Source organism: Xenopus laevis, chromosome 3L (assembly GCF_017654675.1).
Source record: "Xenopus laevis strain J_2021 chromosome 3L, Xenopus_laevis_v10.1, whole genome shotgun sequence".
NCBI lineage: Eukaryota > Metazoa > Chordata > Amphibia > Anura > Pipidae > Xenopus > Xenopus laevis.
The window spans coordinates 129,491,628-129,555,136 of record NC_054375.1 but is presented as its reverse complement, the minus strand read 5'-3'; the positions used below and the strand labels follow the sequence as shown (position 1 = coordinate 129,555,136).

The window sequence follows — 63,509 nt, the reverse complement described above, 5'->3', positions numbered from 1 at the left end:
ATTGCTTATATAAATACACCAGTAAACCCTCAAAGTAATATTTCTCTGAGTCCTCTGTCAAAACAAATAATTTATGCTTTCAAAGTTGGCTACAGGGGATCACCATCTTGTAACTTTGTTATACATCTTTGCAAGACTAAGACTGTGCACATGCTCAGTGTGGTCTGGGCTGCTTAGGGATCGTCATAAACAAAGCTGCTTGAGTTCTGCATGGCTGGGAAGTAAGGCGGGGGCTCCCCCTGCTGTTCATAGGTATGATTGTTTCCCTGCTCAGAAGTTAGGGACCATCTGACAATTCCTATCCACAGCAGTAAATGAAGGGAGAATTTCACTGCATAGTCAGGTTTCTTATAAAACCGGTACACATTTTTTAATTCAAGTATATTGGAGATAGGTTTCTTTTTCATTAAAGAAAGTAAAAATTGGATTTTATTTTTTTGCCTTTACATGCCCTTTAAGTAAAAGCCCCCGTTTTACATCTTTTAAGTTCCAAGCTGCTCATCTAGGAATGGGAGTGGTGCACACTCTTTGAATTAGTGGGGGCCATTGCCTGCCTGCTACATGCAGGAATGAAAGTGTTCAAGCAAGACAGGGCAAAAGGGACTGGTGATTCACCCACTTGCAGTAGAAAACATAAGACCCTGGGACTGAGTGGTGCCCCATCCACTACCCGGACAGCTCCACCCCTGCCCACCCAGGTTCCGCCTCACTTAATTCCCACCATCTTGTACCTAAACTGTGCCCCCTTTTATCTATCTGCCACTGCATAAAAATATATAGGATAATTAAAGTTGACAACTTTTCTGGAAAAAATACCAGTCTTCCTATATTTCTATTGTCTGCCCTATTATTAACATTGAAAGCAAGCATCACTTTTATTTGCCTGGCTAATAAAATACTGCGCAGGTGGCAACCCTAAGGAAAATAGTACAGCTGAATGCAACAATATCATTGCTATTTATTGATATGCAAACAAAAATGAATCATCTGTTTCCCACCCATACACTGACATATATGGTTGGCAAGCCCTTTCCCATTGCAATAAAAAAACAAAATGATCTTCTTTCTGACTGCTATGGGACACATTCAGTTAGCATTTGGGATGGGGGGGACATCCCATTGGGCAGTTTTAAGTACACAGAGGCCCAAACAACCCACATGGAGGCCCAAACTGTCCCCACCAGCCCAATAAATAGTGACTGTCTATGGAAACTTACAGCCAGAACCAACAGATTTGCAAGGGTTTGACAGCTTTGGCATAAAGAGGTGTGGCTTGGATGGATCAGGGTGTGACCATGTGTGCCTAAGCATTTTTTTTGTTGAGGTCCCTTTCTACTTGATATAAGTGCCCCACCATCCACAGGGGCCAATGACTGATGGCCTCTTATTCGGGGCCTCCTTGGGAAAGGTCCCTGCTAACTGGGGCCACGTCAGGAGGCCCTGATGACATGAACAAATCAGAGGGTACAGTGTATTTGTAAAGCACTTGATATTGCGCCTCATGGGTCACACATTGGGCTGCTCAGTGTTACCTTTGCTTTGGGGGTATCCCATACTAAATACACAAGTGGAACATTTGCAAAGGGGTAAATACCATGTTGTACTCTGGGAAGAGGAAGAAAAGGTTCAGGTGGCTGAAGGACCCAGAACAGGGTTGGCCAGTTGGTGGTTTTCCAGCCACATTGGGCTATTTAAAGCCCAGGTGGGTTTTGAAAGTACAAACTAGTCAAGGTACAGATTTGGGCTACTTTTTGGTTTGTACTTTGGAAACCAGCCATAGTTTTTTCTTGTCCTGTGCCAATGCATGTTGGGTAATGTATTTTTTGTTTAATAATTTCCCAAATGCCAAGTTTAATGTAAGACTACAATACCCAGCATGCAATGGGACTGACTTGTCCTGACTGACTAGTCGGGAGTTACCAGATTTTGGGCTCTGTACCCCAGTCTCCCATCACTCTTAAGCATTCTCACATTTTCCTGTGACTTTCCTCAATTTCAGACAATTTTGGGACAAAAATCTGCTGGTCACCAAAGTATCTAGAGGCAGAGCTGTTTTACCAATATATATTGATATTGTTTATGTACTGTATTAGGGCCTTATGGGGCCCCTATATCTCCTGGGCCCCCTCTGTAGTTACGCCCCTGGCGATGGGCGAATCTGCCCCATTTTGTTTCATGGAAAAATTTGTAAAACAGTGAAAATTTGAAAAAGACATATTTTCACATATATTCATTTATTTTTTTTCACTCCACATACTGTGCTGTTTTTTGGCTACTTTTGAGGTGCCTCCCTTCTAGTCTTGGGCAGTTTTGTAGCTGACTCTGGTTGGTTTTGAAAATTAGACCTGACAACACTGACCCAGAATGTCACTGACAGTTCAACTATTCCAATATATATTTATCAAACTAGTTTAGAGGTCCCAATAACTCCTAGTTACGCCAATTCCTTACACGGTTTCATCCCTCTCGCATCACTAACACCCTACCGCAGGTTTGCCAGGTTAGTGGTTTTCCAGGCTAACTGGGCTACTAATTTTAAGCCCAGGTGGATTTTGAAAGTACAAACTAGCCAAGGACCGATTTTGGATACTTTTTGGGCCTTTTGCTGGTTTGTACTTTGGAAACCAGCCAAAGTTTTCCTTTGTCAAGCCTGTGTCTCCCAATTAGGGATGCACCGAATACATTTGGCCTTTTTCAGCAGAATTCGGATTCTGCCTGGCTGAACTGAATCCGAATCCTAATTTGCATATGCAAATTAGGGGCAGGGAGGGAAATCACATGACTTTTGTCACAAAACAAGGAAGTAAAAAAGGTTTTCCCTTTCCCACTCCTAATTTGCATATGCAAATTAAGATTCCGTTTCGGTATTCGGCCGAATCTTTCAGGTAGGATTCGGGGGTTCGGCCGAATCCAAAATAGTGGATTCGGTGCATCCCTACTCCCAATGCATGTTGGGTAATGTAGTTTTTGCTTAACAATTTGCCAACTGCCAAGTTTAATGTAAGACTACAATACCCTGCATGCAATGGGACTAATTTGTGAAGCATTCTCGTATTTTGCGGTGGCTTTCCTCAAATTCAGACAATTTTGTTACGCCCCTGGTGATGGGCAAATCTGTCCCATTTCGCTTCATGGAAAAATTTTAAAAAGGCTTTTATATATATATATATTCATTTGTCTTTTAGACCTTATTTTTTTACTGCACGTATTGTGCTATTTTTGGGCTACTTTTTAAGTGCCTCTTGGATAGTTTTGGGCTGGTTTTGTAGCTGACATAGGCTGGTTTTGAGAATAAAGACTTGGCAACCCTGTTTGTTGGCCCACATGGCAACCTGCAAGGTTTGGGACTACAAACATGAAGCTGTGGGGTGCCACACGCCATTATGAGAGTTGAAGTAGGTAGCTACAGCCAACCATTGTCCCTTTTGCCAGGGCAGCACTAGCGTCTCATAACATGATTCACGTGAAGGGATTGTATGTGGAGAAGTGGGCGGGGCGGAGCAGGCGCTTGGGCTCGCAGTGGCAGCTCTATAACACTCACCTATTACACTCAGGCCAGGCAGGAGGTTCTGGTTCAGTAGCTCTGACAGTGGGGGGGAACCAGGGAAATTCTCAATATAATCTCAGCCACCGAAAAGCGTCACACCCCCCTTCCCTCACAGCCTTGGCACGCTCCAGGAAAGGCACCGCGAGCCAGAGGGAGATATTAAGTGCGCTGCAAGCTGTTGCCACAGGAGTGCTGGAATTGTGTGCGTTACGGGGAACAGCTCTGATTCCTCAGCTCGCTTGGGCTACGGACACCTGGGAAACTCCTGTACAAAGTTTAGTTCCTTCCTCACCAACATGGGACTATCTATGGAAATCAGTCATATTTAGCCGGCAGCGAAGCGACTGCTTTTATTATTATTATTATTTTTTTACCACTGACTGATTTTTTATCTTTTTAAGACTAACTGCCCCAACGGAAGAGCGCCTGTACCTTTAATACAACCCTGGCAGTTTCCAGTGAGTGAGCCGCCCGGAGTGATCTATTGGTGACAGCGCAAGGGGTGACTGTTACTGCCTCAGACTGGGGGGACCTTACTGTACTTGCCTCGCTGCACCCGCCTGAAGTGACAAGATGAATCTGCCCACCGCGGGGGAAAGCATGATCCTGTTACTGGGTAGGTTCTTGCGCCCTGGGCTTCTCTAGGATCCTGCTCCTGTCTGTGCCAACCCCTCCCACTATCCCTGTTCGGTGTGTGACTACCTGCTCCTCTCTCCCAGGTTCTTACTGAGCTACAGGCTGCAAATTGTCAGGCTCAAACCATGTACCATGCTGTGTCCCCCCTGTAGCTGTGTTGCTGATGGCACATTCCGTCACACTGTGGTACCCCATGACCTGGGTATTATTGATGCTATGGGGTGGTTCACCTTTAAGTTAACTTTTAGTATATTTTAGAATGGCTAATTCTTCATTATTTATTTTCATTAGTTTCTGAATTATTTGCCTTTTGCTTCTGACCCTTTCCAGCTTTTTAAATGGGGGTCACTGACCCCATCTAAAAAAACCCAAAGGCTCTGTAAGGCTACAAATCTATTGTTATTGCTACTTTTTATTACTCGTCTTTTTATTCAGGCCTCCCCTATTCTTATTCCTGTCTCTTATTCAAATCAGTGCATGGTTGCTGTGGTAAATTGGACCCTAGCAACAGGATTGCTGAAAGAACTGCTGAATAAAAAGCTAAATGACTCAAATGACAAAAAATGAAGACCAATTGCAAATTAGAATATCACCCTCTACTTCATACGAAAGTTCAATTAAAGGTGAACAACCCCTTTAAAGGAATTGAAAAGTGTATGCACATCAAACTGACAAGTTACATTCAGATATTAATCCATAGAGGAGGGTTCTGCTTTCTAGAGCTTACAATCTAAAAGGAGAATTGGGGTACCAGACACAGTGCATTATGTTTTTGATGTTAACCGCATCCCAGAGTTGTAATTCAGTATCTGGAGTGTCTCCATTTGTCTAGCCATGTTCCCTAATCCAGGCAAGTGCCCTATTTTTCTTTGAGCTAATGCGCTTCTAGCAAACGAGGCTCACATCCCCTTTAATCTCTCCCCTCCATCAACCATGAGGCTTCACATGCCATTTAATCTCTCTTCTGTAACATTTATTTCCCTGTGATGCATCTGGCACTGCTGGATAAATTGAGGCACTGCAGTACGTTACATACACGACGCTACATTGCATCACACTAAGAACATTGGCACAAATGTGACACCTCCACAAAACACCTTTAGACCTAATCTTAGGAAATTCTTCTTGCAATGTCCTGGCTGCCTGTTCTGAGTCAGCGTATGGCTTGTATCTCTCCAGACTAGGAATAAAATCATATATATATATATATATATATATATATATATATATATATATATATATATATATATAATACACAAAAGCCATGAATATCCTGTAAATTATATCCTTATAAACGGTGAGTTCTGATGTCATCAGTTATAAACGGTGAGTTCTGATGTCATTTCTGTCACATGACTCACCGAAACTTGTGTATTATAATAAATAAAGTACCCCCAGTTGTAAAATATGAGGATATTAGAAGTTACCTCGGAGTTTCCTGACCTGTATAAAAACACTCGGCCTTCGGCCTCGTGTTTTTATATGGTCATGAAACTCCTCGGTAACTTATAATATCCTTATATTTTACAAAAGGGGGTACTTTATTCACTATATATATATGTATGTATATTGGGACAGTAATGTCTGAATGTCATTAATTTCAGGGGGGGGATTTAATCAGCACACATGCTAAAAAACATTCTGAAACACTCAGCTTTAACACACAGTGGATCACTTGTTTGTATTCTTACTGCTGTATTATCAATGTCATATATATATATATATATATATATATATATATATATATATATATATATATATATATATATAGATATATATAGATATATAGATAGTGAATAAATTACCCCCTCTTGTAAATTATAAGGATATTATAAGTGGATCACTTGTTTGTATTCTTACTGCTGTATTATCAATGATATATATATATATATATATACATATATATATATAGTGAATAAATTACCCCCTCTTGTAAATTATAAGGATATTATAAGTTACTTTTTATAACTGATGACATCAGAACTCACTGTTTATAAGGATGTAATTTACAAGATATTCATGGCTTTTGTGTATTATATATATAGATATATATATATAATACACAAACGTTCAGTTATAAACGGTGATTAGTGATGTCATTTCTGTCACATGACTCACTGAAACTTGTGTATTATAAAAAACAAAGTACCCCCTGTTGCAAAATATGAGGATATTAGAAGTAATGTATAATATCCTTATCATTTACAAGGGGCTACTTTATTCACTATATGTAAACATAAAGGTTTAATACATATACATACAAAGGTCATGTACATTCCAGTACCCAATATATTAAAAAGAATGTCAAGCCAAAAAATATTTTTGTTTTGCCTAATAAAAGAAAACATAATTCTAAACTACTTTGCAATATACATTCATTACAAATGTTCTATGGTTTTAAAGTTACTTGTAAATGTATTGCTATTGAAAGCAGTGTCTGTCCCTGTCTATTCTCTGCCCTGGTGGCTCAGACTGTTGATACAATGTAAGACAAGGCAACTGATTAACAGACCTGTCTTTGCTGGGGAACTAAGACTTTTGAAACATTGTTTAAAAAGTAACAACTAGGAATTTAGCAAATGCTGCTTTCACTAGCAATTGTTTTTGCAAATAACTTCAACAGCAACTGACAAATTTTAATAAACGTAAATTGGAAAGTTGCTTAGAATTATGTTTTCTTTTGTTAGGCAGTTTTTTATTTTGGAGTTGACTTGCCCTTTAAGGTGCTTTATTCCAAACCTTGAAAAAGGCCCAAGCCAGAACTTTAGTGAAATGTATAAAATAAAGTACATTCATTTTTTTTTTTTGAGATTTATTATACCCCGACCCTGGAAATAGCTTAAATCTGAAAATACACCATCCAAAACTTGTCGAGGTCATGTAGGAGTCAATGGCAGAGGTCCCTTGAACCATTTGAAGATGTTAATAGCCTTCATGATGTTCGGGGGGGTTTTTTCTCGAGCGATTTCAGTTTTCTTGCTGAAAAGTCTATCAATTAGAGTTTTTGCGTTGTTAACTCCAAACTCGATGACCTGAGTTTTTTTCATTCGAGTTTTTTCTTAGATTAGAAACCATATTTATTGTCAACGTTTCGGTCCGTTGTGGGCCTTTCTCAAGCCCAGAACGGGACCGAAACGTTGACAATAAATTTTCTTTTCTAAACTGCATTATGAAGTCCTGGAGTGCGTCAATCTTGGGGAACTACTTTCTACAATATATTTGACAGCACCCAGGCATGAAGAGAACGCTTGACTGGAGTGCACCACAGCTGAAACTTTATATATATATATATATATATATATATATATATATATATATATATATATATATATATATATATATATATATATATATATATATAATACACAAAAAACATGAATATCTTGTAAATTATATCCTTATAAACGGTGAGTAGTGATGTCATCAGTTATAAACGGTGAGTAGTGATGTAATTTCTGTCACATGACTCACTAAAATTTGTGTATTATAATTAATAAAGTACCCCCAGTTGTAAAATATGAGGATATTATAAGTTACCTCGGAGTTCCATGACCTGTATAAAAACACTCGGCCTTCGGCCTCGTATTTTTATATGGTCATGAAACTCCTCGGTAACTTATAATATCCTTATATTTTACAAGAGGGGGTACTTTATTCACTATATATATCTATATATATATATACTGTGTGTGTATATATATATATATATATATATATATATATATATATATATATATATACAGTATATATATATATATATATACTGAATAAAGTACCCCCTCTTGTAAAATATAAGGATATTATAAGTTACAGAGGAGTTCCATGACCATATAAAGGTCTTGGAACTCCTACAAGATATTCATGGCTTTTGTGTAATATATATATATATATATATATATATATCTTCCAAACGAGTATCCGCACTCCAAGATCAATCTTGATAAGGGCAGGGGTGCACGGTAAATCTTGCATACACCAATATTTCACAGACCAGCACTCCCTTTGATATAAGACAAACAATCTTTTATTGCATCTTTCTCCAACGTTTCGGTCTATATATATATATATATATATATATATATATATATATATATATACACATACATATACAGTACAGTATATTTTTTAAGCTTAAAATAAAAGCTTAAAATAAAAAATAATTAAATTCCTACTAGGTGTTCACTGGCTGCTCACATAATTGAAGTGCATTGTGTTTGAATTAGCTATACCCTGAGTTTCTGGTATTCATTCAACAGATCGTTCTATGACTCACTTTATCCAGTTGTCTCCCATGCATTCCATTACCCAACATACTATGGGAAAAATGGAGATTACTTATGTGAACAGCCAGCCTGTGAAAATAATTTGTTGAACTACTTGGCTGGAGTCAATTATTTTAATTTTTAAATTAGTTTAATGACATTACAATTGCCATATTACTACATATTTTGGCAGTGTTTAGCTTGATAATTCACCATAATCAACAGGCACATTTTTTTCAATTCATGACCTCTAGGGGTGCTGTTCTGCAGCAGTCCATGTCAAAGAAACACATTTTCCCCCATATGCTGATTCATTTGGCCTGATTGTTTTGGAGCTGGGCTAAAGATCAGATTATAACTTAGGCGGTTTATGGTGATTGGTCAGAAGAGGACATCATCAACACTCAGATGCGGTCCTCATCCAACTGACTTTTCAAACCTGCCCAGTCGTTATCTGCCGAATGTCAGACAGATATCAGTCAGGCAGTTCCATCTACAGGCACAATACATGGGCCAATAAGATGCTGACTTGATCTGGAGGGACGTTAGGAGCTTTTACTGAGCCAGGACATGTCTGGCATAAGGAAAATCTTAGCCAGGGTATGCAATGCAGAAGCTTCCATAGTAATGTAAATATATGCAGCGAATTTATCTACTCTGGTGCTGAGTTTTCTTATTGTATAGGTTTGGTGTATTTTCCACACTAGACAGCCCAGCCAACCCACTTTTCCTATGAGCTCAAAGATACCGATTGATCTCTATACTGAATAACTTCTCGTTTTGGGTCTGTAACCATGTGAATACACAGGCAGAAGACATATTAGAAAAACACTTAAACTGCTTGAAATATATTTCTAATAATCCCCTTTTAATGGGCCATATGTGAATGTTCTAGGAGAGTGGCATCCAGAGGTAGTAGTGTCAAAACTGATATTGTACCTGAAAAGTTCCTTGAATAACAGAAAGACTGGCTCATGGGCAAGCTTTTTAGGATGTAGTTCATGTACGGCATATATTCTCCTTTTCATAACTTTTCTATGAATAATTCAGAAACTCTATTATTTTTTATCATTTGAAGTTACTCATCTTTCTTTAAAACCAGAATGGTTGTACTTTCTTAGCTGACCTCTCAAAATGCAGTTGGTCAGCCAAAATAAAACCTCCTTTTTCACAGGGAACCAGTAGAGACATGGTTGTGTGCACCATACAACAAACAATCCAGATAGATGGGACGGTCCTGGCGGAGGCTTCTGGCACATGCTGAGAGGGACAGTCTAGATAAAAGTGACACTAAGCTACAAACTCAAGGGTTCACACTTATAAACAAGTGGAAAATTCCTGGTGCATGTCACATATACCATAGGTGACAGGAGGAAAATGTAACCCACCCTGTACAATATTTTAGGTTTTTCTTGTTAGATCCTGGTGAGTGTGTCCTCAAAGTAATTATTTGCGTATGAACCCTGTAGATTTTGTTCTCCACTGGGCACTGAATATGAGCTAAAAGTCTTTTAATCAATGATCCTATCCAGGGCATATACACACTGATGCTTTACTAGTTTGGACAGGACAGTTTGAATTGGACACTAGTATGTAAGCCTCTATAGATGGGGCCCAGTACTAAATTTCTTCTGGTGTATTGGTGGAAGGGATGGCTAGAACTGTGGTTTCAAGACAGCTTAACGTTCTTTATCCCTTATTAATGGTGATGTGTGCTCAGAGGTGGAACTGCCCGCACTGGCACTTCCCTGACCCGACACTGCATTAATAGGGTTTCTGATAAACTTAGCAACAAAGGGTACCCAAGCTATCACTTTCAAAGGCTGGTTTTGTCCCTCAAACGTTTTACAGAGTGTCTTTCATGTGGTGGTCATCTCCAGTAGAATGAGGAAGAGTGCAAAAGAGACAGACTTGCCCAACTTGGTGGAGGAAAGATTTAAACAGTGGGTATTGTTTGCCCTGTTGTATAGCTTGAGTATAGAGTATTGTAGAGGATCAGGGACACAACCAGTTCAGCCTTTGCAGTGGTTATGGGCAAGCTAGTTCCACTCCATGATGAGATAGTTTTCAGGAAAGACCGAGGTTAACCTGAGAGGTTGATGAAGGGTAGGGGATCCCACCAAAATTTTTAGGACAGAATGAGAAAACTTAGCTTTTCAGTGATCTAATTCTACACTTGTGGGGCATTGGTCAGTCTGAATAAGCTGCTTAGGTGTGTGTGTGGGCAGATTGGACTGACGTCCTGCACTGTGGTCCATGTGTGGTCAACTTAATTATAACTAGTGGTGGGGTAAGCCAGTGTACAATATATATAACAAGTCATATTGCCTTGTTCTTTCCCTATTTCTTATTTTAAATACAGTATAATTTATTATATTCTTGTTTTTATGCATTATAAATTGCAGCTAAAACATATAGTTAGTAGATGGAACCCTAATGTTTTTTAAAGGAACCTAGTCTGTACAATACCCGCCACATTCTCACAGGGCTTTCAGTCATTTTTTAGCCAGTCCTGTTGAGTGTATTGGGATAGAATGCTGGGAACAATAACGAAATATTCTTGATCCCTTTCCTGTGACTCAGAGTAAGGAGGATGACACAAGAGGCGCGGCTCTATGTCATGTTTATTTTTTAATTTGATGATATTAAAAACATGCAATCAGCAGATTAACCCCAGTCTTTCTGCAGGTGCCACAGGATTACCATCATCCCCCAGGACTTGATGGGGATATTTAAGCCTTTGATCAGAATATAGCCCCTGTAATAGCTCATCCATAATTTGGCTAGGAATCTATACCTTAACAGTGGTATTCAAGCTCCTTTTAAGAAAGAAAGGGTTAACGATTTAATTACCTATTATTTATGGTGTGGCTTGATACAGTAACTTTCCCACACACACCAGTGTTAAATGGAGTGTTACCGGTTTCCAGGCAGAGAGCATGTGGACTATTATACACATTCTTTATTTTATACTGAATTTTAAGAAACTGTTTAAAGTCACCTTGGAAGATTGTCTCTTAGCATGTTTTAGGACTGAAGTATTAACTTAAAGAATTATTGTATGTATATAATAGGGATTTGACTGAATATTGGCCTGTAACTGAGTTTGCATGGTAAAAAAACATGTTTTACTGAAAATTTACAAAATAAAACAAAAGTGAAAGTAAAACTTACTTGACATCCGCTTGTCAGGAATGTCACATTTCACACGGGAGTTCTATAAATATTAGAGGGCATTCAAGCTGTGGTGTCTGTACAAAAGCAGCACCCTTCATTTTGCTGGATCTCCTTTTGGAGGTAGTCGTTTTGATTTTTAGCATGGCCCTTGGATGCAAAGGTCTCAATGGCACCAATGATGATATTTAAATTGACCAACTGTCCATTGGATTGACTGACCTAATCCACTGACCCAGCCAATTAATGGGCAACGTTCCATCCTTTACTCCCATACTTCTTCCTGTTACAGTTAGAGCTGCAGTATTTCTGGTCAGGTGATCTCTGAGAGAGCACAAAGACAATCACAAAATGGCGGCTGAAGGTAAAAGATGTAAAACGGCAATATTTACTGATATCTCTACTCCAGTTTGGTAAGATTCTTTTATAGTCCATTTAATATGATAGAGACTATCTGTTTCATTAAGTATTTATTCTAGGAAATAGGTTTTCATTTAAATTTGAACTGCTAGATTAATCTGATGCTATTGACAGCTATTGCCGTGATGCTATATCCCTGATTCCTGTATGAGCAGGATCTGCGTTTCTCATGTGGCTCTCCTGGACAACTCCTCACTTTGGGAATGGGAGCAGTAGGCGGTATGAGCCGGCCTGAGTCATAGGGGTGGCCTTGTAGTGTCTGCATTCCACCTCCAGGCTCCACACCTCAAAGTATATCCACAATAATAACAGCTCATGATGTGGAGGTGTTATCAGCCGTGCTGTAAACTGTAACTCTTTCACTAGCTACTGGGCCAAGAAATGTAATAAGCAGTCATACAGTTTAGGGTTCTTGCTTTGTATACCTTAACAGCTTTTTAGTGCAGACCCTAGTACAACCCTGCAGACAGGTTAATGGGCAGTGTAGTAATCTGAATCATTTTTAGTTTGCTCTTCTGCACATGTGCACAGTGCAAAGGATCGTTGGAAGAACAGGTGAAAATGGCGAGCAGTTTTATTTACTAGCTACCCCCATGACATTATTGACATCATTAAGGGTAAGGACACACTGTGAGATTCGGGGAGATTTAGTCACCTGGCGACTAATCGCCTCTTCTTTGGGGCGACTTATCTCCCTGAACTGCTTCACTGTGTCTTCCGTCTGCTACAATGAAAAAATGCCTCCATCATGGCACTCGCGGCGCTCCGTTTACCGAAGTTGCCTCATGAGGAAACTTCAGGGGACTTCGGAAAACGAAGGGAAGCAGTTTGGGGAGATTAGTTGCCCCAAAGAAGAGGCGATTAGTCGCCAGGCAACTAAATCTCCCCGAATCTCCAGGTGTGACATTACCCTAAGAACTGAGTTTAACCCATGATATTGCTAAGAACTGTGTAAAATGAAAGTTATTCATAGAGTGGGTTTTTATAGTGGCATAAAAGATGCTGAAAAAAAACCAAATTTTTTTTGTTTAACATGATTTATGTTTGTTAAATTGACTGTCCTTGTCACCAACAGCCTTTAACGTCATATTAAGGCTTCTGAAATACATAATAATAGAGCTTTTCGCTTATTTGATCTAGAATTATATGCAATTAATCTCCCTGATTTAAGATTACATTCAGCTGCTCAAGAACAAATTGCTATTTTTTGGTGAGCATTTCCTATTAATCATATTTTGCACCCATATTAACTTTTGGACTAACCCATCCAAGATGAATCCTTTATAATGCTTTCTTTGTTTTCAACCTGCAAAGAGGGTTAGGACTGTATAGAACTCAACTCTGAACAATGAGTGACACCCCAGTCATTGAATTTAAAGAATATCTTTAAATTCTTAATATCTTTAAGATATATACAATCTAACTAGGGATGAGCCAAATCCAGGTTAGCTAAATTCTACCACTTTTTACTAGGGATGCACCAAATCCACTTTTTTGGATTCAGCCGAACCCCCGAACCCTTTGCGAAATATTCGTCCGAATACCGAAACGAATCCGAACCCTAATTTGCATATGCAAATTAGGGGTGGGAAGGGGAAAACATTTTATACTTCCTTGTTTTCTGACAAAAAGTAACGTGATTTCCCTCCCCACCCCTAATTTACATATGCAAATTAAGATTTGGATTCGGTTCGGCTAGGCAGAAGGATTCGGCCGAATCCTGGATTCCTGGAATCTCTGGACAGTCGAACAAGACCATTTTTTGTTTGCAATCAATTCAGTTTTAAAAAATCCTTCTTAAATGACTGTGCAATTCCGGTTTCCGATGCAGTTCAGGATGCAACTAAATTTTTTTGGAGAGGATGTGGCCAAATCCAAAAAATAAAACTTTGTTGCATCTAACACTGTACAGGTATGGGACCTATTATCCAGATTGCTCTGGACCTGGGGTTTTCCAGATAATGGATCTTTCCATTATTTGGATCTCCATACCTTAAGTCTACTAGAAAATAATTATATCTTAGTCTGAAGCAAGTACAAGGTACTGTTTTATGATTAAAGAGGAAAAAGGAAATCATTTATAAAATTTTGGCTTATCTGGATAAAAAAGAGGCTATGGGAGACTGCCTTTCCGTAATTCGGAGCTTTCTGTATAACGGGTTTCCTGATAACAGATTGTATACCTGTACAAGTATTATCAGCATCCCCATTTAATGCCATGTCTGAAGAAGGGGCTCTTCCTTCTTTATCAAATTCATGTTTATCAACTAAACAACAGTGTTATATATGTTTTACTGGGAAACATGCTAACATCATCTGCATAGTTCTCATTTCCCATATACCAGGGCTGATTGATACATGGGAATCGGTCAAATAATTACCACCTTCAACCTTGGAATTTCAACCGAGGTGGTGGAATGTTATTCAACGTGTTACTCAGAAATATGGAATAATATGGAACATGCACATTTTATTCATTTCCTAAGAACAGACTATCTTTTATGAGCAATTTAAGAAGCAACTTTACTAAAGGCATGTAGGCTGTATCATAATAATGATAGTTTATTATGGAAGGTCAGTCTTACATGAAAAGGAAGATATGGGATATGCACCAAATCCTAGTTTCTGGTACTCAGGAGAATCCCAAATCTTTCACAAATGATTTGTCTGAATCCTGAACTGAATCCAAACCCTTATTTGCATATGCAAATTAGCATTTTGTGCGGCAACAGTTGTAACACTCAGGAATTGTTTGCCTCTTTTTATGGTTCAGATTCAGTTCAGCTGTAAGCTCAATCCTGAACCGAATCCTAACTTTGGTACATCCTTACTCTTAAATAGGCTTTTCTTTCACTTTTATTTTCTATCAATATTCAGTAAGACGTGGCATTTTCTTGTTTATTAAACTATATATTATATACTGTACATTTTCATCTACAGACCCATCAACAAGGCTCCTAAATGCCACAGTACTATGAAAATGGTCAGAAAATATATCAAGCTATTACCTCTGATGCACAAGCATACCTCTATTTTACCCATAAAGACAAGCCATACAAAATATTTACTGGGATGCTACATTCTACTAGTGACGTTAACCATAACAACCAGGGATTCATATTTAGCAGTCAGAAAATCAAAGCAGATATCTGATTAGTCAAGAATTCCCTGCTCAGAGGATCTTGCAAATTAGAAAGTCTCCTGAATTAAGAAAACACAATCAGAAGAACTGATCTAAGGTCAGCTCATTTGATGAGGGAACATATTCAAGTGGGTTTGAAAGTGCCAGGACTCCAAAGGCCAAGGCCAACAGGAACTGGCACAGAGATAAGTTCAAGTCTTCTTCAGTCTCCTTCATAGTTTAGTCTAGTTCACTCTTCTTGAGCGATAGTCACCACAAGTTTGTTCATACAATGTATATCTCCATAAACCATTCAAATACTAGAAATCATACCATCAACCATTTCAAAGACTACGACAAGAAACCTGATCTGCTGCTTCAGCTCTTATACACACGGCAGATCAGAGCCTTTTTCCTCTTCTTGCTTGCTTTGGCCAGCACTCCTAATACAATTACGCAAAGGTGATATAATTGAAGATTGCCAAAAGAAATTCAGTCTTTATTCTGATAATAGATAATAGTGTAAATGGTAGCCTGGCTAGGTAGCGCAATCGCTGCTTTTTCGGCCAGTTTCTTGCCATATGTGGTGACTCTCATTTATATTAAACTCTTCATTTTGAATACAATTATAATGAATAGGAATATGAGACGTGAATTTTTTTTCTTCAAGTTTTGCACCAGATCACACCACGACTTTAAGATTATTGCTATAGTCTTATATCAGTCTTGCTCTCCTCCCAGTCCTATACTTTTTGAAATCTGAAAAAATGTCCTTACCAAACTTATTTGTAGATTCTATTCAAGTATCTGTGGTGCTTCCTCTGATTATACTTGCTGAGTATTTACAGGTATGACATCTGTTATTCCGAAAACACGTGATCCAGTAAGCTCCGAATGGTGGAAAGGCCACCCCCCCATAATCTCCATTTTATCCAATTATTTAAAAATGATTTCCTTTGTAGTATAAAACGGTACCTTGTACTTGATCCAAACTAACTTATTTGTAGATTCTATTCAAATATATGTGATGCTTCCTCTGATTATACTTGCTGAGTATTTACAGGTATGGCATCTGTTATCGGGAAACACGTAATCCAGTAAACTCCGAATGATGGAAAGGCCACCCCCCCATAATCTCCATTTTATCCAATTTTTTAAAAATGATTTCCTTTGTAGAATAAAACGGTACTTGTACTTGATCCAAACTAAGATATAATTAATCCTTATTGGAAGCAAAACAAGTCTATTGGGTTTATTTAATGTTTACATGATTTTCTAGCAGACTTCAGGTATGAAGATCCAAATTGTGGGAAGATCCTTTATCTGTAAAACCCAGGACCCGAGCATTCTGGATAACAGGTCCTGTACCTGTTTGTATGTTCCATCACATTGGCATCTGTTTTGACTTACTGTTTATAGCGATGCAGCTAATTCACAATTTCAGAATTCAGGCAAAAACCAAATCCAGCACAAACAAATCCCAAACGTAATTTGTATATGCAAATTAGACCCCACACACACACACACAATCAGTTTGAGAAAAAATTATCTTCAGTTGACAGTCTACAGTCACATGATATTGAGGGTTTGGATTTGGTTCAACCAGACACTCAGGATCAGCCGAATCCTGTGTCAAAGGCTCATATTCGGCTGAACCAAGTACATGATTCAGTGCATCCATGTTGGTTTCACTCACTGTTTTCCTTCTTTCTGCCTTTATCGTTTAATATAGTTAGTTATTTGCAATGCTATGCACACAGGAGCAACAAACCAGGCACCTAGAACTGTACTGATGAGTGTGCACCTACATTTAGGGGGTTATTTATAAAACCTCAGATTTTTCTGGTTGGGCTTTTTGGGCCAAAACTCAAGATTTGAGATTTATTATACCCCCATGATGAAAAAGGCAGAATCGGAAAATCCGCCATCTCAGACCTGTCGAGGTCCTGTATAAGTAAATGGAAGAGGCACCTATCTTAAGTTGAACTTATCATGGTGTTCAGTGGGTTTAGCCTTTCGGGAGAAAGGCCTGAAAACATTGTACTGTTCGGGTTTTTGCTCAATTTTCTCATGTTTTCTACCAATCCAATTAAATCAAGTTAATTTATTAATAGATAAGGCAAAATCGGGCATGAGAGTTTGGTCAAGCTTTTTTTATTGGGACGATGAGATAAATTTGGATTTTAGTAAATAACTCCCTTGGTGTTATTACTGATATATCTGTGGGGGAAATGTTTGTTTGCTTTACTACGATAAATCACTATAAAAAAAGGATATTTCATTTTACACACACTTCGTTTTGTACAATTTTTGGACAGTCTCGACTTGACTTGACAATTTTTGTACAATGCTGATCAGTTGTTTAGTTAATCAGACAGGTAAGAATATTTCTGTTGGATAACAATAATATATTCACATGTACTGCCTATCTGACGATATCCATGAGTGACCGTCACATAACTTTCATACGATTGTTGTCGGTCAAAGAAATGTCCAGAACATTGTCTGGTTTGATTTTTCTCCTACTTTAATCTTACAGTTTATATAGTTACGATTATTGCATTAAAACATACGATTGATATCTCTGAACGTTTGCAGTACGATGAATAAAATCTGAAAGTGTATTGGCAGAAATGGACTCAGTGTGTAGCAGATTTTGGTTTTCCCTTTAGTGCAATTGACAGTGTGAGGGTAAACCAATCATGAAATGAAAGTAGGATTTAACTGCTCTCTGGGAATTTTCTCCACCTGCAGGGGAAACTTTAACAGATTTCCTGGAACACGATCAGACTGAAGTACGTTAGCTTCTCAAAAAATAATGTAAATTAGAATGATGGATTCCCAGCTTTACATTCAGAGAGCAATTAGATAGGCTTCTAATAGACATTCATGTTGGAGGTTATGCTTAAGCCCCCCCCCCCCAATTTTAAATACTTCTGCCATGCATAATGAGATTATGAAAATGAGCTGAATACTAATTCATATGCTGAAGCATTCGCAGGGTTTGAGGTCTCACTCTCTGCCACTTTTTTCTGATCCCACCAGGTCAGGCTTGTTCTTCAGTGCTGGAGTTTTGTGTACGGTAAATAAGACTTTCAGGGATTTTTATTTTTTATGCATTCCAAGTGATTGGAGCAAAACAATACTGTGCCACTAGGTTCCCAGCTCACTGGATTCTGCCGACCTGAGAAATACATGTGCAGGTATTATCCAGATACCCGTTATCCAAATTACGGAAAGGCAGCCTCCCGTAGACTCCATTATAATCAAATAATTCAATCTTTTAAAAACGATTTCCTTTTTTTAGTTGTAGAAATGAAACAGTACCTTGATCCCAATTAATATATATAATACTGGAAATACATATTGGATGCAAAACAGTCCTCCTGGTTTTAAATGATTTTTTAGTAGACTTATGGTAGACTTACCTGTAAAACATAAGCTGGCCATAGACGTACAGATATCGTCTTCAGATACAATGTTTGATACAATAATTATCGTGCAATGAATATTGTTCTTTTCTGTGTTTGGAATTATTGGTCCTTAATGGGGTTGTTCACCTGATGTAGAGAGTGATATTCTGAGACAATTTGTAATCAGTTTTTATTTTTTTATTATTTGTGGTTTGTGAGTTATTTAGCTTTTTATTCAGCAGCAATCTGGTTGTTAGGGTCCAAATGACCCTAGCAACCATGATTTAAATAAGAGACTGGAATATGAAGGAGGGGGCCTGGACAGAAGGAGGAGTAATAAAAAGTAGCAATAACAATACATTTGTAACCTTACAGAACATTTGAGTTTTAGATGGGGTCAGTGACCCGCATTTGAAAGCTGGAAAGAGTCAGAAGAAGAAGGCAAATAATTAAAAAACTATCAAAAAATAAATAATGAAGACCAAATGGAACAGTTGCCTAGAATTATTCCATTCTATAACATACTAAAAGTTAACTTAAAGTTGAACCACCCCTTTAAGTCATACAAAAATATCTGTACGTATATGGGGAATCTTATGATAACAACAGTAAGATATTTACAGATGATAACATCCCAAGTAAGATATTTACAGATCATAACATCCCAAGTGAAAAGACGAGGGCTGTCTTAGCTTACATGGCCTCACTAACAACAGAGCTTTTGACAGAACAATAATATTTGCAAGACAGCAGTCTTCATGTTAATGCTTTCTTTTTCTATATACCAGCATTGGTACAGAACTATTGGGCAAATTTACTTACCTTCGAAGTTGTGCCAGCGTTGGCTTCACCGCACTTCGGCAGGCGAAGTTTCGACAGAGCGCTGCTAATTCACTAAAATTGCGCTCAGGGAGGCGAAAGGTAGCGAAGTTGCGCTTCGTCAAGCAAAGCGAAGTTACGCTAGCGATGCCTAATTTGCTTACGGCGCCAAGTTAAAGTACAATGGACATATATGTAGCACCAAATACATTACACTACACAAGCCTGGGAAAGCTTCATAAAATAAAATAGAGTTGTTATTTTGCCCTATACATGTGCCCACTGTATAGTTTAGGTGCCATATGTTAGGAAATGTAGGGGGGAAGGAGGGTACCCCCAAAAAAAATTACGATCTTTTTCAGCCTATCACCCTTAAAAAAGTAAAAGATGCCAGCGTTTTTTGGGAATTCAACTTTTTTTGAAGCAATCCCTATCTACTCTATTGCACTTTGCCTGGTCTGAGGTGGCGAAGGCAAGTCTGGCGCAAGAGGTAACGTTCAGTAAAATGCGCAAGTTAGTGAATTGACGTAGTTACGTCCCTCTCGCCATATCGCAACTTCGCCTGGCATAAGGGTGCGAAGTAGCGCTAGAGTAGGTCCAGTTCGCTAGCGAATTTACGCCAGCACCCGTTAGTAAATCGTCGAAGTAATGAAATGACGTAACGCGAATTTTCTCTAGCGTTAGCCACTTCGCCCCTATATCTGTTTGTGTACGGCCAGCTGAAAACATGAAACATGCACCGAATTCCCTTTGGAAAGAGTTCATGAGTTTCTTCTCGATTTCATTACTAATTAATAACTGCAATCTAAGCAGGTTCTCTTTATTTTAAAAGGAATCTGTACTGCAGAATATTGTAATTCTCTATAAAAATGATATTGCCCATATGTAAACCACTGCTTCCACTTTTATAAATGTTATGGTCCTGTTAGGCCTATGCTGCTCAAATGACAGCTAATTACTTGTTTATAGTGGGATGCTGCATACAGACTGCACACTGTTGCACTTAGCTTCATAGGAAAGAATGAAAGCTCTTTTTAGCCTGTTACTCATGAGACCAGGCCCCTTCATAACAGACAAGCACTTTCCATTTTGATGAATAGGAAATGACTACCCAGTGGCCTTCTGCTTTTCTATTAAGTGTCATCAGTTTGTCAGCTTACACCCGAGATATTCTTTTTTTTTTATTATTAGTATTATTATTATATTTATATTATTTTATATATATGCCTTCTTCTTTTGACTTGTTACAGCTTTCAAATGGGGGTCACTGACAATGTTCCCTGTAATTGCTTCTCGGCTAAGTGCAGGAAAAAATTATTTTGTGTGCACATTTTAAACGTTTGTGCTCCGTTTTTAAAAACTGTGTGCTCAGGTCAGAATGAATATAAAATTTACTGTTTTCACACAAAATTATTTGTGCGCTGGCCTCAAAATCTGTATGCGTGCACACAAGCACACACCTTAAAGCAAGCGATCCCCAACCAGTAGCTTGTGAGCAACGTGTTGCTCTCCAAACCCTTGGATGTTGCTCCCAGTGGCCTCAAAGCAGGTGCTTATTTTTGAATTCCTGGCTTGGAGGCAAGTTTTGGCTGCATAAAAACCAGGTGTACTGCCAAACAAAGCCTTAATGTAGGTTGACAATCCACATAGGGGCTGCTAAATGGCCAATCACAGCACTTATATGTCAACCTAACATTTTTCATGCTTGTGTTGCTCCCCAACTCATTTTACTTCTGAATGTTGCTCTCAGGTTTAAAAGGTTGTAGATCCCTCCCTTAAGGTGGCCAGACCAAGTCGGCAGCTTATTGGCCCGTGTATGAGGCCCCCCGACGGGCTTTCCCGATCAATCGCGGCCGCATCTGTTCGTTGATGCGAACCTCAAGGTGGGCACATCGGAGAGAGATCCGTTCGTTTGGCGATGTCGCCAAACGAGCGGATCTCTCCGTGTATAGCCACCTTTAGAGGGAACATTGGTCACTGACCCATCTAAAAACAAATGCTCTGTAAAGCTACAAATGTATTGTTATTGTTACTTTATTACTCATCTTTCTATTCAGGCCTCTCCTATTTTCATAATTCAGTTCAAATCAGTGCATGGTTGCTAGTGTATTTTGGACCCTAGAAACCAGATTGCTAAAATTGCTGCTGAATAAAATAACTCAAAAACCACAAATAAAAATGAAAACCAATTGCAAATTGCCTCAGAATATCACTCTCTACATCATACTTAAATTTGATTTAAAGGTGAACAACCCCATTAAATTTTAAACTTAATTTTTGGAAAAATTATTAAAAATGGAAAGCAAAATATTTCTGGTGGACAAAAAAAGAACTGAACTGAAAAAAGTGGTTGGCGGTTGAATAACGCCTAAATATGCATTACATTTTTAAAGTTTAATTTAAATACTGATGGTGAACCCTCCGCCACCACAGGGTACTGACTTTTCAGCATCCACATGTGTTGCCAAATCCTATATGTGAACTGGACATTAGGGATTAGGCTGTGATTTATGCACTAGTCTGTTCTTCCATACTGGAGACACCAGCAAATCAGATTTTCTATGTGTGGATCAACTGCCTGAGATCCAATAGGACTAATAATGATTTTTTGCAACTGCCACCCATCTCACTGAGCAGTTTTGATTTGATGGTTGGTTACTATGGGTGAATGTACTCCTACAAATTTGAATCTACACAGTGGGGCAGGAAAATGGTAAAAAAAATTACACCCATGGTAGTTATATTTATATTGGAAATAATTTATTTCTGAGCAGGAAGTTCTGAAATAGAGATATACTTACTGATAAATGTGTGTAAATACCGTGTGTGTATTTCCTGTCTTAATCTATTAATACATCAATGTTTTTGTTTCTCATTTAGGATTTCTGCTAGCTGCTTGCCAAGCCCTGGAGAACACGACCAGCCAGCTGAGTGGTGAGTAATACCTTGTGGCCCCATGAAATAACAGAGACACAGCAATGTATCATCCCCGTGGGATGTAAGGAGAACTTTTGCATTCTTGGAATCATGTCCTCCCCGTGCCCTGCCTATTTTTGCACATTAAAGTTAAATTCTACACAACTAGAATATTTCGAGCATGGAATACCTTTCACTTGTGTGTTTGCCGTTGCTTTGTTACACTTCCTGTGAAAACTGTTTAAAATAATGTCAGAGCCATGTTTGTCCAAATGGACCATCAAGGGGATACTGAATATGTGCAGTTTCACTAGTTGAGGTGCTCCAAAAAGATATCGCTGTGAGGCCCAGTGACTTTTACTTGCACCACTGAATTCAAGACTCGCACTGTGAATCTCATTGTGAGGTTGTGATGCTATAAACTGTGCATCCTCCCATTATAAAGTGAATAAAGTACCTACTTTTGTAAAATATAAGAATATTATAATTTACTGAGGAGTTCCATGACCATATAAAAGCATGAGGCCAAAGGCCGAGTGTTTTTATACAGGTCATGTAACTCTGAGGTGACTTCTAATATCATCATATCACAGGGGGTACTTTGTTACAATACACTAGTTTCAGTGAGTCATGTGACAGAAATTACATCACTAAGCTCCCTTTATAAGAATATAATTTGCAGGATAATCATGGCTCTTGTGTATTATATTATACATATATATATATCCTTGATAAAGGCCCTAAGGTGGGCCCGAAACATTAGGTACACAAGTATGAATAAAATTTGATATATCATATCTATACCATATTTACCCTAGCACCCAAAGAATGTACCCTAGCACTCACCAATCTGCAGCATGTAAGTAATAGCCACTGATTGGAGTAATTGGTAGGCAGCACTGCACGGGGATGAGAATATTGCCTAAAAAATGTAGTGGGATCTACCATAAGATAGTACGGTAATGCCATAGCAAGTAAGATAGGCTAGCACCAACTCATGTGTCTCTGTACTTGCTGCTTGCCAGTAATGGAAGGTGTGGCAGAAGGGAAGATTGTTAGGTAAGACTGGATATGAGGGAAAGAATCTAACCGCAGTCAACAGGAACTCTGTGTGTGGGTTACAACTTTCCTGTAAATCTGGAATATCTAGTAGTTGTGACTTCCTGATTTCTGGCAGAGGGTACTGGGAACTGTAGTCCACAACAACTAGAGGGCTGCTCATATGATCTCCTGAATATGACTTCTTTGTCATTTGTTAAAGGAGAACCAAACCCCATAATCATAAAAAACCCCTACCCTACATAGTCCCCATCCCCTGCTCCCCCCCCCCCAGCCTAGGTTTAAACTCCGGTAATTGCCCCCAACAGTCCCCATAGACGCAAAGATCTTTCGTTGGTGAACAATCGATTTCAGTGAAATCTGACCAATCCGTCAAATTATTGTGAAGTTAGTGGGAATCGAACGATCGTGCATCTTACGATTTTTCGTCCGACATCTGTCAGGCTGGTTTTGCCTCCAATAAGGATTAATTGTATCTTAGTTGGGATCAAGTACAAGGTACTGTTTTATTATTACAGAGAAAAAGGAAATCATTTAAAAAAAAATTGTTATTTGATTAAAATGGAGTCTATGTGTGAAAGCCTTTCTGTGATTCTGAGCTTTATGGATAACAGATCCCATACCTGTACTACGATCAGAGTATATGTCCAAAAATTTTTGCTGCAATTATATTTCTTCAGCTAAAGTAAGGTTGCCAGATTATTTGCCAAATCAGGGGTACTTCTAATAAATGTATTTTTCTTTTTTTCTGGGCTGCCCTGATTGCAGACTCATTGGATTTAACTTAAATGCAATCAGAACAGCACTTGTAGCTGGATGCACCCCTTCCCCCTGAAAAATCATTGTTCCTTTTAAATAATGCATTTAGCAGTAAGCAATACTGGCAAACTGAATGCATTTGAAATATCCCTGATTATTCACATGATTGGGTAAGCTTGCCTTGTTACCAAATCGAAATAAACCAAGGGTTTGGTTTTGTATTACCTGGAAGTTTCATCTTCATCTGAACAGTTTGCTGTGACTCTGGTCTTGTACAGACCTTCAGTTTCTATAGCCATAAAGGAAGTCAGATCAGACAACTTGCAAGGACAGCAAAAGCTCCAAAGTTTGGGTGGGGTGTGATTTTGGTGTGGTGCTTACAATCACAGGCTCAGGAGTAATACAAGCTTCATTAGAAGTCCGAACTCTGGGGCCTTTGCAAACTGTCAGATCATCTCCTTTATACCCAATACTCCATCAGGAGACATTCATGTACAGTATGTAATACTAGTTTCCCCGTTTCCATAAATGGAGCTAAAACATAAAGTTTTGTCAGTTTCTTGCCCCTTTTTTCTGCAGTAAAATAATAAAATAGTGATGGCTTGGTGTCTGCCGACAGAAACTTGTAGAACAGTATCTAGTGGAATGTTGCCATCATTTTATCTGCCCGGTGTATCTGCCAACAGATATTATCTTTGCTTGGAGGTTCAGTGTATCCACCACCCCTTATGTAAAGCAGGATTTCCTCAACTGTTTACTAAAAGTAAATATCTGGCAGACAAAAGACGAAGCACGTGCTTTTCTGCTGAATTTCTTTCTGAATTGTAGCATTCCTGCATTCTCGCCCCATTCAATTATTTTTATTGCATTTACTATTTAAAATACAGGTGTGGGACCTTTTATCCAGAATGCTGGCGACCTGCATTTGGATCTTCATTTCTTAAGTCTACTAGAAAATCATTAAACCATTTAATAACTCAATGGGTTGTTTCTACATTCAGTAAGGATTAATTATATCTTAGTTAGATCAAGTACAAGTTACTGTTTTATTATTACAGAGAAAATGTATGTATGTATGTATATTTTTATTTGCATAGCGCTCCTTGAGGGCAAAGCACTAAATTAGTAGTAACAAACAAGTGATCATTAAAATAATAAGTAACAATAAATGCATTATTAGAAATACAATTCACATAAATATAAAATACAATTACAATACAGATTAAATGCTCAGTGTCAAGTAGACAAAAGGCTAGCGGACCCTACCCCATAGGGCTTACAGTCTAAATGGGAGGGTAACAGACAGACACAACTCGGAGGGGTATTAAAGTGCTGTAGGTTACAGTTTGTTACATATAAGTGCTAGTTCCTAGTTCAGATGTTATCCAGGTGCTCCCAGAGGTAGTCTTTGAGTTTTGTTTTAAAAACAAAAAAATCATTTTTAAAAATATGAATTATTTGGATAAAATATTCTATGGGAGACAGCCTTTACATAATTCGGAACTTTCTGAATAACGGGTAATGGATCCCATACCTGTACTTATGTGAAGTTGTGAAAACAAGTTTGGTAGCTTGGAATATTCCAGTTGAAGAGAGACAGCATTGCTGGGGTGGGTGTCAGTTTGTGAAGGGGCTTGGGGATTTCCAGAATTCTACACGAAACTGGCGGTGGATAAATTTCCTGGGTACAGATCATTCAAGTCTGTGAAGCACCGAGTGCTTTAGATCAGCCTACTCTCTGTGACCTGATCTGCCCTCATTATTCTGCTGTTATAGCAAATGCTCACAGGGTCCCATGCAAGAACAGAAATCCCACAATATTCACTACGTTATTTCCCTTACACCCTCCTATAGAACAGTCTGTCATGGATGCTGCGTAATGTTTTGCTAGTCTTTAGAACTTTAGAATAGTTTTCTTTATAGGCAGACTTTATCTCTAGCTAGCATAGCACTTAAGTCATTTATGGAATGACTTAATGTGTGTTTTAATGGGTCCAGTGATTTAATTAACGAGCTGCTCATTCTCCCATATAGTGTGTTATAGAAGGCTGGGAGTTCTGTTTATCTACATTCCATGACGGTTTTCAGCACTAAAAGGAATCTCTTTCAAATTCCACAGTTTTCATGAAGAAGGAAAGAAGGGATAGCACTATCCTATTCCCATACCTCCCAACTGTCGTAATTTTCACAGGACAGTCCTGATTTTGACAGCTCAACCCACAGTCCCGGGTTTGTTACTGAAATGTCCTGACTTTCTCTTTCATATCCTGCACGGAACAGCCAGAAAAAGATACAAAGTTTCTAACTTAATCGGCTTTTGGCAGAGAGCCCAGAATAGATACTTTTGTATCAATCTAAGATAAGCATGTCTCTTGGGAGAACTTAGATTCACAGTTTAAAGGGCCTTCATCTTCATTAGCAAAACTGTAATGACACATAAAAACCACAGAAATGTGTTCAAACTTTCATAACCTGCCAAATTTTGTAAAATGGAGACGGTAATTAGGGGGTGTGGCCACAAAATGGTCGTGGTCCAAAAAATGTCGCCGCACTCTGTGCAGCAAATCTTTTTGTCCCTCTTTCCATTTCCAAAATGTTGGGAGGTATGTTTTCCTTCTCTATTAGGGAAGCAGTATTGATGCCCATAGCTGTTACCCAAAGAAAGCATTTCAATGCCAGATCTGTGTTGATTCAAGAGAGGCTGCTATAAGATGCCATAGATATTTTATCTATGGCATGATATTTTATGGGCCTGTGGGGACTGTTTGGCCCATTGTGTTGGTGAAATTCCGGGTCTTTTTTAATTCTCAGTCTGAGCCTAATGAACTGTGTGGCTGTTTTTCAGTAGTCTATTAATTTTTCTGACATCCAAAGCCCTGTTGATAAATAGCTCTAAATAAGAATAATATTAATAAAAAGGTCAAATAAGACAAATGAATGGAAACTGTAGCAAACCTCACCCATGGAATATTCTTGCATCAATAATGAGATACCTTGTAGTGATTTAGTCCAAAATCAATTTGTTAGCTCTTTTTGTCTTTAATTATATAGAATGTTAACGTTTAGAAACAAAGATGGCTGGACTACTGGTACACAACCTAGCTGCTGGAAAACGATGTGAACCCCGTCCTGGAAAAACAGTGTATAAATCAACATTTTTAAATGTGTTTTTGTATTGCTCTATTTCCTCTTAATCCAGATTCTTAGGATTTCTAAGGATATTTTCTTTAGCCCTCTTCCCTTAATGTATAAATGGCCGTTCTCTGCGTAAATGCAACTTGCACGTCTTTCCCCAAACATTCAGCAATCATAGACTTCATTCATAAATCTAAACTGTACAATCCAGGAGCTGAAATCTGAAACCCCATCTGCCCCGTGTTTCCGAATTCAGGGCGCCTGGTTAGACAGAGGGAGAGGAGCTTTTAATTTGTTTGTCTTTAGGTCATAAATGTACAGATTTCAAAGCAATTCAAATAAAAGACCTGGCTAAACTTCTCTGCACTTTCTACGGCGTCCCCTGGGGTGGGGGGGGGGAGGATGGAAATACATGTGAATTTCTACCTTTTCAATCAACAGATCATGGGGAAAGAAGGGAGGTGCGCGGTCTTGTTTGCAGTCAAATTATTTTCCAATGGGTTCAAAGAGCGATTCATAAATTGCCTTGCTTGTTTGCTTAGCATAATGTTGAAAAGCAGATTGTGTCTTTTGGAAGATCCTTCTGCAAATAGGTCTGCTGGCAGTGGAATAAGCGAGTCCTTTAGGTTTGGGATGAACTAAGAGCTTGCTGAATGGCACAGTAATAAATAAGAAATAGCTTTTAAAGGAGAACTAAACCCTTCATAATGTGAAAAGTCCCACCCCCTACCCTCAATAGTGCCCTCTATATGCTTCCTCCCCACATAGTGCATTAATGAAATATGTGTCCCTAATTGTGAATCTCACGTATCCGTGCAGCGGAACCTAAGGGCACCATCTTCCGCGTCTTTGGTTTTCATGAGATTCTCTTCCTTCCCTTTGGCTCGTAAAATAAAAAAAAGGCTATTAGAGGTCACATCAAACTTCTGTTACCTCTATAACAGCACTTAACTTGCAGCCTTATGCTTTTATGATGACACCCATCAGTGTCTTCTAATAGCCTGATAAATTACAGTAGGGTGGTTCAATACCCTCTTTATAATACAAAAAAAGGTAGAAAGAGTCTGTCATTGAACTCAATTATGTCATGAGTTATAAATGTACTTTTTAATATCATTTTTGTTACATGACTGGTAAAAACTGGTGCATTTAGAAAAAATACTAATATACCCTCTTTTAAATATAAGGATATAAGAAGTCAACTCAAAATTAGGGTCAGTGAGATTTCCGTGACCATAAAAAGACCAAATAAAATCAAAGACCAAAGCCTTTTATGTGCCATTTTATGAGCATGGTACTTCTCACTGACTATAATATACTTTCATTTTACCAAAAAGATTATTTTGTCACGTGTTTGTTTTTATCCCATTCCTAATCAGGCCTCGGGTATCTCAGAATACCTTCTATTCTTTACTGGTCCCCTTAATTGTATTTACTTGCACCCCCCTTCTTTGAGGAAGACTGCCTAATTAATACACATTGTTGCAATACTATTTTACCTTGATGTTTTTCATTTTGTTGTGCTTTCATCTTCGAGGTAAGGGCTTGGGCTGTTGTGAGGTTAAGCCAACACAAGGCATTTGATGGATGGAGTCATTATTTAAGAGAATATCGTTCAAAGCATGTGAGATGTGAGAGATATTTCACTACTTCAAAGAAGCAGGTGGTCTATGAAGCAGGTGGTCTCAGGGAGTTCAGTCTGTTGTCTTCATTCAAGCTTTGGGGAATCTGCTGGGTAGGTGGTCTCGTGAAGGGATCCTTTTGAAGGTGGATTCTCTCTGAAGATTGAATTAAGTCAGGGTGAATGTTAAATACATTATGTATGATGAGCAGCATTGTGAATTATGAATTATGGTTTATTTTGGCACAGGCGCTGATTCCAGTGAATGAATGCCACTCACAGGATTGCCCTGGAGGGAGTGATTTGAGGCAATGCATTTGGGGCAGTGAAATGTCTGTTGACTTGCTTTGTGCATCCCCGCCAAAGTACTAGAAAGTACATTTCATTTGTCCTCTCAATAATTTAGATGCTGATTGTGAGTTGTTGCAAAGTGACTTACGATGCCGACAAGATACTTTTGTGGGTGCCCAACCAAGAACTGATATTTATTTGAGGTGGCAGTTGTGTAAATAAAAAGTTGCTTAGCCCCCCCTGCAGTTTGAGTTTAATAGTGTCAAATATCTTCATAAAACATTCATTCAATGTATGTAACGTTTGTGTCAAATTAAAAATCCCTTTTGAATTGCAGGGTCAAGATCAGGGCTAACTTTTGGTAAATTTGGAAATTTCCTAGAAGACTTTGGCAGAGTCTTTATAAAAATGCCTGATCACTATCAGCTCTGGCTGCATTAGCTGTGACATATTTATACACAGAAGGTGCACAAGGGCCTTTCAACTTTTATTATACTTATTTAAAAGCTAAATAACTGGCTTTAGTTAAAGGTGATTTAAACCCAATGAATGAATTGACATACGCTTACTGGGAGCACATCGGCAATATTCATTTTCCTTTTGATTGGTTTCTAAGATATTTGCTGTTTTAGACTGCTGATACAAGTTTTCAGATCAGCAGCTTTCTTTCAGATCCGGTGTGTTCGTCATCCTAATGTTTAAAGGGATACTGTCATGGGGAAAAAAATTTTTTTTCAAAATGAATCAGTTAATAGTGCTGCTCCAGCAGAATTCTGCACTGAAATCCATTTCTCAAAAGAGCAAACAGATTTATATTCAATTTTGAAATCTGACATGGGGCTAGACATATTGTCAATTTCCCAGCTCCCCCAAGTCATGTGACTTGTGGTCTGATAAACTTCAATCACTCTTTACTGCTGTACTGCAAGTTGGAGTGATATCACACCCTCCCTTTTTCCCCCAAGCAGCCAAACAAAAGAACAATGGGAAGGTAACCAGATAACAGCTCCCTAACACAAGATAACAACTGCCTGGTAGATCTAAGAATAACACTCAAAAGTAAAAACCCATGTCCCACTGAGACTCCTTCAGTTACACTGAGAAGGAAAAACAGCAGCCTGCCAGAAAGCATTTCTCTCCTAAAGTGCAGGCACAAGTCACATGACTGGGGCAGCTGGGAAACTGACATGTCTAGCCCCATGTCAGATTTCAAAATTGAATATAAAAAAATCTGTTTGCTCTTTTGAGAAATGGATTTCAGTGCAGAATTCTGCTGGAGTAGCACTATTAACTTATGCGTTTTGAAAAAAACATGTTTTCCGATCACAGGATCCCTTTCAGTGAAAATGGAGGCAGTGTAAGGGAGTGTAGCTGTGCCACAACCAATTCACTGAAGGCTGGCTGTGCATGTTCTATCAGAGTTGATAATGGCCACACTGTACAGAGACGACATAGTGTTGCAGCTTTTATGAGCTTCAAATGAAATCACCTATGATGGGTCTGGAAAATTCCTTTAAATTGTCCTCAAGAACTTTATTCAGTGTTTTATTATTCTGTTATGGCCTCTAAATTCCAAAATAAAGTGCAACAGCTGCCAGCCTTGCTAACTGCCAGGTAAATTATCTTTGCAGATGTTGTTAAATTATATCAGTCGCCCTCTTAATCATGCTAGATTTGTTCTTTGTTTCAAGCAGGGATTGTACTGGAAAATGATCAGCAATAGGTCCCCGTTTGTCTCCATGCAACAGTTTGTACATGGCATCGGCATGGAAATCCCCCCCCCCCCCCAATTGAATGTGCCGATAGAGCACTTTATACTGTACAAAGTGCTGTTTGATATAATAGCTACACTGTTGTCTTACAAAAAAATGTTTGTTATAATAGAATTCTGTTGGTAAAAGATCTATATATTTTTGGAACATAACATGATTTCAATGTCACCTGTGAGATCTGTGTCACATAAAGTAGCCTACATCTTATATAGCACCTATAAAATCTAATTGAATTTCATACATAGATGTACATTTCTTGCAATGGAGGCGATATTACAAAACTTTCTGTCATAGGAATAGACAAAGTATTGAGTGGAATTAGGGGAGGGAACACCACTCTAAGACTAGAAACAAAATTGATTTTTTATCTCAAACAAGGAAACCCTTAGGCCTTGACAGTAACTGTGACATAACATGTTTCTTCAGATGATTCCTGACAGCATACAAGACATTGTTTTTAGTTTGCTTATACTGTATATACATCCATGAACGTTTCAATAATTCTCTGAGCTTAAACAAATCTCTTGGGTTACTGTGTACCTGTTTTTATATTTCGTGTGTTTACATAATTGGTCTCCCCTAAAACTGGCCATAGATGCAAAGATCTGATCGTACGAATCGAGGATTCGTACGATTTTCGAACCGTGTGTGGAGAGTCCCGTCATTTTTCGTCCGGCGGAGATCGGTCGTTTGGTCGGTCGGACAGGTTAGAAAATTTCTGTCGGCTGCCGATAATATCTCTGCGTGTATTGCCGATCGTACGATTTTCAGTGGGAGACTGTCACCAGCTTTGGTTGGACATAGATATAGTACGATTGCTGTCAGGGGCAGAACATCGGCTGATCTGTTCTTTAACTAATCTAACTGATAAGACTTTGATCTGAATGGTTAGTGGCGGGTCGGGAGATGGGAAAGTCCGATCGTACGATGATTCGTACGATCGGATCTTTGCATCTATGGCCAGCTTTATCCCCTTTCTTCCATATATTCTTTGTATATAAAAATATATAGGCATATATGATTCACTCACCCGGTATCCTACACATTCAAATAGGTGTGCCTTTGCAGTTTGCATCACTACACTTTTACTGATGTGATTGGTGTTTTTTGTTGTAAATGTTTTGATGACGTTCTCTGATTTGTTGTTGTAAGTGTCCTTTGATTGGTCACAACCCCTATAATAGATATGTACAGGGGTGTGCCATTAGCATATGAGTCCCAACCTAACGAATTAGGCCTTTATTTGTCCTAATAAATGACATTATACTTTTAATATACTTTGATTTTGAATTTTTTCTTCACCAAGCCACGTCTTTCTTTTCCATTATTAATATACACCCTTAGACTGGGGTGGACCATGGGATTTCCGTTAATTTCTACTTAAAAATGAACTGCTGAATATAAAGTACAGGGTGTGCTGCCCCTACCTATTTTTGTTGCAGGCTCACATATACCATTTTTCTGCTTCCTTGTACACTTCCCTGACCCTAAAGAACAGCACTAAAAATATAGCTCCCTGGCTCCATATAATTACTCTGAACAAGGCACTTCAACCTGCACTGATTATTTATAGGACATTTATATTATTTTTGTGATCCTTTTTTTTACAAAATTATATAATTGTATAACTCCAGTAGTTTATATTTTACAAGTATAGTAAAGGTGTACGTTGTCTACCTTTACTAACTGCATTAACAACTCATCCATTATAGCTGTGGCAAACCAATCATTGTAGGTTGGTAGTGGGTAGTACTGTATGTCCATGGCCCACTTCAATACAAGCTGGTACACAGTAGCATTCATACATACAGCAAATAGAAGGCTTATTTATTATGTTAGACAAATTGCTGGAATACTGGCACATTTCCCAGCATTCTAGTGTGGTTAAACTTCTTTCAAACCTGTGTAAATCTTTGTGCATGTTTTAGAAGCACATAGATTTGCCCTATGTTTTGAATAGCAAGCATCTGGGCATGGGTAACATAATAGTTAAAAATCAGTTATTCACTTATAATACACAAAAGCCATGATTATCCTGTAAATTATATCCTTATAAACGGTGAGTTCTGATGTCATCAGTTATAAATGGTGAGTTCTGATGTCATTTCTGTCACATAACTCACTTAAATTTGTGTATTATAATAAATAAAGTACCCCCAGTTGCAAAATATGAGGATATTAGAAGTTACTTCGGAGTTCCATGACCTGTATAAAAACACTCGGCCTTCGGCCTCGTGTTTTTATATGGTCATGAAACTCCTCGGTAACTTATAATATCCTTATATTTTACAAGAGGGGGTACTTTATTCACTATATATTCATGCTATTCATCACTGCCTGCTAAGGTAGACAACAATTAGAGGGCACCCTTGCTGCCCAGTGCGCTGTACCTTGCACTAAATCCACTAACATTGAGAGTGAGAGTAGGCACAATCGAGAGATGAGTACAGGTAATGTATGCACTTACCCATAATTAAGTCCCACCTCCTATACAGTGTGAGAAAAGGATAAAGCCGGCTGGTGTTGGACTTGTGATATCATAGCACTTATCGCATAGGAAAAGTGACTACAGCGGGTCCTGCTTGCTTCCCTAACTACTAGCACTGACCTGAACCCCCTTCTTTTTATCACATTTATCACATAAAACAGCAGTTTTGTAAACTCTGTTTTATAAATATAAAGCCTTTTCATGAGTAATATACTATATTATGGGACATGGGTTAAATCCTTATTGCCGGTATTTTGAAGGGCTGCCCGGGTCAAAACTTCCTGCCCGGTTTTCCAAATAAGGAAAACCGGGCAGGATTCCCCATGCATGACACGTCGGTCGGCCAATCGGCAATCGCCATGTCATAGACCCGCCTCTTTTTGTCACGACACGCCCCCTGTTCTCCACCAGGGGAAAAGGTGGCAACCCTTCCTATGAGACACGTGTTCACACACAAACCAAGAACACGCCTACATGTTAGGTTACATCGCCACAACCGTGACATTTACTCCTACACTTCTTACTGTTACCGTGAGAACACTGCATCATTTTCTGTCAGGGGATCAGTGAATGCCACACTGAACACAATAAAATGGCGGGAAAAGATGTAAAAGGGAAATATTTACTGATATGGACATGCCAATTTGATAAGTCACAGATATAATTAGGATTTAAATCTGTTGGCCACATTCTTCTTTCATTTTAATAAGGTTTTCAGTCTTCTTTAAACGCTTATCATCGTATCAGAGGATTACTGCTTGAGCTGTTTAGCAAATTCCACTAGGTACACATAATGCGACGGCAGCCACTGCAGCCAGGATTAACTTTTAAGTCTCCTGATTAGTTCTGACAGAGCTCAGTATTGAACGTGACCTCTTATCTTTGGTATCATGGAGTACTCAGTACTGTAACCTCTCCCTGGCTAGCTTTGCGAGGCTCTCCTATTCTGTTATATTGCCCTCTGTCTCTGAGCATTTCTACTAAATCTCTTTCTCTCATTTGTCATCTGTCCCTAGTCATTTCCATGGATGAGCTGTGTTTATATTCTGTAGCCCTCAATGTTCATGAATGATCAGAACATATTGCTTCAGACCCGCTATTGATGCTGGTTCTTAATCATGACGGCCTTGTGCAAACAATATATCTGTGAATGCCATGTATGAATGGAATGCGTAACCTGATAAATAGTGATTACATGACTGTGCAACCATGGCCCAGTATAAAAACATTTACTGTATACCTATAGCGGTTATGTAGAACTTACCGGCAAGTATGCAGCGCTAGATTCTTGGCACAAGAGAGCAAAAACACAGATCAGGAAGTTGGAGTAGCCATGGTGGCTATAGGGGTGTAACTGTAGATATGGCAGACCCTGTGGGTGCTACGGGTTTATTTGGTATAGAAGGAGAGAGGGGAAGATGCCTGAACAGTGCAAAGTCACAATATGTTGAGTATTTGCAGTTGAAAATAAATTATTTATGTTTAGTGGTTAGCTGATCATATTACTATAGGACTGGCTAACTGTGGCCTGGCCTGACTGAATGTATTTGTGGGGTGGGGTGGGGCTAGTGATTTGCAGGTTGACCTGAAACCCACGTTGACCTCTGGTTGGGCGGGTTCAGGTTGAAATTTGAACAACCATTGTGGTTAGGGTTGGGTGCAGTTCAGATTGGGGAATTACACTCCTACACTGCTGCCGAAGATTCTCTGTTTTGCGGGTTACGGTCGGGTCGAGTTTTCCTGACCTGCATATATTTAATAGAAACCTCTCACCATAAAACAATCCAAGTATAACAAAATACAACGTATTTTCCAGTCATTGTTCCCAGGCGTTATAAGTCTCTTTTAAAAGGTACTGCCTAGTAAATGGCGGAGTCAGTGTCTTTAGTTATGAGGCAAACCGTTCAAAAGCACATTCAGTTTCAGATTTACAAACAGTGCGGAAGACTGAAATAACATTTTTATGCCTAACATAACATAGGCCTATGGTGCAGAACTCTTTCTTTCAACTACAGTATCATAATAATGTAATGTGGGTATGCACAGAGTGTGGATAGAATGCTCGCAAACAAGGGTTAGTGCAAGTGATATGAATAGAAAAATACAGGAGTCGGTAATGTCCCAGACTACTAATGGGGACATTTTGGCCAGATCGCTTGGCAGTGGAGGTATGTAGCCATATTAGTACCATCATAGGATAACTGGGAATCTCCACGTATATAATTCAGGTGTCCTCTTACTCTCCACTACTTTGTAGCTTTTACATCATCCTCATCCCATCATGTATAGTATCACATTTCCCCTTGTGTTTGTGCCTCGGCAACAAGAAAATCCACTGGCTCTGTGCCTTATTACTTTAATCTTAACTGCATTCTTAACTGCCTACGGCTGGGGGGGTGACAAATGCCCATTTGCCCATAGAACAGCATGTTCGTTTGCTTCCTTGACTATAAAAGCAAAGGAGATGGCTGGTATGAAGCATTCATGTGTTGTTGAGAAACACCTGTTTTTACAGGGGGTATTTTTAATTTCAAAGTATAAATCTGCAGAGCGGGACTTAAGATGCCTTTAGTGGTTGGTAAGGTTAGTCACGGACTGGCAGGTGTAGGTGTTTTGCCACATTTTTGTGCCTCAAGTAAACATAGATATAAAAGTGAGCATGATGCTTTATTCTTGTGATAGTGACAGGATTGGATACCTATCATAGAAAAACTGAATTAATTAGTTTGCTTTTAAACCAGTACCGGACACTGTCAATGCAGAGTTTGCTTTCTGCTCTGTAGATTGTATCTGGAGGCAGTATTTCCCCTGTTTCCAAAACCTTTTTTAACCATGAGCCACATTCAGATGTAAAAAGAGTTGTGGAACAGCACAAGCATGGAAAGATTCCCAGAGGGGCCAAATAAGGGCTGTGATTGGCTATTGGTAGCCTATGTGGATTGGCAGCCTACATGAGGTTCTGTTGGTGAACCACCCCTTTAATTGCAGTTGTTGCTGTAGAAAAATGTATGCATATCCTCAATGCTATGTTAAACAAGTAGGACAGATTCAAGGCCTTTTTCGTGCCCAACATAAAAAGGTACACAAGATGGACCTGTGGGGATTTAAAATCTGGCTGGGCAATGTAAATTGTTTCTTCTGACCTGTATGGGACACTCCACCTGTAATTACATTATACATTAGAACTGGTTTAATACTTATTGTATATGGTAATAATATGGACTAGTGACACAGTCATTTTTATGTTATTTTATTTGGTTTTGTTTTCTATTTTAACAGATCCTCCCGTAGCAGCTGCTGTGAGATCTCACTTTAATGATTGCCCCGACTCTCACAGCGATTTCTGCTTCCATGGAACATGCAGGTTTATAGTGCAAGAAGATCTACCTGCCTGCGTGTAAGTTCCCTTTATTACTCTTCTTACAAAAGTTCCCTATGAGTCTGCTACAACATGGTTCCCCTTTGTGTCTACAAAGAAGCACCCACAGTAGGCCCTAAATACAGGACATCTAGGGTCGTCACTTTGAAAACACAAGAACTGTACATTCAACTGTACGTTTTATTTTGACTAACCAGTCGTATTTTGCCAAAACATAAGATATAGACCCAGGCAGAAAGTATGTTGCTCCATAAGCAACCACATATACTTCGTAGGAGTTAATTTATCAAAGGTCAAGACAAGAAATTTGGGTAGGCATCCTGATGGGAAGAGATGGAACGTCAACTGTAAATAATCAGTGTCTTCCCACAGTTTCCCATCAGTCTTTTTCATTACAAGGCATTCAGAAATGTTGGAGAGGTGTCACATGTACCAGAAAGGAGTCTCACCCACACAGAGCTAGAACTGCTCATAAAAAGTCACGCTTCTGCTTAAACGTCTTGGCTCCGGAGGTAGTAAAAGTAACATCCACTCATTAATGGAGATTCTCCTTTAAGGTGGAGTCAGCCTTTAATATTGGGTTACCAATACACACTCACTACTAAGAGTGGCACTCATTCAGCAGTTAGAAAGACACTAATTGAAAAGAACCCACATTTGGTTATTAATAAGATGTATGTATAAAGTGCCACTGTATCGTGGTACAAAAGCTATTTACCATAACAGTTTCTTCTTAGTCACTGAAAGGACATGTGTTATTCTGAACTGCCTCCCAGATTTAATCTTTCCTGGGAAAGATGTAATAATTAAACCATTTTAGCTAGCGATACAACGAATACACTATTGGGAATTCTGACCCTTATTTGCATATGCAAATTAGGATTCGGCTTAGCCAGGCACAAAGATTCGGCCAAATCCTGCTGATAAAGGCTGAATCCCTAAACAAATCCTGGATTCGGCACATCCCTAACTTTAGGTTATTTTAGGTGTTATTTATATACAAGGCAGCTGTTCCCAGCAGATAGTAACCTGATGGATTGTTTGTTTCTCTGTTTTCAGGTGCCAGCCAGGGTTTGTCGGTACCCGCTGCGAACATGCCGACCTTTTAGCGGTGGTAGCGGCCAATAATAAGAAGCAAACAATCACCGCTCTGGTGGTGGTGTCTATTGTTGCAACAGCTGTCCTCATTGGAACTTGCATGTTAATACAGTAAGTATCTTGCATTTTCTCTGGCTGCTATGGTTTTCCCTTTACTATTGGCATCATCATCATCAGATGTGAGCATTTTGTAGCTGCGGCTTTTCTCCAGAAAACGACCTTCCCATTATGGGCAGTTGGAATCACCCATGTGACTGTCATGTGAAGGTGTGGGGTTGCCATGCTTGTGGTGGTTATTGTTGTACACAATACTTTGTAATTAAAAATTTCCCGAGGGGTTGTGGCTACCCCATGCTGACAGATCTCCTTCCATGACATTAACCTGTGGTGTATGGCACATGGATTATTTTCTGACCTTTGCTGCTGCAACTTTTCACAGGGAGAATGTCACTAGAAGTTTTCTCAGAGAAAAGACTGAAGGTTATTTTTCTAGTAGAATGGTAATCATACAAATGCCAGTTTAAAGGCCTTTAAGTTCATTTTTAGTATGTTATAAAATCTGCAATTCTAAGCAATTTTTCAGTTGGTCTTCATTATTTATTTTTTATATTTTTTTCAATTATTTGCCTTCATCTTACACTTTCCAGTTTTCAAATGGGGGTCACTGACTCCATCTAATAACAAATGCTCTCCAAGACTACAAATGTATTGTTATTGCTACTTTTTATTACTCGTCTTTCTATTCAGGCCTCTCCTATTCATATTTCTCTTATTCAAATCAATGGTTGTTAGGGATCCTAGCAACCAGATTGCAAACTGGAGAGCTGCTAAATAACTCAAAAACCACAAATAATAATAAATGAAAACCAATTGCAAATTATCTCAGAATATCACTCTCTACATCATAATAAAAGTTAATTCAAAGGTGAACAACCCTTTTAACTAATGAACAAGAACATACCTATCCTAAAATTATAGTACTATTTATGGAAAGGGAAAGCCTAATAATACAATGTGGATAGATGCAGGAAATCCAAACTGTTTGTGACTCCCTGTTTCTTTGTGTTTTTCAGCTGCTGCAGAATAAGAAAGCAGTGCCAGTGGTGCCGGGCTGTGTTCTGTCAGCATGAGAAGCCCGGCAGTTTCTTGAAAGGTGGGGTTTCCTGCTGCAAAACTGAGACAGGTAACAGGAGCTGCTAATTCTAATGTCTATTACCAAATATCTATCTTCCTAAGTATTTGCTTGGGTTTATGCACAGGTGTACAATTGTAGAAACAGTGGAGCTGTCATTCCAACATGTTGTCCTGTAGGGCTCAGATATGGGTGCATAATAACCCACTTATGAATACTAAATGTTTAATTCCTTGGTATATGAAATTGATCAGGCAGAGTGAAAATATAATGAGCAGCGGACTGCATCAGATTGGCTGCACACAACTGCTACCCTCAATGTGGTTTGGTCATTGGCCAAAGGATCAGTCGATCTGATCAGCCCAATTTGGCTTACCACTTAGGCAGACAATTTGGGTAAAGATAGGGGCGTAACTACAGAGAAAGCAGAACCTGCGGTTGCAAGGGGCCCCATAATTAATGAGCAACTTTAATTTATCTTGTTAGAATAGGTCAAATTACCAATGTTGTGGGGGCCCAAATTGAATCTGCTGTGGGGCCCAGTAACATTTAGTCAAGCCACTGGGTAAAGAGCTGCTTGTTGGCCAGGAAGACTCTGGAAATGCCTGCTGTTGTATTTAAATTTCTAACATCTATAGAATAAGAGATTGGAGGAGTGCTAACGGCCTCAAAATTGGGTCCTTTAGAACCATGTGCACTAGGGTTACATTTAGTTCATTGCTAATGCACTTTTCACCCTGCACCACATAAAAAGTCAGGGGAACCCCTTTACTTGCTATGAACAGTGCTCCCCAACATCTTGCATTCCTCGGCACTCCCCAGAGTCCACATAAGACATGCAAGCTAGGGGATGATCATGTGCTGCCTGACTTTCACCTCTCCTGTATGCAAGCTGCAAAATGCAAGCAGCACTATATACATACAGAGAGAGTTGCAACTCAGGAGGCATCAGGACAAAGTGCAAAACACAGGCACAAATCCTTGGCCTGGTTTGGTAAATGAATCCATGGAGGAAGAAATCATTTTAGGGTAGCCAAGGGTCTAACCAAATTGCCCAGCTGTGGCCAAAATGGATTGAGCTGCTCTAAAAGCCTCACAAGTTGATATCAAGAGGACCTACATTTTTTTGTGGATTCAACAGATGCCCTTCAATATTGAGATCAAAAGACTGTATCCACTGAATATTCAGAATTCAATTGAATCTGGCACCTAAGGGCACAATACTGTACATAAGACAGTGGTTCGACAATGAGGCTGAACTGGGCGCACTACCTAACCATATAAGTTCCCGTATGATCATCTTTAGGGATTTTCAGGCTCAGCTTTTGGCCCTCCAGCTGTTGATGAATGGCAAATGCCAGCCTTCAGTTCTCAGGGGCTAATGGGATTCCTAGTTCGGCTATATCGTGGTAGGACGTTTGTAGAAATTCTGATATAACTTTGTTTGTGTCAGGAGCTATAGTTTCTTCTATTTTATCCATCACATAGCCATTTTCCAGCACAACCCTCACACACCATTTAGTTTAATAAAACAGGATTTTCCAAGAGCTGATGCTTAGAAATAATTAGGGGTTTTTAGGGGGTGAAAAGGACATACTAAACCAAAAATACCTGGTCCTGTGCCAGATACAGTTGGAAATTGCTCTGCAAACAGAACACGGCAGCACAGTGTCCGCACACAAACACATAAGGGAACATTGGGCTGCTGAGCTGAAAATAACGCAGGCATTGTATGGCCGGGGGGGGACTGGGGACCTGCACAATGTTACTTTATGTCTTGTGGAAACATGGAAAGAGTAAGAGATGTGGAACTACTGTAAAAATCTGATCTGGTAATCTCTGCCAAGTCGATCTGTGTATCTGCATTAAATTGAGCAGCAGGAGATATGTGTCTGCCCTGACATCAGTGTCTCCTGAATGTGCACTCACTCTTGTTTATTAAATATTACTCACGGCTGCTCCAAAGAGCTTTTCCCTATGTACAGTAAACGCTTCATTTAGGGACGTAGACTTGTGGTTTATTCAGTCTAAATAGTACAATTCTACAGGCTGGAAATAATATTTCTGCATATCATTTACTTCAGGTTGAAAAGTTTTAATTTACTGCATTTATTATTTACAGAGAAATATACTCTTTTATATATATATTTTTTTATATTTATATCCCTTAAAGGCGAGGTCACACAGGTTGTTTTTACCATTTATAATTGTGTATTTGAGTTTAAATACGCACAAAATGGAGCCCTACTGAAAATAATGGAATGTGCACAATAGCTATTCCCATGGGGTGCTTGCGAGCCAACATCCACCACGCAACACCAGTATTTTCAGCAGAAACTTCAATAAGCCAAGGAAACGGCATATTATTGAACTCTATGGGATCTGCAGGTTTGGAAATAAACTTTTCTGAAATATGCAGCTTATTTTCAATATGGCGGCCAAACTCTCACAAGATGGATTGCGCATATATGTATTTATGGTAGGGATGCACCGAATCCAGGATTCGATTCAGTATTCAGCCATTTTCAGCAGTATTAGCATTAGCTATTGCTATTATAGCATGCCTTGCATCATGATGATGATCACACCAGCATTTCACACACCCTTTGCTCGTGGGAATGACAACAGCTAAGTCATTCTGTTATTTATACATCTGTGCTACTAATCATAGCATAAAGCTGTCATAACGCTTAAGACTGCATTGTAAAAACAGAATAGTAAATAGAAGCATTTTGATAATAGTGTCATTCATAGACATTGCACCTTCATAGTGCTGAGTAAACAGGACTCTGTGCAAATAGACCGCATGAAGGATTAACACCTGCTATAAGCAAGCAGTAAGTACAGGGTGCCGATGCATCTTGCTCCAGTTGGTGCACTTTAGCTTGCGCATCTGAATGACACATAAGTTAGGGGGTCTTCAAAGGGATGCCTACATATTGCCCCTGCACACCACTCTGGAATATACAGTAGGCAGTCCCGTATGCATTGAAGGTCTTTGCACTTCATTCATGAGTGCAAAGACCTGCGTCTGTGAGGTAAGTAGTTTTCCCCTTTTTTGCACTTTGCACCTGCCCCACACTTTGTAAATAAAGTCTTAAATGTAACGCTAACAGCCAGAAACATTACTCTTATGTGCAGGGTAGTAGGGCATTATGGGGTCTTCATAAGTGCTGTCAAGTCACTCCTCTAACTTGTTATAACTGTAAATTGCTCAGCTCTCCCCCTGCCAGCAGTCCCTCCATATCATACGCTTGCCTGTCTGCGTTTTGAGGTTCTAGTTTTTTACTAGTGTCATTTTGTTTCATTACAGTGGTCTGAGTGAGAGAGCGCTGCATCAGATCAGGGCATCTCCACAGCAGAGAGACTCCAAAGCCCATCTCAGGCAAGGAACACCCTGCTCAACTCCTGATCTCTGACTAAAAGCTGAGCTGCAGCCCCTAAACAGGGTGAAAGTTGAAGCCGAGACTGTGTTCCCTTCCCGAGGCACGGAAACCCTACCCAACATGTCCTGCAAAATGTGAAGCAGAGGAGCACAGTGACGGACTAGATCTCCATACATAACGGGATTCCAAACACTCTGAATCTTAAACCAGCGACGGAAGGAAATGTCATGTGACCAGCTCTGACTCTGATTTGTTACAGAAGCATCTGCTCTGGGTTCAGTTGTTACTCCCATAATCCTTTGCTGCCAGAGAGGGCTGCATCGCATGTCCGAGTTAACGCATTGCAGGCCGACTTGGCAATTAAAACACAAGCTTAATGTTCATTTTTATTTAATATTAAAGACTGAGAAAGTCACGCTTGGGACAGACCATTCTCTTATAAATCATGCTGCTGGCATTTCAGTGTATTTATAGGAACAGCCTGGTACTATTCGCAGGAGGAGAGACTCCATGTGTGTTAAACTCTTCAGCGCATCTGGCCTTAAGGATAAACAATTTTTATTAGTCTTTAAACCACACATTACCTTTACAGTGCATTAGTTATGATCCGTCTTCATCTTGACATTTTTTATCTTCTACTGGAGATTCAATAAGGAACGTGGAATATAGTGTCTCAGTCACATGAGAATAACCTATTCAACCGCACTAAAATACATGTGTATGTATTTATATGTTATTGCAGTATAGGCACCTTTCTGGTGGGTTTTTGACAACATCTTCCATTATTCCTAGCCAGCTTTAAGAGTGCAGGAAGGTCAGAGGTTTCCCACATCTGTCAGAATCAGCCTCAAGTGCATCAGCTCTATGTATGATCTGACTATGGTTGGGATTATTGCTTTTGATACAACAGAATGGTCATATAGCTCTTATTGAGTGATGGTTTTAGAATGTTACATGATAATGCAAAGAAGACAAGCAAGTTGGGAAACTTAAAAAGTAAGAAAATAATCCATGTTTACAGGTGGAATATTGGATATTTATGGTAATAGAGCTGTCATTGTTAAGTGAAAACTGGCCCCTGGTTTCTGTATTCATTGGATAATTACTATATATGCTACAGATGGAGCAAAAACTAAAGCTGGCCATGCACTATAAGATCTTCCCCCTGAAATGCGCACCAAAGGTGGGCAATATTGGGCTAATCCGATCGTTCTGCCCTACGGCCAAACTACTGGATTACAATGACGGGAATACCAGCCGATGGGACGAGGACCTCACCATCTAGCCAATGTGGCCCTCGATTGGGAAAATCAAACATGCCTGATGGAGACCTGGATGATTTTTGGCCAGATATCGGTCTGAGAGGCTTGTTGAAGGACCCCATACACTGGCAGATAAAATGCCAAACTGGTCTAAAAGACCCAAATCAGCATCTTAAATCTGCCTGTGTATGGCCACCTTTACTTGTATATTCAGGGTTCAAACAAGAGATGGAGCAGCTTTAACTGCCACATCAATCAGAAACCAACACATCATAAAGGTGGCCATACACAATAAGATCCACGCGTTTGGTGAGGTCCCAAACAGCAGGTGATATCTGGTTAATCTGAACGTTCGGCCCTAGGGCCAAATTATCAGATTATACGAAGGAAATGGGCGCCAACTGGTTGGTTGTAGGACCACATCAGTTAGCCAATATGGTCTTTGATTGCAGGAAATATCAAACCAGCCAGATCGATATCTGATTTTCGGCCTGATTTCGACCGTGGAGACCTGTCAGAAGCCCCCACACACAGGCACATAAACTGCTGAATCAGTCTAAAGGACCAATATCAACAACTTTAATCTGCCTGTGTATGTCAGTAAATGCTGCTCCATCTGTACCCAATGTATTAGAACTTACCATTCATTTAGTTTGATTCATACCTGTAACTTTCTCTCTGCATTCCTAAGAGATGATCCAGGACTGTGCACATTTTTTTTTATTGCAATGAAACTTGTCTTAGCCCGTTCCCTTCGTACCGGTTGAGTTATTCACAACAGTACAAAAGAGAGAAGAGAAATAAATCCCAGTGTATCACACGTGTGACACATTTTACAAACCAGCCACAGACCATGAAACTACTGGGTTTCCCCCACCCAAAAAAATGATAAAGACACCATTTATTTCACTTGTGCTCTTAGTATTATAGATTCCTCTAGTACACAACAAAGAAACTAACGCATACAAACAGCTGTAGCACAGAGGTAATACTATTCAGCCATGACACCTCTTTGTATGATGGCAGGTCTGTTCCTGCATGAAGGCCACATCATTATGACAAGGCAATATATTTGCAGCTAATAAAGTGACGTATAAGCCATTGCTTATAATAAGTACATTTGCTTGTTTAGCCCTGACTTCATATAACTTTGTACCCTATTAAAGAATAACTGGTTCCTTTCCCCATAGTTATGCCATGTCATATTTAGGATTTCTAATGCAGGAACGAGTGAAGAGGCTATCTCTGATTCTTGACCTCCCTGCTATAAACTGGTCTTGGCCAACCCCTCCTTAAAGGGAAAAATACCCCCCTTTCCTTTTGACATGTGCTCATTCAGTTGGTCTTATGTATAAGGTACATTAACTACCAAATATATATATATATTATTTTATACACAGACATACCTGATTCCACAGATTGAGAGGAAACCATGATAGTCTTTCTCTGACTTTCAGAGATTGTTTTACCAACCCCTTTAAAGGAGAATTCAACCCTTTAGAAAAAAAACTCTACCCCCCACACCACGTAGACCCCTTCCCCAGAGCCTAACTGCCGCCCCGGGGAAATGCCCCTGACTTTTAACTTACCCCTCAGTGCAGATTCAGGGATCGCAGTTCACGGCAGCCATCTTCTGGGTCTTCATGTCTTCTTCCGGCGATTTGCCAATTTCCATCCATTTTGGCGCATGCACAGTTGTCGCAAAGCGGTAAATTACTCCAACAGCGCATGCGCCGCTTCCCCGGCCTCCCTCTCAGTTTATTGAAGACCCAGAAAATGGCTGCGTGGAACTTCGATGCCTGAATCTGCGCTGAGGGGTAAGTAAAAAGTTAGGGGCATTTCCCCATTTAGGCTGGGGGGGAGGAGGGTCTACGTGGGGTGGGGGCACAGGTTTTTTTGCTAAAGGGTTGAATTCTCCTTTAAACTGGCAGAATCAGTTAACCCTTACCTCACCTTGTCCGTGATGGATTCTGGGACTTGAAGTCCATCCGCTATCCAGAGAATGTGTGAACACCCATTATGGAAAGCAGGGGGACTTCAAGTCCCAGAATCCTTCACTTCAACATGGGACAAGGTGAGGGAGGATTTGAATGACGCAGACTATCAAGGTTTCCTCGCGGTGACAAGCTGGATACCCCAGTTATAACAGAGCTATGATATAACAAGTAAAAATACATGTTTTTGGCAACAGGTGTGACCCAACCTTTGTGCAATCTAATATCCAGATACAAACCTTTCAGGAAAGCCTCTCAACAGGAGCCGCTGAGAAATACAGCAACGATATCTAATTTAATATTTCCTGTTTTTTCTCTAACCGACCTGACTCTTTGTAGAAATGGTTACTTTAATGTATATTTTGCACTGACAAAAAAAAGGTAATATTTAACGTTTTTAATTTATTTGTACTCTAAATTAATTCCAATTGTATCAGTTTGATTGGCTGGACAATAGTTATTTAAAAAGGCTGTAATATTAAAGGTTTTTTTTATGTTAAGTCGATGCTCATGTTTCACGTTTATTGGAGGAATGTAGGTAGGCACACAGTCAGTTCTTACTCTATGTCGTACTCTCGTACGGTACTACAGTTATGGGAGCAGCTATCCTGAAACACGTTATCCAGAAAGCTCTGAATTACAGAATGGCCATGACGCATAGACTCCATTTTAATCAAATAATTAAAATTTTTAAATATGATTTTCTTTTTCTCTATAATAATAAAAAAAAAATACCTTGTACTTATTTCCAGCTAAGATATAATTAATCCTTATTGGAGGCCAAACAATCCTATTGGGTTTTTTTAAAATGATTTTTAGTAAGATATAGAAATTCAAATTACAAAAAAATCTTTTATCGGGAAAAGCCCACGTCCCAAACATTCTTGTCAACAGCTCCCATACCGGTTAAATATTGGCACTAACCAGATTCTGACCCTTAGCCGTGACCATGCTGATATATATGATTGCCGTAGGGCAGCTATACACACAGCTGGGCATATGTTGTGCTAATGCCAGTTACACTGCTCTGCATGGGCATGGCAATAAACAACAGATGGGCACTCAACTGATATTATAGATAATCAATGCCACAGTCAATGAGAGTTATAGACGGTGTTAGGGAGCAGCTGAGTGACATTGCCTGTGGCAACTTTTACAGCTCAATAATTGCCTCCCTATTGATTTGTTATTATTCGATGAAGTCTTTCTCATTCAGTGTCGCTCAGCTTTTTTTTTACTTGGAGCTACTGTATATTATTGTGTTAAAATCAAGATGTCATGCAAAAGTCTATAGGCCCCTTAAAGAACCACATTCGGCTTCCAGTTGGTCGGCCTTGTTGTAAAATTTCAATCTGCACAAACCCTGGTATAGGTATGGAATTACGAAAAGGCCATCTCGCATAGACTCCATTACCCAAATAATCCAAATTTGTTAAAATAATTTCCTTTTTCTGTAATAATAAAACAGTAGCTTGTACTTGATCCAAACTAGGATATAATTAATCCTTATTGGAAGTAAAACCAGCCGATTAAGTTTATTTAATGTTTACATGATTTTCTAGTAGACGGTATGAAGATCCAAATTACGGAAAGATCCATTATCCGGAAAGCCCCAGATCGCAAGCATTCTGGATAACAGGTCCCATACTTGTACAAACTGTCCATGGTTAAAATGGTTAATTATATTGTGCTAGTTTATTTTAATCTTTTTCCTTAAAGGAGAAGGAAAGCTACTGGAGCAGTTTATTGCCAGTAGATTAGCCACAATAGTGCAAGCTATAACACTATATTTATTCTGCAGAAAGCTTTACCATACTTGAGTTAACAGCTCTTGAAGTGTTCTGTGTTTGTTTAGGATAGCAGCTGCCATATTGGCTTGTGTAACATCACTTCCTGCCTGAGTCTCTCCCTGCTTGCTCATAGCTCTGGGCTCAGATTACAGCAGGGAGGGGAGGAGGGAGGGGAGAGGAGCAAACTGAGCATGCTCAAGGCCGTGCCCTGGAGGTTTAAGATGAAAACAGGAAGTCTGATACAGAAGAACATGAGTACACAAAAGAAGGAAAGAAATGCTGTGTTTCTTTTGACAGAGGACTCAGAGCAGTATTACTTTGAGGGTTTATTGGTGTATTTATATAGACCTTTCTAATAAAGCTTACTTACTTTTAGCCTTTCCTTCTCCTTTAACTGAAAAAAAAGAAGGTGGGTTGGATAGTCCACACACTCAGGAATCTATAGAAAGAAGAGCCCTAGAATGGAATCCACAGGGATCAAGAAGAAGGGGACGGCCTTGAAAAACATGGAGAAGATCAGTGGAAGAAGAAATTATAAAGATGGGAAAAACATGGAATGAGATCAAGAAAATAGCAACAAATCGATCTGAATGGAGAGTCTTCACGGATGCCCTATACTCTACTGGGAGTCGAAGGAACTGATGATGATGATGAGTTTATTTTAATAGGAATTTCCTCAGAACCGTACACTTCCAAATCAGCGCACGCTCAACGGATCAGCAGGAATCAGCATGCCTATGAGTACGTGTGGGATCACACGAAACGGGTTAGGAAAATAAAGATTGCTTTTTAATATTCACCACTTCCTGATGATCCGTTGAATGCACATTGATTTGGAAGTGTTCTGAGGTCTCCCCAAGCTGTGAGTTCGGGGTGCTGCACCCGGTCAGGGATTTGGAGCGGTGAGTAACCCTCCGTTATTGAATGCACTTGAATGTCCAGTTTTATAGCGACTGGTTCAGGGCTTTCGCACCCGGACCCGCCTAAGTAAAGTGTGAGTGCTGTGCGGGGTATAAAGCTAGCACATTGAATATTAGATTATAAGCAAAGTAGGATTTAATCGCACCCAATTTGGAATTTTATTAGGAATTTCCTACCTAAATAAAAGGAATGAGAACTATGTGTAAAGAAAAGGAAAAACAAAGAAAAGAAGAATCTGATTAATATGTCACTGAAACAGCTCTAAGACCAACCACTAAGGCAACTTGCAAAGTGCAAAAAATGGGTGCCTTCAATAAAAACAATTGAAAAAAAAAAATGGGTGCATTATTTCCAGAATTGCCGCAGCCCTCTACACAACAGGGCCCTGTCCTTGTCTCATGCCGTGTGGAAGGGCTGGTCTGTGCCCCCTGATGCTGCCTTCTCATCTTGCAATGGATTTCTAATTCATCTGATGTGAGGAGCAGATCACAGCCAGACTGGGGTGGAAAGCGCTTGCAGAATAAACACAGCGGGACACACTGTTGCACCATTTAGACTTCTGTAGTATCAAAATATCAAATAACAATGTTACCATGTGAATTTCTTCAGGACAGTATTTGCTGCTGGTCACCAAACAAGTAGATATGTTTTGGCAAACCCAATGCAGGCAAGTGCAATTATTTGGCCTCTGACCAACAATTAAATCACCCCAGGATCCCAGATGGCCACATACAAAAGGCAACAGTCCCACTTCAACTGTATTTTCTCAGCAGTTTATTTTTGTTTTGGTCCCTAAAACTGCCCAATGGATGGCTGACTGGCAGCAAAATATTATCCTCTATTGAAACGGGTAGAGGCTCGGCACAAATAGTGTTTTCATGTAGGGATCTTTCCAACACATTTTGAAGTTAGGTTTAGATTTCCGCCATTCTAGATGTAAACTGGAGATTGGTTCAGCAGTTACTGTATATTTCCTATTATTGGATCACTTAAGAACAAGCTTATATAATGTGTTCACTGATGGGCATGGCGGGACTCGGTGCTAAATTGCATTTAGGGCATTTGTGCTTGGCCTTCAGCATAGATCTCTTTGGGGACATATAGAGATAAGGACAAATGACATATTGTGTACAGGTATGAGACCTGTTATACAGAATGCTCGGGACATGGGGTTTTCCAGGTTAATGGTTCTTTCCATAGTTTGGATCTTCATACCTTAAGCCTACTATAAAATCATGTAAACATTAAATAAACCCAATAGGCTGGTTTTGCTTCCAATAAGGATTCATTATATCTTAGTTGGGATCAAGTACAATTTACTGTTTTATCATTACATCAACATATATTTCATATCCTTAGAAAAAAGGAAATAAAAATGCGGATTACTTGGATAAAGTGGAGTCTACGGGAGACGGCCTTTCTGTAATACTGAGCTTTCCGGATAATGGGTTTCCAGATAACAGATCCCATAACTGTATTGAACTGCCTATCAAGTGCAAAGGGTCTAAACCTTTGTCATCAGTGAGACTACCAGTGACGTGATTAATGGCACACACAGGGGTGATCCTGCTCATTTTGCCGCCTGAGGCGACCTTCCTTTTGACGCCTCCACCCCTCCCCATGGCACTTACCTCTTCAACGCCGGAGGGGGCGATTCACGTCGCGCTGGAGGGGTCGTGGCAGTCCATGTCGCCATTCTGCACTAGAAGAGCTGAATTTCCTTGTGGAAAAGCGGAAATTCAGCTCCTAGTTACCAAGAGCAGCATTTTTGCTGTCCCTGGCAACTAGGGTTGCCACCTGGCCAGTATTTTACCAGCCTGACAAGTAAAAATGATGGTTGATCCCAATGTTATTAATAGGGAAAAAGGATAAATATATAAAAAGGCCGGTATTTTTTTCCAGAAAAGCTGGCAACCCTACTGGCAACCAAGGGGGCGCTGCCGCCTGAGGCAAGTGCCTCAACTTGCCTGGGCACACACTTTATCATTCTACTCCAGATTATAGTTCTGCAAATTCCTTTTTTATCAATCCTCCAATTAACTGAGAAATACACTTTCAGCACAAATATTTTTGAATTAGGGCTAGGTGGCATATCCAGACTCTCTATGGCCTGTCCCTACTCCACTACTACTCTGGGGCACCACGGCTACAGCAGGCCCATAATAAAGAGATTAGATTATGTTGATAGAATCTCCATAGTTTGCAGAAGTGCACTTTCTAAGAATGTAAACTTGCCAATAAAGTGTAATGCTGAATTACATCACATTGTGCAATGTCTGAGGGGGAAGCATGTAAAAGTAGGAAATGACTTCTATTTCCAGTGTGGATATTGCCACACAAATGCGGATGTGTTATCACATCTTTTTAATAAGTCCAAGGATTTCTAATGCCCATTTGTAATCACAACTAGTATAATAGTTACTGAAGTACAAGCTAATAAAAACAGAACTGATACCTGATAAGGATAGAAACAGTAATGTATTTCAGAGAAATTATAGTACTAATAGCCAGACCGAATAGAGCTCTGTTCTGGGTAACCACAGAGTCCAATTTGAAGCAATAAGTAATGGAAATGACAGCAGCACAAGCAGAGGCAATCCAGGGGTTATGAAGAAGATCTGGCACTAACAGGCAAAGGAAAGTGATATAAAGGAGAAAGCTGGCATCATCTGTACCTAAAGACAAAACAATAGCATACTCTACACCTAATCTATCCAAATCTATATACAGGTATAGGACCTGTTATCCAGAATGCTTGTAACCTGGGGTTTTACAGATAACGGATCTTTCCGTAATTTGGACCTTCATACCTTAAGTCTACTAGAAAATCATGTAAACATTAAATAAACCCAATAGGCTGGTTTTGCTTCCAAAACAGATTAATTACATCTTAGTTGGGATCCAGTATAAGCTACTGCTTAATTATTACAGAGAAAAAGGAAATCATTTTAAAAAATTGGATTTTATGGATAAAATGGAGTCTATGGGAGATGGCCTTTCTGTAATTCTGAGCTTTCTGGATAATGGGTTTCCAGATAACAGATCCCATACCTGTACCTATATAAACATGTATAATTGTGAAATGATTTCCTTTCCCCTGGTCTATTTGGCTATACCTACCAATAATGTACCATTTTCATTTATCTGTTCTATGAATATTGCTTATATAGCACATCGACAGATGAGGAAGTCAAGACGAGTGATATACTGTATGTGGTCCCTTGTATGGTATTGATATCAGTCCACAATGTCTTTTGGGCCAATTGCTCAGATAACATACAGAATTGACCTGTGTATGTCTGCCTAGCATGAACCTAGCTCAGGTCAACCAGAGCATTCACATCAATAGTTAAGCCTTTTACTTACACTTTAAGACCTCTAGACCCTGATAACACCATTGCAACTCATGGGGCCAGGATGCTGCTCTAGGCACCAGACCTAAACATGCCGCCAAACAGCTCGGCCCCCTACCCCTCACCTCCCCCCCAGCTCTTTCACCGGAAATTCCTATGGAAATCCGTGGAAGAGGTTGGGCGATTTTTTTTAATTTAAAAAATAAATATATAGGCACCCAAGGGCCACCCCCCAAAACCTGCCACCCTAGGCACAGGCTCTTGGGTGCCTTAATATAAATACGGCCCTGCATGGGACCCCTAAAATGTGTACCACCCTGCAACTTTTTTTGTTGTTGTAGGTCAACAAAATGTGAAGACTGCAGGTTGCACAGCACTGATATAAAGTGCAACTGATCCCATCTTGCCTTAACATGCCCATTATCCTGCAGTTGCAGCTTTGTCCCAGGAAAGAAATATGTGGGGATTTCTTTATTTTCCCTTTGTAGAACACCCTATATAGGCCCAGGTTTGTCAACCCCTGTTTCACCTTATACACAACTCTGGAGTCACTTCTTACAAACTGACTAGATTGAGGCCAACTTTACTCAAACAACCATGGTTTATTGCTTATAATAACGTCCCGGCACTTTGTGCAGAGCCTCATCCCTCTCTGAGACCATTGATTGTGGAATGTATGTGCTTGGGTTACATTTTATTAAAACAAGATCATGGAGAAGTTGTGACTTGAATGAAGTTTGATATGTCACAAGACAAGTCTCTGCAGCTTCTGGGCAATGCATTTCATCAGCTTCCTATTGAGATTAACCAGATGTTGTGAGAGCAGCTTCCTACTTCGAGAAGAGATAAAGGGATAATCACGTCTGAGAAAATGTACTTTATTTCCAAATTTATTTTATTTGAAACTAATATTGTGCAAAATTGAAAAAATTGATTTAGTTGGTTGGCAGTGGTCCACCTATCCCATTGCAGAATCATTTGGACATCTTCTAACTTCCAGCCAAGTGATAGATGGAGCAATCACACCCACCCACCTACCCACAACTACCATGTTTGTGTGTGCAGGAGAAGTGGAGTATCTTGTGGAAGATGCAGGGAGTCTTGGCTCACAGTTCATTTAGGGGTGCCGTATTACTAAATTAATATTTTTAGGGAAGGATAGAGTGAGATCAATTGTAAAATCTGCCATTGGGTTTCAAGTTACAGATAATTCAGCAAGGTATGTTGATATGCATGGCAACTTGTGCTCCTGCTCATGTCCGGGTTTTGCAGAACACGGGATTTAAGTGCTTCTTGAATGAGCACTAAGGGGTGAGATTTTTATGCCCCAAACTACTCCAGCACCTGCATTCAGGGTCAACTTAAATTATCCATCAAGATTCATAAAAGTGGATTTAGGACAAAATGAGAGATAAATTAAATGCCTGGTCATTTGACTACAAGTTTACAAACATTTTCTATTATTCCACTCTACTCCAATGTGGGATTCTTCAAAATAATGCCAGATTACATTTTTGTTCTGAATTAACTCCAAAAATCTTACACAACTTCAACTTTGTGTTATTCTCCAGATTTGTAAAGAGAAATAGAGGAAGGCTTTTGTTATTTTTACTTTCTTTTAAAAGGGTGGTTCACCTCTAAGTTAACTGTTGGTATCGCTAATTCTAAGCAACTTTTCGATTGGCCTTAATTTGTTTTCTTTTTTTAGGTTTTGAATTATTTGCCTTCTTCTTCTGACTCTTTCCAGCTTTCAAATAGGGGGTCACTGACCCCATCTAAAAAATCAAATGCCCTGTAAAGCTACTCATGTGTTATTATTGCTACTTTTTATTTCTTATCTTTCTATGCAGGTCCTCTCCTATTCATACACCAGTCTCAAATCAATGCATGTTTGCTAGGGTAACATAGACCCTAGCAACCTGACTGCTGAAATTTCAAACTGTAGAGATGCTGAATAAAAAACTAAAAACCATATACAAAAAAAATATTAAAACCAGTTACAAATTGTCTCAGAATGTCACATTAGAGTCCTGCAGCGGGTCAAGTACCTGCGGGTTGCGGGTAGAAGTTCTGGGTGCGGGTACAGACACGGGTCAGCGGTTCTGTGGGTTTGTGGGTCGGGCAGTAGGTCTTCTCAATAGCGTTTTTTTACTCCTTTTTTCTGATCACACCTACTTCTGATGAGGTCACTTCCGGTTTACAATGACAGCACTTCCTGATTCTTGATGGTCAGCGGGTTGCAGGTCTGGGTTGCGGATAAGGTACTTGCGGGTCGGGTCAAGTAGTGGGTCCAAGCAGGTAAGAATGCGGATTGCAGGTCGCGGGTACAGGTCAGGTACGGGTTCCAAAAAATGGAACTCTAGTTGCAGGACTCTAGTCAACATCATACTAAAAGTTAACTCCAAGGTGAACTGCTCATTTAACTGCAGTTTAATTCCAATACTATTTCTTACTCTAATTCCAGTTTATACCATTTTTGTGAATTTCTCCCAATTGTATATTAAGGGTTATCAAGGAATGGAGTTGTAAATAATAAGGGAAGCAAGCTGTGTGCAAATGTTCTCATTAAGCAAAGGCGCACAGATTCTGTTGTGAGCTCTCAGGACAAAGTAAGATATGGCGTTGCATTGAAAGCCCAATGAAAAGTGCTTGAGGAAAGAGATCTGTATAATTAGTTTATTGGGCTCCACATTGAATTTTGTGATGCTGAAGGCAGCAGACATAAGTGCACACAGACGTCATCAGTGAAGCCTATGGAGTCGGCACAGGGGATGTGGGATTACAGAAAGCTGATTTCTATGGAATAAAAAGTTCCTACTGCTTCTTGCCCAGCCCATGTTAACGTCTTTTACACAGAGATACAATTGCAATGACAATGGCCACTCAAACCCAGGTGCAACACAGATAAAAATTGGCAATTTCTCAACACTGCCTAAAGGTGGCCATAGACGTAGAGAACCGCTCATTTGGCAATGTCACCAAACGAGCGGATCTCTCCCCGATATGCCCACATTGAAGTGGGTGATATCGGGCTGATCTGATTGTAGGCCCTAGGGCCCAACAAAAAGATGCGGCCACAATCCGACGGGATTTTATAACCTGCCCGATCTGCATCTGGCCGACTGAATGGCTAAAACTAAAATAAAAATTTTAGGGTTTTTTTGTTGTAAATTTTTCGGTATTTATTAACACCCAAGACTGCAAAAGTCAGAATCCAAAAATCTGGCATCTCAGACCTACCAAGGTTGTATATAAGTCAATGGGAAAGGTCCCTATCCTATTTGGAAGTTTCTTTGGTCTGCGCTGGAATAAGCCTGAAAATCCAACTATTTCAGTCTTTTCAAGCAAAAATTCAAAAAAATTGGGCTTTTTCCGGAAAAAGCACTAAAAAATCGTACGATTTCATGATTTCATGATTCAATAGTGCTTTTTTTATTAATAAATAAGGTCCAGTCGTGGATTCTAGTTTGGTCGGACTTTTTAGATTAAAATAATCAAAATCAAAAATTCGGACTTTTATAAATATGGTCAGGGTAATGAAACATGGGGTGATTTCGATCTGTTTAGATCAAGAATGTCCTGCCATAAAGCACAGGAGAGCTGTCTCTTTTCAAGAAAGGAAGTGCAGACAGTCACAGATACACAGAAATACACTTTTCAATTGTATCTTTTTTCAGAAATGAAGAACTCCATTCCACCACTGCTATACTGAATATATATTATTTTACACTGGATTTAATTCTGACAAATATTTTGGTGACTCAAAGCAACTTTATATGTAACGAGGGGGCATATTTTTCAAAATCCGAATTTTTTTTGCTGAGTATTTTAATTAAAAAAAGTAAGACCAAACTGGAATTCACAATTGGAGTTTATTTATTCCTAAAATGCACGATTTAATTAGAATTAGATTTTTTTCGGACTTTTTCAACGAAAATCCAGAATTTTTCGGATATTTGCCCAGAAAGTCGGATTTTGGGCTAATGCTAGTGCAGATCACAGAAAATTCCAAATAGGATAGAGACCTTTCCCATTTAAATACCTATTAAACCCAGGCAAGGTGCATATATAGATATATATATATAGATAGGTACAGCGCAGTGTGGGGACAACTGGAATCTCTCCCCCCCCCTCTGGAGGATTGTGTGCATAGTGGAGCAAGTGGATGTGATGTGCAATTTGGACGTAAGTGCCGAGCGTTGAGACATCCGGTGTGGGACGCGGCCAGTCACGGTCAGTTAATTTTTAGTTTAATAGGCGGCAGTTTGTTATCTCATTTCCTGCTATAAAAATAAATGCAATCCGTTTGCAAATGTAATTGTGTGAATAACTGAATTCCAGCTTTGTACTGTATCCCTGGCAGCAGAATGTTTATGGCATAAATCTCTCTCTTTCTGAATCATTATTTGTTCCTGAGCATATGACTCTCCCTGCCCCTAGCCAGCCCAGGAGGTGAGCTGAATTGTCCCAGGTGGCTTCATATCTCTCTCCGTTTATAATAATGAATGTGGAATCCTTATCTCTTGGGCAAACATGTTATGTAATAGGGCCCTGCCTTGGAATGGAATGCAGGAGTGTTGGGTGTGCTGGGGCTGGCAGCAGGTGAGAGCAGTAAATTGTCATTCAGGAAGAAGAGGGTCTCATAATCGGTCCTAGCACAGGGCGGGCCCCCAAATTCCACAGCTTATTTGTAAAGTAAGGTTACTCCTTGGGAAGGAAAGGGTTGTTTTAGTCTAGCTTAGTTGCAAAGGGTATTAGGAGACTACTGCATTTATAACGGTTTTGTGGGTTGCAGCGGGGGGAAAAGGAAAGAGATATAAGAGTTCAGTGTGATGAGAGACAGGGAAAGAAGCTGATCACTGAGTGAGGGACAGTTAGTAGAGAAATTGCATTTGTTTGAGGTTGTTCCTGTAAATAAACGTAAATTCCTGGTTAAGTGGTTCATACCTATTATTGACTGTTACAAGGGTCTTACCTTACACTGTATTACAAAGCTGGCTCAGGGTGTATATGCAACATAGTCATTTGACACAGGGCAGTGTAATAAAACCTGCATAGTTTGTCCAGGTGGGTTACTAGAGCTGAGGCACCATTTATTAAAGGGCCGATTAATACGTGGGCAACTATTACTTGTGTTTTGATGCCTTTCCTAATCAATATCTGATTGGGCTTGGGCAGATATTAACCAGACTTCAGGGAATATACCATTGGCCGAGGAAGGAATATTTTTCACAGGCACCCACTGATCCGATGGCCAAGTGCTTATTAAAGACCAGCCCAAATTGGCCCTGTACCTATAATGAATAGAACCTATTTGCACAATGACTGCTGCAAAATTTGCACAACCACAACTGCATTGAGCTTCATAAATAAACCTGTAAGGGGGGCAAATATCTCTTGTGCCTTACCTGTTATTAACTCTTGATGTACCACCGACTTTTTGTGTAAGGGGGGGGATTCTTCAGTGAAACACACGATGCAGAAAGTTTCAGTTCAAACACATTATCTTTATTATCACGGCCTTCAGTTAAGCGGCAGCACATTAACAAGGCTCATTCTCCCAGATTTCCATATAACACTTCCCTTAACTGCACACTGCCAGGGGGGACATACACTCACAGGCACCCCTCTTGAGTCCTGGTCGGCTCACTCTCCAGATCTAGCCTTTCCTCATATGCCCTGGTTGGTGGGTTACCCACTGTGAACACTATGCCCACTAATTCCTAGTTAGAGCCATAGTTGCCCAGGCTAATTACCTTGCTCTCTTACACTCCCTATAGCGTACTATTATTATACTATTACAACACTTGGCCTTACACTACCTAGGCTCAATACCTCTTCCAGGAGATGACTCTACTGCTGCAGTGCCCACTGCTCATCTTCCTTCTCATTATGTATCTCTAATATCACTTCTTGAATCCTTCCCTCAAATAACTTGCTATTCTCCACCCACTGGTGCCTTTCCCTTACAACTAGTGTACTTAAACATTTGCAATATAACCAACACATTATTAAATTTCAACATGTCACTTCACATCGCTAAATGGACTTCCGCTTCTGAGTGGCCATCCCTCCCACTCCGGTCTAATGGCTTGCTGTGGAAGATACAACACCATTAGTTTACATTTTCCAAAATTCTTACATTTGTAATCTGTAATCCTGGCAGGCAGCTGATTGCGGGTGGACCATATCGTCGCCCCAGCTGTCCATCAGAATGGTCTTAAACCATTAACATTTTACCCTATTACAAGCCTTTATATCTTTTGGATAGACCCAACTCTGCATGCTTTGTGCAAGACTAATCCATTACCCCTAGTGCAGTTTAAGAATTACATAGCAAATAATTATAACCATTAATAAATATTCCAATATTTAAGATTAATTTCATGGAATATTCACCTATTTATCATGAGTAAATGTTCATTTCTTTTTCTCCGCGGCTAACCTTGGCTTATGATCCCTTTACACATCAACGCAAATGCAGTGAAACTAAAGAGTGTTTTTTATTCGGACAGCAACGGGGTCCGTGCTTAAAAACCAAATCAAAAGCAATGGAACAGTAGAATACATTCTCTGGCCTTTTGTCTTTCTGCATGAATAGGGAATAAAGCTTGCAAACATGGTACCCTTTGATAAATGTAGGCCAGCGAGTTCTTAGCAAATTCCTTTTGGCAGCCATATTAACCTCTTCTCTGTGGCATGTAGAAAGCCATTCTCTAACCAACAATATTAAATAACAGGGAAATATAACATTAGAAGAAGACTGATGAACAATAAAAATAATAAGTAAAAGAGATGTGGGGCATGTTGGGATGCAAGGTCCCCCAATAACCAGCAGAAACTAAGCACAGGTTACAGCACCTGCACATGGCACCCATTTCTCCCTTGGCGTTTGTGCGGATAAACCATGGGGAACCTGCAGCAGATGGCACATTCGTAAGAGGATGTAGGATTTGTTCTGCTGTCTTAAGGAAAATCCTAAAAAGCAGAAGGATTTATTTGTGCCTGCAGAGTTTTGGTCGCTAATTCTCTTATGTGATGAGAAGTGATTTGTCTTCGTTTCCCTGCGTTGAAGATCACAGAATTATCATGGATCACGGAATTAGTAATGGGATGTAAAAATAGCTCCTTTGCTCTGTAGGTATAAATGCCATCTTGTGTTTGGTTTGCTGTTTAATCAACATAAAACATTTCAGCTCCTCTTCTGTTCCAGTCCCTTCATTTTAAAGATGTACTATCCAAAATCTTGCTCATGAATTACAGAGTTCTTCTCCTGATATAATTATTTTATTGCACATCTGCACATAATAAGCCATGTTCTGCTATTCAAGAAAAAGAAGCACAGGTAAAATGAAGCATTTATGACTAATGCATCCTGCAAATTGCCTGTTGTAAATATCACTGGTCAATTATCTAATCTGCCCCTGGTATTTCTATTTTCATTGCTGCTAAAATGTATTTGCCAACCTGTGCCTATGGGACTATGGTACATCAGTAATGGTCCTGGTTATTTATGTCACTGTTTAGAGACCTCAGCAGATGCTCCTTTTCTCTTTATGCCACGAACAGGAACAGTAACACTAAAAAATGTAAGTGTTTTAAAGTAATGAAAATATCATGTACTGTTGCCCTGCACTGGTAAAACTGCTGTGTTTGCTTCAGAAACACTACTATAGTTCATATAAACAAGCTGCTGTGGAGCAATGGTGGAAATTGAAAAACGGCTATATGGCACAGGTTAAATAGTGGATAACAGATAACACCATTAGACAGACAGAGCTTATTTGCTATCTGCTGTGTAACTTGAGCTTTTTCTCCTTTGAATGGCTGTCCCCATTGCTACACAGCAGCTTATTTATATAAACAATAGTAGTGTTTCTTAAGCAAACAACAGTTTTACCAGTGCAGGGCAACACTGTATTATATTTTCACCAGTAAACCCCCGATTCTCTAAAGAATCGTTAATGAAAGAATGGTAACAACAGTGAGGCAGCAAAATGCGATGGGTGCTGAATCACTCGGCATCCCCAGGCAGCAACTGGCGACGCTAATTTGTGGGGATGTAGAGTGAATCTGTGCCTATTGCTTGTTATTACCTATCTGCTATTAGAATTCTTAAATTTTGAGTTTATTGGTAGTAAAGTGTTACTGAAAAATTTCTTTATAAACAACATTTTTTGTGAAAATGTTCTCCTGTCCTTGAATGAGTTCTCCCTGGTGAGCTGTACTTAAAATCTTGACTTTAACATCAGATGAACGCTGCACTCTTGAAAATGCAACATAAAGTTGACCATGACCAAACACAGGCTCAGATAGGTAAATGCCGACTTTATCCAATGTTTGTCCTTGTGATTTGTTGATTGTCATGGCAAATGCAGCCTTAATGGGGAATTGTCGTCGTTTAAGTTTAAAAGGTAATTCCTGGTCAGAACTGGTAAGGTCAATTCTGGGAATCAAAACAGTATCACCGCTATGGGATCCTGTAAGCACTTCTGCCTTGATAACATTTTGTCTCATGCTCTTCACAACCAACCGTGTACCGTTACATAAACCTTGCTTAGTGTTAGGGTAGGGGCACACGGCGCGATTTCGCCGCGATTCTGCGCTGGGCGAGTTGTCGCTGCGTTTTTTAAGCCGAAATAGCTTTGCTAACTTTGGCGCTGGCGTCAATGCAAATCGCGGCGAAATCGCTGCGCTAATTCACACGCGGCGATTCTTTTTCTACTGTCGCCCGGAAACGCTCAGCGAGGCAACTTCGGACGACAATAGAAAACGAATCGCCGCGTGTGAATTAGCGCAGCGATTTTGCCGCGATTTGCATTGACGCCAGCGCCAAAGTTAGCAAAGCTATTTCGGCTTAAAAAACGCAGCGACAACTCGCTTAGCGCAGAATCGCGGCGAAATCGCGCCGTGTGCCCCTACCCTTAAGGTTTCTTAACAGCATGACTATTGTTCCTACTTTGAGTATAAGATTGTGTTGTGGTAATCCAGCATTGTTGATAGTGTTTAAATATTCTAATGGGAAGTTAAGTTTCTCACTTTCGTCTTCAGAATCAATACAGTCAGTACTCAGAAAGACACAGCTTTGTCCAGGAAGTAATGCAATCACTTGGTTGTTTATCATGTCAACATCAATATTTTTTGGAGATAATATAGCCCGTTTTGCTAAAAATGGCCACCCACGCAGGTACGCAACCGGTTCCCCTCCTAGAGTGACGCTAGCGCCGCCATTAGACAAACTTGCAAAGGAGTAGCAAGATGGCCGACGCTTATACAGACTTTAGTGGGCGGATGACAAACTCGCAGAGGAGTAGCAAGATGGCCGACGCTTATACAGACTTTAGTGGGCGGATTTGGCAGTGGGCGGATGACAAAGTCGCAGAGGAGTAGCAAGATGGCCGACGCTTATACAGACTTTCGTGCAGGTACGCAACCGGTTCCCCTCCTAGAGTGACGCTAGCGCCGCCATTAGACAAACTTGCAAAGGAGTAGCAAGATGGCCGATGCTTATACAGACTTTAGTGGGCGGATGACAAACTCGCAGAGGAGTAGCAAGATGGCCGACGCTTATACAGACTTTAGTGGGCGGATTTGGCAGTGGGCGGATGACAAAGTCGCAGAGGAGTAGCAAGATGGCCGACGCTTATACAGACTTTCGTGCAGGTACGCAACCGGTTCCCCTAGTGTGACGGTGAGCGCATCTGCCTCCCTAGATCCTAACCTTCCAGCGGTCGCCGCCTGAGTGAGCAGGAAAGAAGAGGCGGCGGGAGGCAGAAGGAGACGGTGGGAGGCAGAAGGAGACGGTGAGCGCATCTGCCTCCCTAGATCCTAACCTTCCAGCGCATCTGCCTCCCCGATCCTAACCTGTTCTGATCCTAACCTTCCAGCACATCTGCTAATCGAAGGCCGCATCTATGTCTTTCGGCTGAAGTTGCGCGCGCATCTCATAGATCCTAACCGAAGTTGCGTGCGCATCTGCCTCCCCTCCACTCGGGACATAGATAGGCCTTCGGTTAGTATATAGGATTACTTTAAAACACTTTTATTTTTTGACGTTACTGTTCCTTTAGTGATATCTTTTTTCAGTACAAAAATTAACAAGACACCAGAGCCTCCCAATGGGCACAGAATGTATCAACTAGGGCTCTTTATTGATCTCCATAGCAGTTGCAGAAAATAATTCTTGGGGAATTACATTTTTACCCTATTCTAGGTCAGAGCTGTCAAGCTTTCATAATGAGATCATCCATATTCATAATAGGCTGTGCCATACAAATTGAGGATTAATCTGGAGACTCAGAGTTATGCAGACAGAATCATGTTCTTTACCCTCCCTTACATACCGTAAACAACACGTGCTTTGCTCCCTGGTTTAGGGTCAGTCCACACGAGCAGATTCGGGGAAATTTAGTCGCCTGGCGACTAATCGCCTCTTCTTCTGGGCGACAATCTCCCCAAAACTTCCTTCGCGTGTCTTCCGGTGTCTTCCCATCCGCTATAAAGAAAAGTTGCCTGTGCTAAAGAACACGCGGCACTTCGTTTTCCAAAGTCGCCCGAAGTTGCCGCATGTGCTTTAGCGCAGGCGACTTTTCATTATAGTGGACGGGAAGACACGTGCAGGCAGTTCGGGGAGATTGTTGCCCAGGCGACTAAATCTCCCCGAATCTGCTCATGTGGACTGACCCTTAATGTTGTTTTAGGGGTGCTCCAGCTTATGCTGAGTTTAGGACCTCTGTGAAGTCCACCTTAAAATGAATCTCTGATTACTATTGCACATCTTGGAGTTTCTAGGCCACCAGCCTATGATTAAGGGAGTTACTCCCGGAACGCGTCAGGTGATGTTGGTCGGTGACCTGTTGGAATAAACCACCCTTTTTTCGTTTAACCGGAGTGCCGCCTTTCTATCTTTCGAGCAAATATTATTTCAGTGGGAACGCTAATGGCAGAGCACCTGGAATACAAAAATGGAGCTACATTAAGAAGAACACGCAGGGGATGAGTTTGGATCTGCCTAAATCTCTTTTTTCTAATGGAATAATGAATTTGTCTGAATCCCTTTTTTTACTCTGAGTCTGCAGTCTCTGTTGTTACAACCTAGCCCTGTGATGAATCACAAATTATTAGTGATGGGCGAATAAATTTGGCAGACACGAATTCCCTGCGCATTTCTGCATTTCGCCACAAGCAAATGAATTCACGAAACTGCGGTGACAATTCACCAGTGAAAAATCTGCTGCGGCAAAACAAAATTGGTGTGCATCGAAATTGACGCGCGTCAAAATTATTCAGCCCATTGGCTTTAATGCATTTAGACCAAATAGTCCCACGTAGAAAATTGCCGCTCGTGTCTAAACTGACGCACGTCAAAATAATTTTGACACCCATTGACTTCAATGCGTTTCGAAAAAATTTTCATGAGATTTGTGAAATGGCGAAAAATTTGTGAAACACATTGACATCAATGGGTGTCAAAATTATTTTGACGCACGTCAATTTAGACGCGAGCCACAATTTTTATACGTGCAACTATTTGTTCCAAATGCATTAAAGCCAATGGGTGTTCGAATACCTTTTACGCACGTCACTACAAATTATCTCTAGTGTCTGTGTTTCTTTCTTCTTAGAAAAAAAACCTTTATCGTTCACAGATCTCCAGTTTGGCATTTTAACTACAATGGGGTTGGCAAGGTCAGTGGCCCTAGGAACCGAGTAGTAAATAACAGTAAATAAAAAACATCCTATCTACTAGTTGCCAGGGTCA

General features: G+C 39.8%; 1 protein-coding gene across 1 annotated transcript; it reads left to right on the top strand.

The window, feature by feature from the left end:
- Positions 1-3,749: 3,749 nt before the first annotated feature.
- tgfa.L (transforming growth factor alpha L homeolog) lies at positions 3,750-42,843 on the top strand. Its single transcript, NM_001095304.1, is given in 6 exon segments — positions 3,750-4,163; positions 22,273-22,326; positions 36,713-36,830; positions 37,872-38,021; positions 38,984-39,093; positions 42,356-42,843. Coding segments are annotated over 6 exon segments (483 nt in total). The 5' UTR covers positions 3,750-4,120; the 3' UTR covers positions 42,364-42,843.
- Positions 42,844-63,509: the final 20,666 nt, after the last annotated feature.